This window comes from Dendrobates tinctorius, unplaced genomic scaffold, assembly GCF_039654945.1.
Source record: "Dendrobates tinctorius isolate UK_male_01 unplaced genomic scaffold, ASM3965494v1 ptg000240l, whole genome shotgun sequence".
In the NCBI taxonomy this organism is placed as follows: Eukaryota; Metazoa; Chordata; class Amphibia; order Anura; family Dendrobatidae; genus Dendrobates; species Dendrobates tinctorius.
This window is the reverse complement of record NW_027361907.1, coordinates 8,290,765-8,362,853: the sequence shown is the minus strand read 5'-3', so window position 1 is coordinate 8,362,853 and position 72,089 is coordinate 8,290,765. Positions and strand designations below refer to the sequence as shown.

Here is a 72,089-nt window from a genome sequence, read left to right as displayed (position 1 = left end):
CTGGGTCTCCTACCATACAGTCCCTTTTCATTCAGATGCCGACGGATAGTACGGGTTGACACCGTTGTACCCTCGGACTGCAGGGCAGCTTGACCTTGTTTGGATGTTAGTGGAGGTTCTTTATCCAACATCTGCACAATCTTGCGTTGAAATCTCTTGTCAATTTTTCTTTTCCGGCCACATCTAGGGAGGTTAGCCACAGTGCCATGGGCTTTAAACTTCTTGATGACACTGCGCACGGTAGACACAGGAACATTCAGGTCTTTGGAGATGGACTTGTAGCCTTGAGATTACTCATGCTTCCTCACAATTTGGTTTCTCAAGTCCTCAGACAGTTCTTTGGTCTTCTTTCTTTTCTCCATGCTCAATGTGGTACACACAAGGACACAGGACAGAGGTTGAGTCAACTTTAATCCATGTCAAATGGCTACAAGTGTGATTTAGTTATTGCCAACACCTGTTAGGTGCCACAGGTAAGTTACAGGTGCTGTTAATTACACAAATTAGAGAAGCATCACATGATTTTTCGCACAGTGCCAATACTTTTGTCCACCCTCTTTTTTATGTTTGGTGTGGAATTATATCCAATTTGGCTTTAGGACAATTCTTTTTGTGTTTTTTTCATTTAAGACAAATTAAATGAAGATAATAATACCAAAGAATTTGTGTTTGCAATCATTTTCAGGAAGAAACTGAGTATTATCTGACAGAATTGCAGGGGTGTCAATACTTTTGGCCATGACTGTACATACACACTTTGAGCTTTATATATTAGATGTAAATAAGTCAATGATCAGTTCACAGTTCTTCCTGCTGTTACGTGTTTCAACCAGTTCTTCGCAGGTGTACATGTTGTGTAATATTGCTAAAAGATTAAAATTGTGTGAAAGCTTTAGCAGTCCAACACTTCATTGCATTTTTATGTTTTTACTATACACTTAAATGGTCCAGATCTGTTGGTTAAGGTGTTTAGAGCAATTCTCAATAGTAGAATTTACTGGGGTTATCGGTTTCCTGTCAAAATTAGGCCCAATCCAACATCACTGCTACTAATCACACCAAAATTTGAACTTGGCAGTTACCTCAATTTTGGCCAGTAGATTCAAATGTATTACACCATGTTCCAAATTATTATGTAAATTATATTTTTCTCTGATTTTCCTAAATGGTCGGTGCAAATGACAGTCAGTCTAATAAGTCATCACCCGTTAAAGTATACATCGAGTTTTATTGAAGAAACCTCCCAATGATAACAGTATAATCTCCAAAATGAATAAAAACTCAAAATGCACTAATAGGAAGCCCAAGAAGCAGGTGGATTAGGGTCGAGCATGCGGCAGTAGTGAAGGCAGCCATGTTGGTGAGAGACTGAGCTCTGCATAGAGCAGAAGATCCAGTCAGAGGAGCTCCAGTAAAGTGGACAATTCTTCAGCGTCCCGAAAGTCTTTTGGTTGAAATCTGGTACCATTTGATTGCCTCAGTGGTAAGTGATCTTTGTGAAAGTTTGCTTGGTAATTGGGCTTTTTTCTTTTTTTACATTTATTGGCAGTGTGTGGCAAAGTCTAAGTACAAGAAGTGTGCGCTTTTTGTAGAATATTATTGCCTGATTCCTACCAAAAAGTATTCTACCAATCATGTATAGAACAGATGGTAGCGGAATAGACCCCTAACTTTGCCACTGATTTTAGGTCCATCGTCACGGCAGAGGTTATAGAATCCCTAAAAACCCTCTCAAAACTTTCTTCTCTGCCTGTGAAAGAATATTGGGTAGCAGCTGGATTCTTAGCCTAATAAATTCTGGGTTAAAACTAGAGTTCCAGTAAATCCCACAATAGAGGTTTGTTGTGACTCTCCCTCGGTCTTCGTCAAGAGAGCAATGGGCTCTAGAGGCGAAAATCTAAGATCTGCTTCAGAAAGCTGTCCTCCTAGAAGTTCCCATGTCAGAAAGGGAAGAGGGGTTTTGCTCCTCTCTCGAATTAAAAAAAAGATTCTTTTAGGACTATAATGAATTTTAAAAGCCTAAATAAATTCCTGAAAATTCAACCATTCAAAATAGAATCTGTAAGGTTAACAGTAAAGACGATCTTCCCAGATTGTTTCATGGCAGTCTTAGATGCTTACTATCATGTGCCCATACACCTAGAACCCCAGAAATACCTCAGGGTAGCAATAGCCATTGGGGGGGTAGTCAAGCACATTCAGTTCAGGGCCCTTCCATTTGGCCTGGCGATATCTCGTGTCTTCACCAAGGTGATTGCAGAGGTGATGGCCCATCTCCAGAAGGACGTATTAGGATAGTTTCACATTTGTGGACGGAGGGCTGTGCACTTCTGTGATGCCCCACCCCCGCCACGCCTCCTCTGGTTAGTTCCGCCTATTGCTTCATGCGGCCTGTGTACCCTATCTTTAACATTGGGTGCGCAGGCCACGCCGCAGTATGCGGATGCCGCCTCATGCGTTGTTTTGATGGTGCAGCAACCCGCGTAGAACGCATCATGTTGGAATATTATGCGGGTGCCACACCGTCAAAACGACTTGCGGCGGCATCTGCATACTGCGGCACGGCCTGTGTACCCAATGTTAGAGAGGGTACGCAGGCCGCATGCAGAAATAGACGGAGCTAACCAAAGGAGGCGTGGTGGGGGCGGGGCTTCACGTAGGAAGTCCGCAGCCCTCCGTCTGCAAATGTGAAACTAGCCTTAATTGTCCTATATCTGGATGATTTTCTGGTGGTGGTTAATTTGGCTCATCATTGTGCAAGTCAGCTAGAGGAAGCGATGTATACCCTTAACGAACTGTAGAATCTAAAAAAAAAGAAAAAAAGATTAGAGCCTTGAAAAATACAAGAATTTCTGAACTTGGAGGTGCAGGTGTGTTATCTCCCAGGCGACAAAATTGAAAAAATTCTGAGAAGCGTCAAAAGCCCTGGCTATCCCCACCATATCCCTTGAGAGCACAATGTCACTCCTAGGTTCTTTGACCGCTTGCATGCCGGCAGTACTGTGGGCCCAGTTCATTCCAGGATCTTGCAATGGGAGGTGTTAAAGAACGAGATCTCCCATAAAGGGCACTTTGAAGGGAGGATGACATCACTGAGGACAATGAAGTCCCCCCATTGGCGGCTGAATGTATCCAACTTGTACAAGGGGGTTCCCTGGGTAAATAGGTACGCAGGTTGTCACCACGGATGCAAGTCCCAAAGGGTGGGGAGCTCAGCTACAGGATATAATGGTCCAGGGGGTCTAAACGGGATATGAGGTAGCACTTTCATAAAACACAAGCGTTATTTGCAGTAGAGCTGTCAGTAAGGAGACTCTTGGTATCCCTACAGGGTCATCATGTCCCAATCTGCTCTGACAATCAGGTGTCAATGGCATTCATAACCCACTAGGGGGAGCCCGATCCAGACCATTGATGGAGGTGACCGATTGCTAATTCCAACTAGCAGAGTGGTCTCCTTTCTTTGATGGTAAAACAAAAAAAAACACCAGGGCGGACTTCGTGAGCTGCAATCGACTAACGTAAGGGGAGTGGGAGCTACATCAGTCCATCTTCAACCAAATAGCACTGATGTGGGGCCGTCCGGACATAGACTTACTCGCACCAAACTAAGCAGAAAAGTTAAGATTCTGTTCCCTGAATCCCAGAGAAGGTCTCCAATTTTTTTTTCCAGATTATTGATTTGCTTTTGTTGCGTATTTTCCCCCACTCTTTAGTACGGGTGAAATACGCTGCAAGAACTGACATGCAGATTTTAATCTGCTGCAAAACTGCATGGGAAAAAATAAGCAACATGTGCATGAGCCTTCAGGGATCTCATTCACTTTGCTTGTACTGTAAAACTTTGCATATTTTCTGTTAGCACAGAACCTTACAGTGAAATGGGGAGAGTGACACGCTGAATAATTTATATTTTATTCGGACTCCCATGACCGCACCACGAGAGAGGGGATCCGCCCTTCAGGAACAGGAAACCTACAGATACAAAAGGGCGGCACCTCTCCCATGCATCAGTTGGTTTCCTGTTCCTGAGGGGACGGGATCCTACAGACGAAATGCTGGATCCCAGGCTGGCCGGCCAGTGCAGGTAGCTGGGGTCTCCTACCTTGGCCAGGTGTGGAGCTCCTGGAAGATGCCACGGTGGTCCTGGATGGGCGCACGATGGTGGCGTGTACAGCAGAGAGCGGCGTCCGGAGGATGTCCGTCTCCATGGAAAAGACCAGCTGCTGCCGGTGAGTATGCCCCCCTGGGTCTCCCGGCGGCGCGGTTGCGTGGTCGGTGGTGGCGTAGCTGCGTGGTGCCGGGGATCGCAGTGTAAGGGAACACCCGGGCGTCCCACATAACTTCCGGTCACGCACGGGGTCGCGGTGACGTCGGGGCGGAGCCTGGCCCCTTCGATGATCCGACGGTGAACACTTGGGACAGATGAGCTGCTTGAGAAAGCCGGGGACAATAAGAAAAAGCTCCCGAATTTGTGGTCCACATCCTACCGACGTCCATTCAATAGAAGGAGATTCGGTCAGGGGAGAAGGCACAATCCTTCACCTAATAGAGACCGTCCCAGATGGGAGGATAGAAGGAGAAGAGGTACAGGCTTCATGTTCAGGCGTTCCTCAAGAGAGCGAAAGATACCGAGCCAAAGACTAGCAATTCCCGTGGGGGGTAGACTGTCAGCCTTCCTCCCAGCATGGTTGCAGATCACCAATAGTGACTGGGTGCGGAATGTAATATCCACCGGACTCAGGTTGGAGTTATGTTCCACGGGATACCTTTAAACTAACTCCCTTAAGATCTTCGCCCCTTGAACAGGCTGCTTTAGAGGCAGAAGTAAAAAGCCTGTGCCTGAATAATGTCCTGGTGGAGGTTCCGGAATCAGAGAGAGGTAGAGGCTTCTACTCTCCCTTATTCCTGATCCAAAAACCGGATAAGACATTTAGAACCATCATTAATTTATGTTCCCTCAATGAATTTTTGGTTAATCACACCTTTAAGATGGAATCCATCAATTCAACAATAAAGATGTTGTTTGAAGGGTGTTTTATGGCAGTCGTGGATTTGAAAGATGCGTACTATCATGTGCCTATCCACGCAGACTTCCAGCAGTTCTTGAGAGTAGCGGTTTCAATAGACTGTCTGATCCGTCATTTTCAGTATAGAGCTCTTCCTTTTGGTCTCTCAGCGGCGCCTCGGGTATTTACGAAAATAGTGGCCGAGGTCATGGCTCATTTGCGGGAGGCTGATATCTTGATTGTCCCGTACTTAGACGATTTTTTGATTTGTGGGGAATTTGGTGGACCATTGTCTAGCCCAGATAGAGAAGGCTAAATCCAGACTAGAGAGCATCGGATGGATAATAAATTACGAGAAATCCCGATTTCAGCCCCTAAAGGGCATGTCACACTAGGAGATATCGCTAGCAATATCGCTATAACTAGTGACGTTATAGCGATATTGCTAGCGATATCTCTGTGTCTGATACTTACCTACGACCGGCTCCCCCGCTGGTTATCGCTGATCGCGCGAGAACGTTCAGGACTGTTTCTCGTCGTCAGCTTCCTGTGGCGCTTCCTGCTGTGAGGACGAGCGACGCGTGGAGCCGGGCGGGAGGACGCAGGATCGCCTAGTGTGACAGGTAAGTAACGACCCCTGTCCCCAGCGATGTCGCTTGTGAGATCTGCCTGTGTGGCAGCTCACTAGCGACCACTTAGCGATGTACCAGCGATCCTGACCGCGTCATATCGCTGGTCGGGATCGCTGGTACATCGCTAAGTGTGACAGTACCTTTAGAGTCCAAAAGTTTCTAGGCTTACTGTTAAATTCAGAAACTCAGCAGTGTCTTTTGCCATCAGATAAATTAGAACATATACAACAGCAGGTACTTCGGGCAATAAATAGACCCTCAGGCAAGCCATGTCTCTGTTAGGCTCTCTAACCTCATGTATCCCAGCAGTCCGGTGGTCACAATTTCACACTAGATCCCTTCAGAGAGACGTCCTAGTTAATAGCAGGACCTTAGAGGTGTCTCTACAGGGTCAAGTATCGCTAAGCCCTTTTACTCTTACATCTCAAGTGGTGGCTCGATGACAAAAACTTATTCTCAGGGGTGCCCTGGGTGACGCAGATAATCCGCATAATAACCACAGATGCTAGCCCCTTGGGTTGGGGGCCCACATGGGGGACATAGTGGTACAGGGACATTGGGACTCCGATGTGGAGACCTCATCTAACCAGAGGGAGCTGTTGGTGATTGAGTTAGCAGTTAAAAAACTCGTTATGTACCTACAGGGTCATCATGTGAGGATCCTCTTGGGCAACCAGGTAGCAGTAGCCTATGTCAACCACCAAGGTGGAACACGCTCCGAGGCCCTGATGCAGATAACGGAACGTCTCCTTCAGATAGCCGAGGAAAATTTTCAATCTTTAACTGCGCTCCACATCAGGGGGAAAAGACAACATGAAGGCAGACTTTCTTAGCCGCAGGGCCCTAAGGCAAGGAGAATGGGCTTTAAACTTGGGCATTTACAACCTGAGTGTCCGCAAATGGGGTCAGCCGGAGGTAGACCTCTTTGCCACCAAAGAAAACAGAAAGGAAAAAACATTCTGCTCTCTGAATCCCAGGGAAAATCCACTGGCAGTGGACGCCCTCGTGATAAAATGGGACTTCTCTCTGGCATATGCCTTTCCACCATTAAACCTCTTACCTCTTTTAGTAAGAAAGATCAGGGAAGATCGAGCAAGGGTCATATTGCCCCCTTCTGGCCCAGAAGGACCTGGTTCGCATGGTTGAGGACCATGTCTGTATGCGATCCCTGGGTACTGCCGAACCTTCCGGATCTCCTCTACCAGGGGCCAGTCAGCCACCCACAGGTAGCGGGACTTCATTTGACGGCGTGGTGTTTGAGAGGACACTATTGAAGGATAGAGGTTTCTCCAAAAATTTAATTGATACCCTCCTGAAAAGCAGAAAACAAACTACCACAAATATCTATGCTAGAACCTGGAGGCGATTCCTGTTCACCTTTGAGTTTAACCCATTTCTGCCATGTGACGTACTATCCCGTTCATGTGTCCTGGGACTTAATTCCCAGGGACGGGATGGTACATCACAGTGATCAGCGGCGCCCACATGGTGAGCGCCGCTGATCGCGGCCGGGTGTCAGCTGACTATCACAGCTGACAACCGGCACAATGTGTCAGGGGCGGTCACGGACCGCCCCGACACGTTAACCCCATGCGCACCGCAATCAAACACGATCGCGGTGTACCGGGGGTTAAAGGGAAGCATCGGCAGGGAGGGGGCTCCCTCCGTGCTTCCCTTAGCCCCCACAGCAGCGCAATGTGCAGCGCTGCTGCAGGGGGCTCCTTCCCTGCAGGTCCCCGGATCCAAGATGGCGACGGGGACCTTCGGGGGCCTGCAGGGAGCTGGCTTCCTCAGTGCCTGCAAAGCGCAGGCAAGAGGAAGTCTGCTTCAATGCCTGTGAAGTGACAGATCAGCGATCTGTCAAAGGACAGTGATGTCCCCCCTGGGACAGCCTAATAAAGTTAAAAGAAAAAAAGTGTAAAAATAATTTTAAAAAAATCGCTAAATAAAAAAAAAAAAAATTCCCTAATTCATTTTTTGGAAATAATAAAAAAAGCAAAAGTACACATATTTGGTATCGCCACGTCCGTAACGACCTGCCCTATAAAACTGTCCCATTAGTTAACCCCTTTAGCGAACCCCTTAAAAAATAAAAATAAAAAACGAAGCAAAAAATATTTTATCATACCGCCGAACAAAAAGTGCAATAACGTGCGATCAAAAAGACGCATATAAATATCCATGGTACCGCTGAAAATGTCATCTTGTCCTGCAAAAAACGAGCCGCCACACAGCATCATCAGAGAAAAAATAAGTTATAGCTCGCAGAATAAAGCGATGCAAAAATAAATATTTTTTTATATAAAATTGTTTTTATTGCATAAAAGCGCCAAAACATAAAAAAATGACATAAATGAGGTATCGCTGTAACCGTACTGACCCGAAGAATAAAATCGCTTTATCAATTTTATCGCACGCGGAACGGTGTAAACGCACCACCCAAAAGAAATTCTTGAAACGCTGGTTTTTGCTCATTCTGCATCCCACAAATCGGAATAAAATGTGATCAAAAAATGTCACGTGCCCGAACATGATACCAATAAAAGCGTCAACTCGTCCTGCAGAAAATAAGACCTCACATGACTCAGTGGGTCAAAATATGGAAAAATTATAGCGCTCAAAAAGCTATTTTTACAATAAAAAGCGTCTTTTAGCGTGTGACAGCTGCCAAATATAAAAACCACCATAAATAGTAAATCAAACCCCCCGTTATCACCCCCTTAGTTAGGGAAAAATAATAAAATTAAAAAATGTATTTATTTTCATTTTTCTGTTAGTGTTAGGGCTAGGGTTAGGGCTGACATTAGGGTTAGGGGTGTGTTGGGGTTAGGGTTGAAGTTATAATTGGGGGGTTTCCACTGTTTGGACACATCAGGTGCTCTCCAAACGCAACATGGCGTCTGATCTCAATTCCAGCCAATTCTGCGTTGAAAAAGTCAAATGGTGCTCCTTCCCTTCCAAGCTCTGACATGCCCCCAAACAGTGTTTTACCTCCACATATGGGGGTATCAGCCTACTCAGGACAAATTGCAAAACAACTTTTTTGGTCCTATTTCTCCTGTTGCCCTTAGGAAAATAAAATTTGGGGGCAAAAATATCATTTTTGTGGGAAAAAAATGATTTTTTTATTTTCACGCCCAGACGTTATAAACTTCTGTGAATCCCTTGGGGGTTCAAAGTGCTCACCACACATCTAGATAAGTTCATTAGGGGGTCTATTTTCCAAAATGGTGTCATTTGTAGGGGTTTCCACTGTTTAGGTACATCAGAGGCTCTCCAAAGGCAACATGACACCCACAGACCATTCCATCAAAGTCTGCATTCCAAAACGTCACTACTTAATTTTCACGCCCGGGCGTAATAAACTTCTGTGAAGCACTGGGGGGTTCAAAGTGCTCACCACACATCTAGATAAGTTCCTTAGGGTGTCTAGTTTCCAAAATGGGGTCACTTGTGGGGGGATTCCACTGTTTAGGTATATCAGGGGCTTTCCAAACGCGACATGGTGTCCGATCTCAATTCCAGCCAAAAACGTCAAATGGCGCTGCTTCCCTTCCGAGCTCTGCCATGCGCCCAAATAGTCGTTTACACCCACATATGGGGTATCAGCATACTCGGGACAAATTGCACAATAACTTTTAGGGTCCTGTTACCCTTGGAAAATTAAGAATCGAGGGTGAAAAGATCATTTTTATAGAAAAAATGATTTTTTAATTGTACGGCTGTACGTTATAAACTTCTGTGAAGCCCTTGGGGGTTCAAAGTTCTCACCACACAGATAAGTTCCTTGAGGGGTCTAGTTTCCAAAATGGGGTCACTTGTGGGGGGTTTCCACTGTTTAGGTACATCAGGGGCTCTCCAAAAGTGACATGGCATCCGATCTGAATTCCAGCCAATGTTGCATTGAAAAAGTCAAACGGCGCTCATTCCTTTCTGAGCTCTGTCATGTGCAGAAACAGTGGTTCCCCCCCCACATATCAGGTATCAGCGTACTCAGGATAAATTGCACAATAACTTTTCCAGTCCAATTTCTCCTTTTACCATTGGTAAAATAAAAAAAAAAATTGAACCTGAAGTATTTTTTTTGTGGAAAAAAGTTAAATGTTCATTTTTTTTTTTTTAAATATTCAAAAAATTCCTGTGAAGCACCTGAAGGGTTAATAAACTTATTGAATGTGGTTTTGAGCACCATAAGGGGTGCAGTTTTTAGAATGGTGTCACTTTTGGGTATTTTCTATCATATAGACCCCTCAAAGTGACTTCAAATGTGATGTGGTCTGTAAAAATAAAATGGTGTTGCAAAAATGAGAAATCGCTGGTCAACTTTTAACCCTTATAACTTCCTAACAAAAAAAAAAATTTGGTTCCAAAATTGTGCTGATGTAAAGTAAACATGTGGGAAATGTTACTTATCAAGTTTTTGGTGTGCCGTATTTCTGTGATTTAAGGGCATAAAAATTCAAAGTTGGAAAATTGCAAAATTTTCACCAAATTTCCGTTTTTTTCCACAAACAAACGCAAGTTATATGAATGAAATTTTACCACTATCATGAAGTACAATATGTCACGAGAAAACAATGTCAGAATCACCGGGATCCATGTAAGCGTTTCAGAGTTATTACCTCATAAAGAGACAGTGGTCAGAATTGTAAAAATTGGCCCGGTCATGAACGTGCAAACCACCCTTGGGGGTTAAGGGGTTAATGTCAGGGATGGAATACCCACAAAACAGATTCTGGAATTCCTCCAGAAGGGTCTCAAATTGGGTCTCTCCACAAGTACATTAAAAGTACAGGTGTCAGCCTTGGGGGCCCTATTTGCATGTGATATTGCCAGCAACTATTGGGTGGTGAGATTCATCAAAGCGGCTGCTAGATCGAGACCCATACACAAGGACAAATGTATACCATGGGACTTAAATTTAGTCCTTACAGCCATGACAGAAAATCCATTCGAACCTCTAGATTCTGCTTCACTAAAGGTAATATCACTCAAGACAGCTTTTCTGGTAGCGATAACATCCGCACGTAGAATAAGCGATATACAGGCACTTTCCAGATTGCCCCCTTATACAGAATTCTTACAGGATAGTGTAGTCCTAAGGCCGGACCTGGCATACCTTCCCAAAGTAGCATCACACTTTCACAGGACACAAGAGATAGTTCTGCCTTCCTTCCTCCCTAATCCGACCAATCCTAAGGAACAAAAACGTCAGGCGTTAGATGTTAAAAGATGCCTACTTAAATATTTATTAGCCACAGATCCTTGGAGGAAGGAGAACGCATTATTTCTATCCTTCCAAGGTTCAGGAAAGGGTGTAGAGCATCAAAATGCACGTTAGCAAGGTGGATTAGGGAGGCTCTCTCTCTTGCCTACACAGCAGGTGGCGGTCCGGCTCCACAGAATTTGAGGGCACATTCCACTCGTGCCATGGCGTCATCTTGGGCAGAGAGATCGGGAGTGTCAATTGACCAGATATGCAAGGCGGCCACCTGGTCATCTCCTTCCACCTTTTTTTTTTAACCACTATCGGTTAGACATGGGTGCCTCCTCAGATCTCACCTTTGGGCTAAGTGTGCTGCAGGCGGTAGGCCCTCCCTAAGTTAGTTTACATCTCTGTAATTCTCTCGTGGTGCTGTTAGCGGGAGTCCGAATAAAGTATTAAGTTACGTACCGGTAACGGTATTTTTCGGAAGCCCATGACAGCACCCTTAGTTCCCTCCCTTGTTCACGTATAGGGATGCACTCCTTTAGAAGATTGTTTCACGGATTTACCTTATATGGGAGATGGTATACAAATTGTAAATAGATATAGATATAGATTGTATATATTGTACAGTGGGGCAAAAAAGTATTTAGTCAGTCAGCAATAGTGCAAGTTCCACCACTTAAAAAGATGAGAGGCGTCTGTAATTTACATCATAGGTAGACCTCAACTATGGGAGACAAACTGAGAAAAAAAAATCCAGAAAATCACATTGTCTGTTTTTTTTTCATTTTATTTGCATATTATGGTGGAAAATAAGTATTTGGTCAGAAACAAGCAATCAAGATTTCTGGCTCTCACAGACCTGTAACTTCTTCTTTAAGAGTCTCCTCTTTCCTCCACTCATTACCTGTAGTAATGGCACCTGTTTAAACTTGTTATCAGTATAAAAAGACACCTGTGCACACCCTCAAACAGTCTGACTCCAAACTCCACTATGGTGAAGACCAAAGAGCTGTCAAAGGACACCAGAAACAAAATTGTAGCCCTGCACCAGGCTGGGAAGACTGAATCTGCAATAGCCAACCAGCTTGGAGTGAAGAAATCAACTGTGGGAGCAATAATTAGAAAATGGAAGACATACAAGACCACTGATAATCTCCCTCGATCTGGTGCTCCACGCAAAATCCCACCCCGTGGGGTCAGAATGATCACAAGAACGGTGAGCAAAAATCCCAGAACCACGCGGGGGGACCTAGTGAATGAACTGCAGAGAGCTGGGACCAATGTAACAAGGCCTACCATAAGTAACACACTACGCCACCATGGACTCAGATCCTGCAGTGCCAGATGTGTCCCACTGCTTAAGCCTGTACATGTCCGGGCCCGTCTGAAGTTTGCTAGAGAGCATTTGGATGATCCAGAGGAGTTTTGGGAGAATGTCCTATGGTCTGATGAAATCAAACTGGAACTGTTTGGTAGAAACACAACTTGTCGTGTTTGGAGGAAAAAGAATACTGAGTTGCATCCATCAAACACCATACCTACTGTAAAGCATGGTGGTGGAAACATCATGCTTTGGGGCTGTTTCTCTGCAAAGGGGCCAGGACGACTGATCCAGGTACATGAAAGAATGAATGGGGCCATGTATCGTGAGATTTTGAGTGCAAACCTCCTTCCATCAGCAAGGGCATTGAAGATGAAACGTGGCTGGGTCTTTCAACATGACAATGATCCAAAGCACACTGCCAGGGCAATGAAGGAGTGGCTTCGTAAGAAGCATTTCAAGGTCCTGGAGTGGCCTAGCCAGTCTCCAGATCTCAACCCTATAGAAAACCTTTGGAGGGAGTTGAAAGTCCGTGTTGCCAAGCGAAAAGCCAAAAACATCACTGCTCTAGAGGAGATCTGCATGGAGGAATGGGCCAACATACCAACAACAGTGTGTGGCAACCTTGTGAAGACTTACAGAAAACGTTTGACCTCTGTCATTGCCAACAAAGGATATATCACAAAGTATTGAGATGAAATTTTGTTTCTGACCAAATACTTATTTTCCACCATAATATGCAAATAAAATGAAAAAAAAAACAGACAATGTGATTTTCTGGATTTTTTTTTTTCTCAGTTTGTCTCCCATAGTTGAGGTCTACCTATGATGTAAATTACAGACGCCTCTCATCTTTTTAAGTGGTGGAACTTGCACTATTGCTGACTGACTAAATACTTTTTTGCCCCACTGTATATATGCTGTGCCATTAACCATGGTAGCCTCTCAAGCTCTGTAATCCAACTGATGCGTGGGAGAGGTGCCGCCCTTTTGTATCTGTAGGTTTCCTGTTCCTGAAGGGCGGATCCCCTCTCTCGTGGTGCTGTCATGGACTTCCGAAAAATACCGTTACCGGTACGTAACTTAATACTATGGGTGGCAGAGATTACAGGTAATCGGGGGGCACAGTGCTGCTTATCACTTTATATTTTGATTGGTGCGTGGATAATAGTATATTAACCCCTTAACGTCCAACGGAGAGAGGATTATATTCCTATCCTTTTTTGGTAAAAAAAAAAATCGATTGGCTCCTACAGAGTAGCAATAAATCTGAAAAGTTTGAACAAATTATTCAATTTGAAGAAAATTCACGATGGACATTATAACATCAACCATAGAGTGCCTATGTCTCATTGTACTAAATTTATAAGACTATTAGTAAGACTATAGATTGTGATCCATCAGAAATATCTGAGGGAGGCCCTTTGTAAAATAATCAGCTTGCCCATTTCCAGTCATTACATTTTGGAATTGCTGTAGCCCATCCCAGCTTTACCAAAATTATCTCCGAAATGGCAGCTCATCTAAGGCTAGTTTCACACTAGCGTTTGGAGGTGCAGCGCACGCTCGTCGTGATGCTCCGCCCCCTGCCACGCCTCCTCCGGTCAGCTCCGCCTATGGGCGCATGATGCTGCATGTGACCTGAGTACCCTTTCTTTAGCATTGGGTACTCAGGCCGTGCGCAGGTATGCTTTTGCCAGCACATGCGTCCTTTTGACGCTGCGCCGACCAGCGCCAGCTGCACCGTGTTGAGTTTTGTGCGCCTGGCGCAGCCTCAAAAGGACTCATGCGCCGGCAAAGCATACCTGCGCATGGCCTGCGTACCCAATGCTTAAAATAGGGTACGCAGGTCGCATGCAGCGTCATGCGCCCATAGGCAGAGGAGGCGCCGCAGGGGGCGGAGCATCACGCTGAGCGTGCGCTGCGCCTCCAAATGCTAGTGTGAAACTAGCCTAAGAGACGACAACATTCATTTTGTACTATACCTGGAAGACTTTGTTGTAATGGCTTCCTCACGAGAAAAATGTTTCCTGGTCAACAAACGAGTAATGGATATTCTTTATTCCTTAATGTGGTAGATGAACCTAGAAAAGTAAAAAAACAAAACTGCCAACAATTCCAACAGCATTTGGACTCTCAATCTCAGAAATACTTCCTCAGGAAAAAAATGCAAAAATATTAAATGTATCTTCTCTAATAGCATCCCCATGCATTTCATTAAGAAAAGTGATGGCGGCAGTGCTAGGTTTTCTGTCTTCCCATAATTATGTGGCCCAAGGACACTTTCCTCAACTCCAAATAGATATCTTGTACAAATTGAATAGGGATGATGGTCATCTAAACCACTCAATCATTCAAAAGACATGCCTATACCTATCATTACCACAGATGCTAGTCAAAAGGGATGGAATGCTCACATGGAGTATGCAGTAACTCGCTATGATCTCTCTCAACCATTTCTTCAAGTTTAAAGAAGCTAACAGCGGTTCTGAAAGTCCTTGAAACATTTCTTTCAGTTGTGAAGAAACCACATCAAGATTCTGTTAGGCAATATGACCATTGTAGCCTATTTGAATCACCATGGAGGAGCTCATTCTACCTGGCTGATAGAAGTGACATTTCAAATTTACATTTCAAATTTTCAATTTAATAGAGGCCGACGCACTCTCTTTCTGCATTTCACCTGAAGGGGCAGGAAAATTTAATGGCGACTTTTTTTTCTAGCAGCCAGGAGTAAAAATGGTGAGAATAGACTTTAACCCCTTTAAGCCCCAAGGGTGGTTTGCACGTTCATGACCGGGCCAATTTTTACAATTCTGACCACTGTCCCTTTATGAGGATATAACTCTGAAACGTTTCCATGGATCCCGGTGATTCTGACATTGTTTTCTCGTGACATATTGTACTTCATGTTAGTGGTAAAATTTCATTCATATAACTTGCGTTTATTTGTGGAAAAAAAACGAAATTTGGCGAAAATTTTGAAAATTTCGCAATTTTCCAAATTTGAATTTTTTATGCCCTTAAATCAGAGATACGGCACACAAAAAACTTAAGTAACATTTCCCACATGTTTACTTTACATCAGCACAATTTTGGAACCAAAATTTTTTTTGTTAGGAAGTTATAAGGGTTAAAAATTGACCAGCGATTTCTCATTTTTGCAACACCATTTTATTTTTACGGACCACATCACATTTGAAGCCACTTTGAGGGGTCTATATGATAAAAAATACCCAAAAGTGACACCATTCTAAAAACTGCACCCCTTAAGGTGCTCAAAACCACCTTCAAGAAGTTTATTAACCCTTTAGGTGCGTCACAGGAATTTTTTGAATATTTAAAAAAAATGAACATTTAACTTTTTTTCACAAAAAAAATACTTCAGGTTCAATTTTTTTTATTTTACCAAGGGTAACAGTAGAAATTGAACCTCAAAAGTTATTGTGCAATTTGTCCTGAGTATGCTGATACTTGATATGTGGGGGGGAACCACTGTTTCGGCGCATGGCAGACCTCAGAAGGGAAGGAGCGCCGTTTAACTCTTTCAATGCAAAATAGGCTGGAATTCAGATCGGACGCCATGTCACGTTTGGAGAGCCCCTGATGTACTTAAACAGTGGAAACCCCCCACAAATGACCCCATTTTGGAAACTAGACCCCCCAAGGAACTTATCTAGATATGTGGTGAGAACTTTGAACCCACAAGGGCTTCACAGAAGTTTATAACGTACAGCGGTACAATTAAAAAATCATATTTTTTCCACAAAAATGATCTTTTCACCCCCAATTTTTATTTTTCCAAGGGTAACAGGACCCTAAAACTTATTGTGCAATTTGTCCTGAGTATGCTGATACCTCATATGTGGGTGTAAATGACTATTTGGGTGCATGGCAGAGCTCGGAAGGGAAGCAGCGCCATTTGACGTTTTTGGCTGGAATTGAGATCGGACACCATGTCGCGATTGGAAAACCCCTGATGTACCAAAACAGTGGAAACCCCCCACAAATGACACCATTTTGGAAACTAGACCCCCCAAGGAACTTATCTAGATGTGTGGTGAGAACTTTGAACCCTCAAGGGCTTCACAGAAGTTTATAACATACAGCCGTACAATTAAAAAATCATATTTTTTCCACAAAAATGATCTTTTCACTCTCAATTCTTATTTTTCCAAGGGTAACAGGACCCTAAAAGTTATTGTGCAATTTGTCCTGAGTGTGCTGATACCCCACATGTGGGGGTAAACCACTATTTGGGCGCATGGCAGAGCTCGGAAGGGAAGCAGCGCCATTTGACGTTTTTGGCTGGAATTGAGATCGGACACCATGTCGCGTTTGGAAAGCCCCTGATGTACCAAAACAGTAGAAACCGCCCACAAATGACACCATTTTGGAAACTAGACCCCCCAAGGAACTTCTCTAGGTGTGTGGTGAGCACTTTGAACCCCCCAGTGCTTCACAGAAGTTTATAACGACCGGGCATGAAAATAAAAAAATCGTATTTTTTTCCACAAACATGATCTTTTAGTCATCAATTTTTTTATTTTCCCAAGGGTACAAGGAGAAATTGGACCGCAAAAGTTGTCCAATTTGTCCTGAGTACGCGGATACCCCATATGTGGAAGAAAACTACTGTATGGGCACACGCCGGGGCGCGGAAGGGAAATAGTGACGTTTTGGAATGTAGACTTTGATGGAATGGTCTGCAGGTGTCATGTTGCTTTTGGAGAGCCCCTGATGTACCTAAACAGTGGAAACCCCCACAAGTGACCCCATTTTGGAAATTAGACCCCCCAAGGAACTTCTCTAGATGTGTGGTGAGCACTTTGAACCCCCCAGTGCTTCACAGAAGTTTATAACGACCGGGCGTGAAAATAAAAATATCGTATTTTTTCAACAAACATGATCAATTAGTCTCCAATTTTTTTATTTTCCCAAGGGTAACAGGAGAAATTGGAACGCAAAAGTTGTTGTCCAGTTTGTCCTGAGTACGCTGATACCTCATATGTGGGAGAAAACTACTGTATGGGCACACGTCGGGGCTCGGAAGGGAAGTAGTGACGTTTTGGAATGCAGACTTTGATGGATTGGTCTGCGGGTGTCATGTGCGTTTGGAGAGCCCCTGATGTACCTAAACTATTGAAACTCCCCACAAGTGACCCCATTTTGTAAACTAGACCCCCCCAAGGAACTTATCTAGATGTGTGGTGAGCACTTTGAACCCCCAAGTGCTTCACAGAAGTTTATAACTCCTGGGCGTGAAAATAAAAAAATCATTTTTTTCCACAAAAATGATATTTTTGCCCCCAATTTTTTATTTTCCTAAGGGTAACCAGAGAAATTGGACCCCAAAAGTTGTTTTGCAATTTGTCCTGAGTATGCTGATACCCCATATGTGGGGGTAAAACACTGTTTGGGCGCATGGCAGAGCTTGGAAGGGAAGGAGCACCATTTGACTTTTTCAACGCAGAATTGGCTGGAATTGAGATCAGACGCCATGTTGCATTTGGAGAGCACCTGATGTGTCCAAACAGTGGAAACCCCCCAATTATAACTCCAGCCCTAACCCTAGCCCTAATGGGAAAATGGAAATAAATACATTTTCTTTTAATTTTATTATTTTTCCCTTACTAAGGGGGTGATAACGGGGGGGGTTTGATTTACTATTTGTGGCGGTTTTTATGTTTGGCACCTGTCGCACACTAAAAGGCGCTTTTTATTGTAAAAATAGTTTTTGCATCACCATATATTGAGAGCTATAATTCTTCCGTATTTTGACCCACCGAGTCATGTGAGGCCTTATTTTTTGCGGGACGAGTTGACATTTTTATTGGTACCATTTTCGGGCACGTGACATTTTTTGATCGCTTTTTATTCCGATTTTTGGGACGCAGAATGACCTAAAACCAGCGTTTCATGAATTTCTATTGGGGGGGTGCGTTTACACCGTTTCGCGTGCGGTAAAATTGATAAAGCGCTTTTATTCTTCGGGTCAGTAACTAATGGGACAGTTTTATAGGGCGGGTCGTTACGGACGTGGCGATACCAAATATGTGTACTTTTACTGTTTTAAAAAAAAAAAAAATTATTGGGGAATATTTTTTTTTTTACTAATTTATTTAGCGATTTTTTTTTTTTTTTTTTTTTTTTTTTTTTCATTATTTTGACACTTTTTTTTTACTTTATTACATTGTCCCAGGTGGGACATCACTGTCCTGTGACAGATCGCTGATCTGTCACATCACAGATCACTGTGACAGATCAGCAATCTGTCACAGGCACTGCTGCAGACTTCCTCATGCCTGCGCTTTGCAGGCAGTGAGGAAGCCAGCTCCCTACAGGACCCCGAAGGTCCCCGTCGCCATCTTGGATCCGGGGGCCTGTAGGGAAGGAGCCCCCGCAGCAGCGCTGCATATTGCGCTGCGGTGGGGGGCTCATGGAAGCACGGAGGGAGCCCCCTCCCTGCCGAAATGTCCCTTTAACCCCCGGTACACCGCGATCGTGTTTGATTGCGGTGTACAAGGGGTTAATGTGTCGGGGGGCGGTCCATGACCGCCCCTGACACATTGTGCCAGGTGTCAGCTGTGATAATCAGCTGACACCCGGCCGCGATCAGTGGTGCTCACCACGTGGGCGCCGCTGATCCTTATGACGTACTATCCCGTCCCTGGGAATTAAGTCCCAGGGCACATGGACGGGATAGTAGTCTGATGGCAGTAAGGGGTTAAACAAAAATTTTTTTCTAAAGATAGTCTCTCTTTCAGGGGTCAACTAGTTATAGATCGGTTTGCAACCAGGAAGAACAAGAAGGTAAAAAAAATTTTGGTTCGGAAAGATCGACCTTCAACACTCGACCCTCTACTCTGGTTATGTAGGGCCTTCTATATGCATTTTCTCCTCAATGTCTTTTTCCCAATGTAATTCAGAAGATAAGAGACGATGTGGCAAGAGTCCTACTTACAGCTACATTTTGGTCAAAAAGAGCCTGGTTTACCTGGCTCATGATCTTGCAAGATCCTCAGATCCATTGTTCCTCCAAGAGATGGACAATCTCATGTCACTGCTTCCTGTGTTGCATTCCACAGCAAAAAAAAATCTACACTTATAGCCTGGATCATGCACAATGCACATGCATAATTTTTAAGCAGAGTGCTTGAAGGCCATGTCATAGGTGCATTGCTAAGGAGAAGGAAGCTTATCATTTCTAATATTTATGCCAGAACACAGCAAGCCTTTCTGTCTATATAAGGCATCAACCCTATTTTCTCCTCTCTGATTCCCATTAAAGATAGCTCGTGATCAGTTTTACCATGTTAAAGAGGATACTTCAAGGAGTAGTGGCTTAAAAACATATGTACAAGTGTGAACAAGTCGGTAAGACATCGTTCACACCACCCACTGAGACACAGCAAGAAAACAGATTTGCAAAAATACTCTGCAGTAAAATATATGACAAGTAATCAGCAAGTGCTGGATAATAAATACAGGGTATTTAGTCGATCCGTTTTTTCCTTGCCTATCATGGTTTGAGAGACCCCACCCCTCTCTTGTGTGGCATGCACAAAAGAGCTGTCTTGCACTAATAAGCGCCTGTCCGAATCCTGTTCATTTTAGACACTGTTCAGATGTTCAGGTTTTAAATACATTAGATAGGGACTGCTTCAATACGGGTTACCTTGACGCGGTGAAGCAGCTTGGTATACTTTTTTTGCAAAAAAACGCATCGACTAAATACCCTGTATTTATTATCCAGCACTTGCTGATTACTGTCATATATTTTACTGCAGAGTATTTTTGCAAATCTGTTTTCTTGTTGTGTCTCAAGGAGTAGTGGCTGCAGAGCTGAATAACACATACATTTTAATTTTTTAATTTCTCATCTGCATTGTAGAGTTTTTAGCTCGAAAAGTTTATATTCAAATTTAGGCTAGGACCAAGGGAGCAGTACCAGAGAATTGGGGCTTGTACTTTTTCCTCTGCATGATGTTGGCCAATCATAAGCAGGTGATGTTATGGCGGGGAAAAAAAAGAATGCTTTCTCTGTGCGAGACATGTAAAGACACAAAGCCCTGCTTCTTTCCTGTTAATTCTGTACCACTTGTGTGAAGTACATCAGAATTGGGTGTCAGAGGTATCTTTAGTAGCTTTCATCTCACAGCAGTCAGAGTGCAGGGAAAGGGAGTACTGCAGACTGTATGTATAATTCCAAATATTTCTTGCAGCACTCATTTCATGGCATTCAGAGTGGGCGATAGATAATAGAGAAGAGATAAGTGTTATTGCACATGATGTGACCATGTTTACTAAAACTGCTAAAACTGATGAAAGGTCTTATTTCATGAAATTCTGGGGTGAATGGAGTGCTTAGTGATAATACCATTAAAAATGAGGTTTCAGCACTTGGCACTCTTTTTGATGTCCCTGGGTTGTTAGATTTTTTTAAGTCCGTTTCTTGTGTTCTTTTGGCTTTTCCTCCAGAAGTCCTCCCTGAGATTTAAACCTAGTTTTTGTGTTGATGTTATCTAGGATATTTGAGCCACTTGATCAGGGATCTTTATACATCTTGATTTAAAAAAAAATGTTTTTCTGACGTACCTAACCTCCTGGAGTGGAGGTTAAGGAGCTCCAACCGTTGTCAGTAAATTCTACATAGCTTAGGTTTCTGGATAATAGGATTATTCTTGAACCTTACCCACTGTTTTTCGTAAGGTTGTTTCTAATTTCTAAATTCTATGATAAAAAAGTAAATAAAAAACACAGTTTGTGTAATGGGGCCAAGAGCATACTTCCATCAAGCTCACCTAAAATGTAATCCAAATACAAATATAGTGGAGTACTCCAAATACAATATTAAAGACTTGTGAAAAGACAGAGTAGCAACAAGCCACAGGTTAATAGAATAGTAAGTAATCTTTATTGCCAAAATCACAATAAAAGCAGGCAAATACATTTGAGACCGTGAAGAAGGCAGCAGTCTTTTTCCGCCGAAATGCGTAGTCTGTTTAGCATTATGTCTGCATCTTGTTACTGAACTCTGGATACATTTTAATTCAATCAACAAAAAAGAAAGGTCCTCCAATGACGTAAAAAGGTATAGAAATCCCAAACATTTTGGGAATGTTTAGTTTGCAAAAGAGAAGACTGAGAGGAGACTTAATAGCTGTCTACAAATATCTAAAGGGCTGTCACACTGTAGAAGGATCAACTTTATTCTCATTTGCACAAGGAAAGACTAGAAGCAATGGGATGAAACTGAATGGGAGGAGACACAGATTAGATATTAGAAAAAACTTTTTGACAGTTAGAGTGATCAATGAGTGGAACAGGCTGCCACGAGAAGTGGTGAGTTCTCCTTCAATGGAAGTCTTCAAACAGAGGCTGGACAGACATCTGACTGGGATGATTTAGCGAATCCTGCTTTGAGCAGGGGGTTGGACCAGATGGCCCAGGAGGTCCCTTCCAACTCTACGATTCTATGATTTCTATGAAAAAGGTATATTTTTATTCAACACATTAAATGATAAAAATTTGACACAGCAACCATATAGAAATAGGATAGCAAAAAAACACATACACAATGGGTGACACAATACAAAGAAAAATATCAGTTATGGCACATGAAGTAATATATGACAAAAAATTAAGACTGTGCATAAAGTGCCTGGTATCATGAGAATTTATCATATAGTATATCTCATATATCCAAAGGTGTAATGTAATCACAAAAATGCGTCACAAAATATGTGCAAAAATGCATAAAGTGCTTAGTGCAAAAATATATATCTCGTATTGCAACAGACACTGTACTGAAACACAGTAGTACATAACAATTTTTATAAATAAAAATATATTACAGCAATTACTCCATCAAAAAAGGGGTGCTCCTTCTGAGGAAGATATATATCGAAACGCGCATCAGGGGGACCGTGGGTGACACCCTATTTTGGTAAATATAATCTCTTGAATAGTTTCTGTGTTCTTTAGCCATGGAGAAAAAATTTTTTTCCATATCTGGTCTCCTTTTTAATTTATTTACATCTTTGCACTTTATTAAAAGGTTTTTTCCTTTCTAAGGAGATCAGTTATAGGAAAACCAGCAATGCCAGTATGTTATGTATCACTATGTGCAAGAACTTTTTTGATGGAGTAATTGCTGTAATAATATATTTTTATTTATAAAAATTGTTATGTACTACTGTGTTTCAGTACAGTGTCTGTTGCAATACGAGATATATATTTTTGCACTAAGCACTTTATGCATTTTTGCACATATCTTGTTACGCATTTTTGTGACTACATTACTCCTTTGGATATATGAGATATACTATATGATAAATTCTCATGATACCAGGCACTTTATGCACAGTCTTAATTAATTTTTGTCATATATTACTTCATGTGCCATAACTAGAGTTGAGCGATACCGTCCGATACTTCAAAGTATCGGATCGGAATGGATCGGCCGATCTTAAAAAAAAATAGTATCGGTATCGCCGATTCCGATACCGGAAGTCCCATTCAAGTCTATGGGACTTCCGGTATCGGAATAAGAAAAATCCTGTTTTTCCCTTGTACAGCCTCTCTGGGGTCTGTACGGGCCTTTCGGGGGGCTGTGCCGGCCTGCCAGGGGGTCTGTGCAGGCTCCGGTGGTCTGTGCCGGCCTGCCGGGGGGCTGTGCCGGCCTGCCAGGGGGGCTGTGCAGGCTCCGGTGGGCTGTGCCGGCCTGCCGGGGGGCTGTGCCGGCCTGCCGGGGGGCTGTGCAGGCTCCGGGGGGCTGTGCAGGCATCGTCCGATGGGACTACAAGTCCCATCGGGCGATGCCTTCTACCATGACAGTGATTGACACATTAGCCAATGATGGGACAGTAGTAGTCCCATCATCCGGCTAATGTGTTGAATGTAAAAAAAAAATAAAAAAAAATTACATGCTACATACATACAACATGCATACTACATACATGCTACATTCATACTACATATATACTACATGCAACATACATACTACATATATACTACATGCAACATACATACTACATATATACTACATGCATGCAACATGCATACTACATATATACTACATGCTACATACATACTACATATATGCTACATACTACATACATACTACATGCATGCTACATACATACTACATATATGCTACATACATACTACATATATACTACATGCATGCTACATACATACTGCATGCTACATACATACTACATGCTACATACATACTACATATATGCTACATACATACTACATATATACTACATGCATGCTACATGCTACATACCACATATATACTACATACATACTACATGCATGCTACATGCTACATACATACCACATACATACTACATACATACTACATGCTACATACATACTACATATATGCTACATACATACTACATATATGCTACATGCATGCTACATACATACTACATGCTACATACATACTACATATATGCTACATACATACTACATATATACTACATGCATGCTACATACATACTGCATGCTACATACATACTACATGCTACATACATACCACATATATACTACATACATACTACATGCATGCTACATACATACCACATACATACCACATACATACTACATACATACTACATACATACTACATGCTACATACTACATATATACTACATGCATGCTACATACATACTACATGCTACATACATACTACATATATACTACATGCATGCTACATACATACTGCATGCTACATGCATGCTACATACATACTACATACATACTACATGCTACATACATACCACATATATACTACATACATACTACATACAATACATTCATACAATACATACATAGACATACAGTACATATAACATAGAGTAACATACTTACCAATACTTGTCACATTGTTCCCCGAAGCCATTGTCTTTTACGGAATAAATATTAACATAACACACCACAAAAATACCCACGATCCGAAGCAGTCCACGAGTGTGTCCCACGACGATCTTGGGTAGAGAACTGCAGCATCAGCTGTTGCTGCCGTTCTCTACGGGCTGCAGGAATCCAATGACGGAAGGTAGGTATCCTTCCGCACTGTATTCCTCCGCCACTTAAAAAAAAAAAAAAGTCCCTAGTCTCACTTTATGCCATTGCTGTGTGGGAAATTCCCACGCAGCAATGGCATAAAGTGAGACTAGGGACTTTTTTTTTTTTTAAGTGGCGGAGGAATACAGTGCGGAAGGATACCTACCTTCCGTCATTGGATTCCTGCAGCCCGTAGAGAACGGCAGCAACAGCTGATGCTGCAGTTCTCTACCCAAGATCGTCGTGGGACACACTCGTGGACTGCTTCGGATCGTGGGTGAGTATTTTTGTGGTTTGTTATGTTAATATTTATTCCGTAAAAGACAATGGCTTCGGGGAACAATGTGACAAGTATTGGTAAGTATGTTACTCTGTTATATGTACTGTATGTCTATGTATGTATTGTATGAATGTATTGTATGTAGTATGTATGTAGTATATATGTGGTATGTATGTAGCATGTAGTATGTATGTAGTATGTATGTAGCATGCATGTAGCATGCAGTATGTATGTAGCATGCATGTAGTATATATGTAGTATGTATGTAGCATGTAGTATGTATGTAGCATGCATGTAGTATATATGTAGTATGTATGTAGCATGTATGTATGTAGTATGTATGTAGTATGTATGTGGTATGTATGTAGCATGTAGCATGCATGTAGTATGTATGTAGTATATATGTGGTATGTATGTAGCATGTAGTATGTATGTAGCATGCAGTATGTATGTAGCATGCAGTATGTATGTAGCATGCATGTAGTATATATGTAGTATGTATGTAGCATATATGTAGTATGTATGTAGCATGTAGTATGTATGTAGCATGCAGTATGTATGTAGCATGCAGTATGTATGTAGCATATATGTAGTATGTATGTAGCATATATGTAGTATGTATGTAGCATATATGTAGTATGTATGTAGCATATATGTAGTATGTATGTAGCATATATGTAGTATGTATGTAGCATGTATGTAGTATGTATGTAGCATGTAGTATGTATGTAGCATGTAGTATGTATGTAGCATGCATGTAGTATGTATGTAGTTTGCATGTAGTATGTATGTAGTTTGCATGTAGTATATATGTAGTATGTATGTAGCATGTAGTATGTATGTAGCATGTAGTATGCATGTAGTATGTATGTAGTATATATGTATTATGTATGTAGCATGTAGTATGTATGTAGCATGCATGTAGTATATATGTAGTATGTATGTAGTATGTATGTATGTAGTATGTATGTAGTATATATGTGTTATGTATGTAGTATGTATGTGGTATGTATGTAGTATGTATGTAGTATGTATGTATGTAGTATGTATGTAGCATGCATGTAGTATGTATGTAGTTTTTTTTTTTTTTTTAACATTTAACACATTAGCCGGATGATGGGACTACTACTGTCCCATCATTGGCTAATGTGTCAATCACTGTCATGGTAGCAGGCATCGCCAGATGGGGACTTGTAGTCCCATCGGACGATGCTTGCACAGACCCCCGGACATCAGCACAGCCCCCCGGCAGGCCGGCACAGACCCCCACAGGGTGCACAGACCACCGGCAGGCCGGCACAGCCCCCCGGCAGGCCGGTACAGACCCCGGGCAGTCCACACAGCCCCCCGGCAGGCCGGCACAGCCCCCCGGCAGGCCGGCAGAGACCCCCGGAAGACCCGAAATGACGGCGCATCATGATGCGCACACACCGCGCATCATGATGACGTCAGGCTGTCAATCAACTTTGAACTTCCGATTCCGATGCCGACTTCCGATATTGAAAAAATATCGGAAGTCGGTATCGGAATTCCGATACAGCAAGTATCGGCCGATACCCGATACTTGCGGTATCGGAATGCTCAACACTAGCCATAACTGATTTTTTTCTTTGTATTGGGTCACCCATTGTGTATGTGTTTTTTTGCTATCCTATTTCTATATGGTTGCTGTGTCAAATTTTTATCATTTATTGTGTTGAATAAAAATATATCTTTTTACCTCATTAGAGGACCTTTCTTTTTTGTTGATTGTATTTGGTTTCACGGTCCTCCGTGTTATAACCTTTATCCTTCCTCTTTTGGACAACTACATTTTAATTCATCTACAATAAATTTTTGGAATTCTTAAATTACCTGAAGTTTCCACTTGCTGGGCGTTTCTGCCTTGAGATATATATATATATATATATATATATATATATATATATATATATATATATACATACACACACACGATGTCACCGTCGCCAATATACACAAGTGTCAATCAACAATAGGGTGCACTGCAAGAGAAAAGTGGAAACCACTTATTTATGGAACAAATTATCCCACTACATGGACTAAAGAAATATATAACGGACCATAAAATATTCAAATAAAATAGCCTTTATTGATAAAGTTGGCAAATAGTAGTAAAAAAATATATATATATTAAAAACAAGTGCCTGTGCTGGAATAAAACAATAATAATGGAAAGAGTTAAAAAAAGAATATATAGTTAATTATGTAAAATCAGACAGACCAGGTAATAAATCAAATGTCATATACTGGAGTCCAAATATAAGGTCCCCAAAAAAATATTTGTGAAGATGGAGAAAAAAATAATCAAGAATTGAACACACAGTGAAATTATTAATATAGTGATGATAATTGTGCAAAAAAAAAAAATCCAGATGTGAAAAAATATAATAAATGCACGAAGGATAAAATTCCAAACCGCACTTCGGGGAGTGTGCTGTGCTGTGCTGGATATCAGATGGGCTACAGGTACAGAGTTCAGTAATTTGGTTTTTCCTTCCATTATTGTTTTATTCCAGCACAGGCACTTATTCCAGTACAGACACAGAGTGCTATTAAATGCATAAAGCATGTGAGAACATGATGCGAGGAACCTGGTTATGGTAAAAAATTTTGAATGAGCCACACAGGGATATTTAGGTTAATGCGTTGATGCGATAGGCCAGTCTGAACAAATGCATTTTTAGGGCACGCTTAAAACTGTGATGATTACTTGTATTAACCTGGGTAGTGCATTCCAAAGAATTGGTGCAGCACATGAAAAGTCTTGGAGACAAGAGTGGGAGTTTCTGATTATTGAGGATGTTAAGCTAAGGTCGTTAGCAGAATGGAGGGCATGAGTAGGTTGGTAGGCTGAGACGAGGGAGGAGATGTAGGGTGGTGCTCAGCCACGGAGTGCTTTGTGGTTGAGGGTAATAAGTTTATACTGAATTCTGGAGTGGATGGGTAACGAGTGTAAGGACTGGTACAAGGTAGAGGCATCGGTATAATGATTGGTGAGTATGATTCAGCAATTCAGGACAGATTGGAGAGGGGAGAGTATGGTAAAAGGGAGACCGATTAGTAGAGAGTTACAATAGTCCAGACGAGAGAGAATTAGAGAAACAGAGTTTTTGCTGAGTCGAAAGTAAGAAAGGGTCGAATTCTAGAAATGTTTTTGAGGTGCAGATATCAAAAGCGAGCCAGTGATCGGATGTGGGGGGTGAATGAAAGCTCAGAATCAAATATGACCCCAAGACAGCGGGTATGTTGCTTGGGAGTAATGGTGGAACCACACACGTAAATGGCAATGTCGGGCATAGGTAGGTTAGTAGAGGGAGAAAACATGAGGAGTTCAGTTTTTGATAGGTTCAGTTTCAGATAGAGGGAGGACATGATGTTAGAGACAGCGGTAAGACAATCACTGGTGTTTTCCTAAAGGGCAGGCGTGATAACAGGAGAAGAACTGTATAATTGGGTGTCATCAGCATAGAGATGGTACTGGAACCCAAATCTACTGATTGACCAATATGGGCTGTATACAAAGAGAAGAGGAGGATGCCTAGAAATTATCCTTGAAGAACCCCAACAGTAAGGGGAAGATGAGGAGGAAGAGACATCAAAAGATACAGTAAAGGAGCGGTCAGAGATAGGAGGAGAACCAGGAGAGAATGGGGTCCTAGAGGCCGATGGAGCAGAGCATAGTGAGGAGGAGCTGATGATCCACAGTGTCAAATGCAGAGAGATCCAAGAGAATTAGTATGGAGTAGTGACCATTAGATTTAGCTGTTAGAAGATCATTAGAGACTTTAGTGAGAGCAGATTCAGTAGACTATAGAGAGCGAAAACCGGATTGTAGAGGGTCTAGAAGAGAGTTATCTGAGAGATGGCGGGTAAGTCGGGCGTGAACCAGGCATTCCAGGAGTTTAAAGATGAAGGGAAGATTAGAGACAGGTCTATAGTTAGCGACACAGTTTTGGTCGAGGGATGGTTTTTTAAGTAATGGCTGTTTGATGGCATGCTTAAGGAAGGAAGGACGAATATGCAAATAAAGTCCATGGAGCCTCATTTAAGAGTCTCAAACACGGGACTAGCCAGATCTTCCACCTATGATTTCACTGATTGAGCGCCTTTGCCGGCTGCCGCAGTGTTTTCTTCGACTGGTCTCCCTGAGGTCAGTGATTGTTTCGTAAAGGAGGAAAGAAAGATACCGGAAGAGGTTGAATATTTTTGTTAGGTGAGTGGTGACAGCAGGGGAAAGGTACTGGAGGAGATGTGATGGAATTTGGTCATTGGTGTAAGTAGTAGGGCGAGAAGATGCAAGGAGCCTGATTACTTCTGTTACTGGTTCAAAATCAGAGAGTGAGCTAGATGCAGTGGGGGAGAGAGGACAGTGCATGGTATGAGGTGATTGGGAGATAATTTCCTGTCGAATATGGTCAACTTTTTCTTTGAAATAATTGGCCAGATCGTCAGCGTGGAGATCCATGGTTGGGTCCTGCACTCATGAGTAGAGTTGAGCGACTTTGGTCGGATCGGGTTTCGTGAAACCCGAATGAAACAAAATAAGTTTCAGATGAAACTCGTCCGACTAGAGCAAAACAAAGTCGGAGTTTCGTCCGAAACCCGACCCCAATGCAAGTCAATGGGAAATAAAAGTCGGACGAAACTCCAACTTTTTTTTTGCTCTAGTCGGACGAGTTTCATCTGAAACTTATTTTGTTTCATTCGGGTTTCACGAAACCCGATCCGACCAAAGTCGCTCAACTCTACTCATGAGTTGAGTAGGGATTGAAAAGTGTCAAAGACTTTTCGGGTTATTGGATAGTGAGGTGATGAGGGTGTTGAAATAGGTTTGTTTTTGACAGGTGAGGTGCAGTGTTGTATGTTTTAAGCATAAACTTATAATGGATGAAATCTTTGGGTAGATTGGATTTTCTCCACAGATGTTCAGCGCACCTGGAGCACTGCTGTAGGAAGCGTGTTTGTAACGCGTGCCAGGGTTGTCGCCGTCTGTGCCTAGTTCTATGTATAGGAGGTGCAGTTTCATCCAGGGCACTTTGAAGTGTTTCATTGTAATGCTTCAATGCAGAATCAGGTCATGAGAGGGATGAGATAGGGGCCAATGATGACTGCAAATTCTTCATAAGTTTCTGGGTGTTAATGGCCTGTATGTTTCTAAAAGTGTGAAAAGTGGGAGTGCCTTGATGGGATGGCAGTTCTTGATAGACAATGATAGAACGTTGTGGTCAGAAAGCGGGAGAGGGGAGTTTGAAATCATCCACTTAACAAAGGCGGGAGAAGACCAAGTCGAGGGGGTTTCCGTCTTCATCTGTGGGGGTGTTAGTATTCTGCGAGAGGCTGAAAGAGGAGGTTAGAGATAAAAGGTGAGAAGCAGATGGTGAGAGAGGAAGAGCAATGGGCTTGTTGAAGTCTCCCATGATGAGGGTGGGGATGTCACAGGAAAGATAATATGGAAGCCAGGTGGCAAACTGATCAAGAAACTGATGAGAGGGGCCCGGAGGACAATACACCACCGCCACTCTCATGGAGAAGGTGATGTAGAGTCTGACACCATGGACCTCGAAAGAAGGGAAGACAAGTGAGGGTACTTGAGGGATAACCTGAAAGGTGCATTTGGGTTATAGGAGCAGACCAACGCCTCCACCTGCTCTGTTGACCGATCTTGGGGTATGAGAGAAGTGTAGTCCACAATATGAAAGAGCAGCAGCAGTGGTGTCTGACTGCTGGATCCAGGTTTCAGTAAGAGCCAGAAGGTTAAGAGAATCAGAAAGGAAGGAGTCATGGATGAAGGAGAGTTTATTACACACTGAGCGAGAATTCCAAAGAGCACAATTAAAAAGAGATAGAAGGCATGCAGGAAATATTAATAAGATTAGAGGAGTTTCCGAGTGTAGCAGTTGAGGGGTTCGACTTACTATGACATGGGGGGCCGGGGTTGAGAGATGTCTCCAGCGACTAGGAGAAGGATAGAAAGTGAGCAGATGGTTAAGTGATTTGTGAGAGCGTCTCGTGTGATGGATGGTGCGAATGAATGGATCTGTGCTGTTTATCAATGTGAAAAGAGCGTGAGTGCTAATACATAGGAGAGAAAAGGACAGAGGGGTCGATATGGATTCAGTGCAGTAGCTTGAAATAGTTAAATACCATTATATATGCTGCTAAGATGAATAACATAGGACACATGCAGGATTTAGTGCAGTAGCAGCTTGAAATAGTTAAATATCTATATGAAGAGAATAGAGATGCATGTTAGATTCAGCCATGTTATAACTGCCACTACTTTTATAAATGTACTTCGATTAAATGTACATAAATGCCCCCCTGCACTATTTGCAAACTGTATCAATAAAGGCTATTTTATTTGAATATTTTATGGTCCGTTATATATTTTTTTTAGTCCATGTGGCGGGATAATTTGTTCCATCATGGGATCTGGGAAAGCTGAGTGAATATTTACCAGGGAGGCGCATGGTAAATACCAGTGCAAGGTATCCATGTATAAATATCACAGCAGCCCTTAACACCCAAACAATAGCTTACCTATAATGGGTTCAGACCGCTGCAGCCCCCCTGACAGCCCCTGATGCGTGTTTCGCTTTTCTTGCATTCTCAAAAGGGAGTAGATGACATGTCCTGTCTTAAGGCTGACTATTTATACACAAAATGACAAAGCATCGGTGATTGCGGTGCATGCGCCCGGGACCGTCAGCCATGTGAATCGTCATTTTGTCCGCCGCCATCTTAGTGTGGCGTGCATGTGGGCGGAAATCGCGCGGTGGCGTCAGCGGACATGCACACCACACTGGTTAGATGGCCACCGAGAAAGCCAAGTGCCTAGAAAAGCCACGGTGCACATGTTCACCATTGGTGACCATTTTCTAAAAGGCCACTGGACGCCACCATTTTGCTGTATGTCACAGGAAGTCAATCCTTAATAGAATATCAGTTAACCCTCACGCTGCGATTGTAAAGATGGCGGTGTAGAGAAAAAAGTGAGAGGTAAGGAAATTATCAGTGGGATAAAAAGAATAAGAAGAGCACAGAGAAGGTAAAGAAAAAAGATAAGTACAAAAAACAATATGAAAATAGATAATTACGGGTCAACCAAAAAAAGGGACAGAATGAGTAATAAAAGAGGAGACATGAAAAATAAACAAAATACCCATGAAAAATCAATAGGAGCAAAAATGCTAAAAAAAATTCATGCGGCATAGAAAAGCCAATACGGTGGTTAATTTAAAAAATGGCAACAAGCAAATATATAAGACATGTGAAAAATGAAGACATTGCCAACAGTGCCCAAGCAAAAAAAAAATATTTCCCCTCTCAATCTCATAAACATTACAGTGTGTATCCAAAAGAGTTGCAGCGTAAAGTGTCACCAGTTCTTATTTCCATGATTTTCCCATGGCTGATGGTACAGTATCAGATCGATGTCGATTGACAGATATTTTGAATTTCTTCTATTTTCTTACTATTGCACCAATAGTTGTCTCCTTCTCACCTAGTGTCTTACTTATGGTTTTGTAGTCCTTTCCAGCTTTTTGCAGGTGTATGATCTTGTCCCTGACATCCTTATAAAGCTCCTTGGTCTTACCCATGTTGTAAAAGTTATTCTGACAGATTAATTGAATCTGTAGACAGGAGTCTTTAATAAAGGTGACTATGTAAGACAGCTGTCTTTAATGGAGGCAACGAGTTTATTAGGAGCATCTAACTGGTCTGTAGGAGCCAGAACTCTTAATAGTTTGATCAAATACTTATTTCTCACTGCAAAATGCAAATACATTTACATAATTTATATTATGTGATTTTCTGGATTTTATTTTTGATATTCTGTCACTCAATGTTAAAATTAACCTACCCTTAAAATTATAGACTGTTCATGTCTTTGTCAGTGGACAATCTTACCAAAACAACAAGGGATCAAATACTTATTTCCCCCACTGTACTGTGCAGAGAGCAGATGCTTGATGATATATATTGTACTGTGCAAAAGTTTTAGGTTGGTGTGGAAAAATGTTGCAAAGTAAGAATGCTTAAAAAAAAAAAAAATAGAAGTGTTAAGTTTTTTATCAATATGCAAAGTCAATGAGCAAAAGAGACATCTAAATCATGCCAATATTTAGCGTGACCACGCTTTGCCTTCAAAACAGCATCCAAATATTTCTTCTAGGTATAATTGTGCACAGGTTTTGAATGAAGTATACTGGGAGTTCACATCTAGAAGAGGTAACCATCAATCTTCTGTGGATGTAGTATTTAGAAAATCCTTCCGACTCTGCCCAATGCTGAAGGAGTCTGCCACCCCGAAACCTACTATAGCTTTTCGAAGGAGAAAGACAATCAAAAACCATATAGCACTTAGGCTAGTTTCACACTAGCGCTTTTGAGCGCAGCAACGGCCTGCGCACGGCCGCCGCTAAGCTGCATGCGCCCTGCGTCCCCTATCTTTATCACTGGGGGCGCAGGCCGTGCGCAGTATGCGTTTGGCGGTGCATGCATCCTTTTGACGGTGCGCCGACCTGCGCCAAACGCAACCTGCTGCAGTTAGGTTGCGCCGGCGCACCGTCAAAAAGGCGCATGCGCCGCCAAACGCATACTGCGCATGGCCTGCCCCCCCAGTGATAAAGATAGGGGGCGCATGCAACGTCATGCGCCGGTAGGCGGAGCTACCGGCGGAGGCGCGACAGGGGGCGGGGCTTAGCGGCGGCCGTGCGCAGGCCGTCGCTGCGCTCAAAAGCGCTAGTGTGAAACTAGCCTTAGTTTTATACAGACCAAAGGACAAATGATCACAAAGATAATATAGGAGTTTTCATACGTGAAAACAAGCAGTGTTTTTTTCTGCAAAATTATCGATTTCGGGTCCAAGCAGTTAAATATAAAATATTCCAAGACCGTGTTCACACACACCTAGGAACTGTAGTTCTGAATATGTTGTCTGAGGTCTCTTGCATTTGTGAGCTCCAATATGTCGGTTGGAGCTGCATGAATAGCCACAAACATATTGTTAAAAAAACGCTTCCTACAACAAAGCAAAAAAATCTCCAATGCTGCATTATACAGGTTAACACGGTACAAAGATATACATCTTTCCTGTAATAAAGCTCATACACCAGTGTGCAGAATATCCCCATATATGTGTAGTACGGACTTTATTGCAATATAGACAAGAAAGGAGGAACACAAGTAGACTACAAAATAGTACAAATTTTTATTTAGATAATACAAAAAGACATACGAGAGCAAAAAGCCATAAAACCATCAAATACATAGTGTAAAGTGATGAGGACAATCAGAAATCACTACCCAGAAGTGATATAGACCAGATGTTAACCCAAAAGTAAAAAGCCATTAGAGCAAAGGTCATGAAAGAGTTAAACAGCAACTGCTGTCCCTTACAGCCTGAATTCACTATCGCAGGCGTCTGGCAATCTGTTTTACTGTTCTGTCTTCAGGCACGCTGACACGTTGTGCACTCCAGCATACACCACAGCTCTGTCTCCCAAAATAAGCAGACTGTTCTCTGTAGTCTAACTTGTTTATTGGTGAAGAGTATAGAACATGCGGTAAAACTGTAAGAATGCAAATTACATGCATAAGTATTGGACAGATGATCAGAGCTAACACAAATACAGAAGCATTCAGTGTTATGCAACCTACATAGAAAACACAGGTGTCTAATTACATCTCTGAGAAACTCTCTGCACACACTGCATTGTAAGAAAGATCAAGCTTACCAGATATGCTTTACCCAGATAATGAACTCAAGTTGGAGAGTTAAGATGGAGGACAGGTAAACACATGCATCTTATGATATACACAGAAGCAAAATGGCCCTTCTTTGTCCCAGAATACATTACTTTCTTCCCACAAAGCATTGCTTCAGTCCCATGTGCATTGCTTCTGTTAAAATCACAGACTGTAAATTCTATCAAAGACACTGCTATAAATTCAGCCACCACTAGATGGTGCTATAACTAACCCAGCATATAATACAAACATTGTTTGCCCTATTCAGAGGGCAGAACACTCCCCACTTGGAATTAACTAATGCCACTTCATTTTCCTGGTTTGGAGAGGCAAAGGCGTGCTTGCAGTGGTGCCAACCTTTTCAAGACTTCTGACTGGTGGGTGATGATGACTTGTAAGACTGAGCCACATGAATTAAACAAGCAATGGCACGAAAAAGCAAGGCTCAGGTTGAAAACCTGCTGAAATGGTGAGATTTGAGGTGATTGTCTGAAGTCACCGTACTTAGAGCAGATACCTGAGGGCAGATTTCTTCATCTGCATCTGGATCTACCAGTTCAAAGGTGTCTGATTCGTCACTGTAACAGCATAAGAATGCAGAGCCCGTAAACCAGGTTGTGTCCTTAAGGTGTCCAGATTCAACTGATCTAGTTGCGTGGTCCGCACGATTGTGGAATGTGGACACATAGTGTCACTGTTTAGGGCAAATGGATCTCCTGATCCTTAGCACCCGATTGCTGACGTAAACATAAAAGCGTCAAATTTTGTTGCAAATGTACCCAAGCACTACCTTGCTGTCTGAGTAGAACTCAACGTCCTTGATTTCCAGGTCAATTTTTGTCGAGATAAGTTCAGCTAACTCTACTGCTAGCACAGCCGCACAGAGTTCCGGTCTGGGTATTGTGTGCTCCTGGACTGGAGCTAGTTTTGTCCGGCTCGCAATAAGCCTTACATGGCATTTATTCCTGATGTCAGTAGTTTTCAGATATGCCACTGCTGCAATCATTTTGGTTGAGGCATCGCAGAAGGTACAGAGCTTTTGAGTCTTGACTTCTGTTGATGGCACTGAAGCGTATGGTCGTGCCACATAAAGACCCCACAAGGCTTTTAAAGATTTCTTCCATCTTACCCACAGATCTCTCTTCTCCATGGGAAGCGGATCATCCCATTCAGACAACTCTTGGGTGAAGTCTCGCAACATCATTTTACCTTGGATAGTTACAGGGGTTACAAATCCTAGAGGATCGTACAGGCTGTTTGTCACGGATAGGATGCCTCTACGTGTGAAAGGTTTTCCTTCTTCGTTGATCCGAAAGGTAAATGCATATCTCTCCAAATCCCAGAGCAAACCAAGGCTCCGTTGCATGGGAAGGGAGTCCGTGTCCAAATCCAAGTCGTTTAGATCAGTTGAGTAATCTTGAGAGGGAAAAGCTGCCATCATTCATTCGCTGTTGGAAGCAATTTTGTGCAGCCTCAAGTTGGACAAAGCAAGCATTTCCTGTGTCCTCTTTAGGAGACTGACCGCCGATTCATCTATGGGTGTGGATTTCAAGCAGTCATCCACGCAGAAATCCTCCGCAAGCGATCAAACATCCGACCCATAATTTGCCTCGCCCTCTCTTGCTGAATGTCTAAGACCATAGATGGTGACAGCAGGGGAAGGGCCATTCCCGAAGATGTGTACTTTCATCCGATATTCCATGATGTCCTTGTAGAGGTCATTATCGCGGTACCAGAAAAACCTCAAATAGTTTCAATGTTCTTTTTTGACAAGGAAGCAATGAAACATCTGTTGCATGTCAGCCATGAATGCCACTGCATCTTTGCGGAAGCGAAGAAGTACTCCTAGAAGTCTGTTGTTGAGGTCTGGGCAAGACAAAAAGACATCGTTTAGCGAGACACCTTCATATCTGGCGCTTGAGTCAAATACTACTCTTATCTGACCAGGTTTCTTAGGATGATACACGCCAAAAATGGGTAGATACCAACATTCCTCGGAATCTTGAAGTACAGGTGCAATTTCTGCATGGCTATTCTGAAGTATTTTCTCCATGAAGGCAAAGAAATGCTCTCTCATTTCAGGTTCCTTCTGACATTTGCGTTTGAGGGAAACAAATCGACCGTAGACAGGTTATCTGTTGTTGGGTAAGCGTTGCCTCTGGGGTTTAAATGGTAGAGGGGCCATCCAGCTCTTTGACTCATTTCTTACCATCTCTCAATCCATGATGTCCAAAAACAGTCTGTCTTCTATGGACATTGCTACCTTGTTGTCCTCTCTTGTTCTGTGGAAAACTGTGCACCCTATGTGATCTTGGTCGCCATCACATGTGTGGCCTTCACAGGAAGGATCAGCTAATGGACAAGGTAGAGGAGCATTGTGTGGCAACTCTTCTTTACCAGGAAGCTACTCTTACATGGCTAGAAGAGAGACGGACATCCATTTTCAAGAGTATTGGTAAGCATGCTGTCGACTAAGGCCGGCTTGTGTGCTCCTTCTAGGTAGACGTCTCCTATAAGACCCATCCAGGGTCGTGCCTCTGTGCGTACGGAGCATTCCTGGAGCCGTTTATACATTGTCTAGCCTTGTGGATTTGTAGTATATTTCTTCCCAGAAGTAGAGCTATTGGGGTTCCTGGATCCATCTCACGTATCAGGTGGGCTATACACTTTAGATGGGGGTAATGTCTCGCCACTTCCTGTGAAGGTATTTCTGCCCTGTTGTCAGGAATCTGGTTGCACTCCAGGATGGTCGGTAATGATAGGCAGGTCTGTCATGAACTCATTTTCTGCTCCACCAGTTGAGTTCCCCTTCCGTTCTCCCTCTGGTGGTGACAGGAGGTAGTGCAGTTGGTTTAAGTGGTAGTGATCTGCCACCTGATGAGCAAGATAACGATTGGATCTCTGGAGTATCAGACTGGATATAAGACAGCCGACGCCCTATCCGGGTGCTGGTGATTCAGTCTGCTTCTGAGGTCCTGGACTTCAGCTCTCTTCCAGTCTTCTCAAGTTAAGTTTGTTTTTTTGCTAATGTTCACACTTGCGCTTGTTGGTCAGTTCAGTTTTTTGTGTAATCAACCTGCCCTTGCTGGGGCTATGCTGAAATTCCACTCCTATTAATCAGTATTTGCCAATCTGCTTTTTGTCCCTTATTAGATTGGCCTCTTTTTTGCTCTGTCTCAGAATATTTCAGAGTGCTGATATAGGTTTAGAAGTCTAGTGACTTCAGGGTTAATTTTGCTATCAGAAGTGTTGGACAATATTTTTCTAGGTTTTTTTTTGGCAGATTGCAGACAGTGTCTTTCCTTTTCTGTCCTTTTTAGTTAGCCGGGCCCCATCATTTGCTCAGCCTATTTTCCTGCCTTTGTTTGTACTTTCATCTTTTTTCACTGTCAATACATGTGGGGGGCTGTCTTTCCTTTGGGGTCTGCTCTGGGGCAGTTAGTTTTCCTCGTTTCCTGCTTTAGGCTTATGTAGATCTCCGAATGTGACGAGGCGTCTAGGACCAATGTAGGAACGCTCCACGACTGCTGCTAGCTGTGCGGTTAAGATCAGGGATCTGCAATCTGCATAGTTACCAACTTCTCTGGTTTTCTGAGACTTAGCTTGTTGTCTTTTTTTTCCTCCTCGGTTACCCATTCATAACACAGGTCTAGCCATCTATGGACTCCACTTTGTATCCGGTTGCTTTTCTCCCCGCCGTCTCAATGGTACCTGAACACGTCCTCAGGGTGTAGGGAGAACCAGGGCCTACGATGCTGAAGTTGTCAAAGAAGATGGACCTTGTTAGAGACCTGTTACTTTGGTCATCCAGGATTGTATAAATCTTGAAAGCTTTGTCCTTGCGACCTGCAGGATAGACTCGGACAAGGCAGATTTTTGAACAGGACCTTCCTCCTGTGAGTCCTCTACAGATCTCAGTACATTTAGAGCTGACCTCAGGTGTCTTCGTCAGTGTCCTTCTGCTTCCCATCGTGCTCCACTGCTTGCGACAACACTCGTGGAGGTGATCCAGGGTGCAAGGCTGTATTGTGATCCGTGCTGCTGCATTCTGCACATTTCACGCTAGCTTCACAGTTCCTGGCGAAGTGAGAGGCTGCGGCACAACATTTGAAGCAGATGTTCTCCTTGAGGAAACCTTTGCGATCCTCTAAAGACTTCTCCCTGTAGGCTCTGCATTTTAGTAGAGCACTGTCAACCTGAGGTTTGCTCTCGTCTGGAGGGGGTTTATTCACCTTGTGAGGAGGGCCTGTGTAATCAATATTAGTTTTGTGTACTGTCACGGGAGTCTTACCAGATTTGACACCAGTGGCAATGGAACACAACCGAGTAAAATCAAAACTAGGGTCATTTCTAATCCTAGATTGTTTGGTGACAAAATCAACAAATACAGTGAAAAGAGGAAATGATACATTATGATTGTGTTTATACTCTGAACCACATGTAATCCACTTTTCTTGTAGGTTATAAGGAAGTTTCTGTACTATCAGATTGACACCCCTAGCGGTGTCTAAGAATGCCAATCCGGGCAAGTCTCCTTCCTGCTGAGCAACCTGCAACTCATTCAATAAATCTCTCAGTTCTCTAAGCTTTAGATAACCTTTAGGTCCTATCTTCATATGTATGATGGGTATATGGGCACTCGACTATGGGATGGAGGATATGTATGATGGGTATATGGGCATGGGACTATGAGATGAAGGATGTGTGATGGGTATATGGGCACTCGACTATGGGATGGCGAATATGTATGATGGGTATATGGGCATGGGACTATGGGATGGAGGATATGTATGAAGGGTATATGGGCATGGGACTATGGGATGGATGATGTGTGATGGGTATATGGGCACTTGACTATGGGATGGAGGATATGTATGATGGGTATATGGGCACGGGACTATGGGATGGAGGATAATTATAATTTGCTATAACTAACCACAGTTAGTTACTATGCCCGGGCAGCGCCGTGCTCTTCAGCTAGTTCTTTTATATAAAGCATTCTCTATGACTTCTACTGACCCATAGCATTCATCGAGTCTTTCCCACACTTTATGTAGGGCTGTGTGAGGATGCTTTACATTAATGTCTCTCGGTCTTTTGGCATGCTCGACTGACTCACTTCCGAGCCACTTTTCCAGGAGATCTAACTCCTCACTACAAGAAAGGTCCAGACCATGAATGGCGTTCTGGAACGAGGCTCGCCATGACCGATAGTTCTCGGGTTTGTCAGTGAACTTTACAAGTCCCTTTGTAACCAGTTATTGGAGGGAAAGGAACTTTGCAAGGTCCCTGATGGCTCCATCAGTGCTGGCATGAGCCGGTGTGTAATAGTCATGTCTAGTGTGTGGTGCATCATCATACCTGTAAGACGCTTGTGACTCCGGATAAGTTTAATATAGAGTCACTGCACACGTGAATTTTTGTTCAAGTGAATTATTTTTATTTTTATTTGACGGTGAAGAAGCGACAGCTTTTGACGTTTCGGCCTCACAACGGCCTTTATCATATAGTCGCTGAAAAAATAAAATATACATAATAAAAATCAGAGAGAAATATATACATAATAAAAGCAGCATACAAAATAGCATACAAAATATAGAATAGGTATCTCACAGAGGTGCGTATCTGTTAAGTCACATGCCATATGATCATCGGAGAACATAGAGATACTTAAAGACAAGGGAAGAGGGGAAAGAAGGCATGGCGGTAGATAGAACATAATTATATAGAGAAAATATTGAAGTCGTACCCCTTTGGAGAAGAGAGGTTGTAGTCACCGGGTAAATGGTTTCACTGTTTAGGCAATGTTTCTAAATTCAGTGGCTTATCCTGTAGGTTGGAGTTGAATGGAAGTGTAATTAGAAGGGCACAAAAATGATAAGATATGGTATACTAGTTACAATGTCAAGAGACATATAGTGTCTCAATATCAAGGAAAAAAAGGGGAATTATGAAAGCCAGATCCTATCTAAACCATATAGTATAGACAGTACATTGCAATTCCTGAGACTGATATGTTTGACTTTATAGTTATGAACATAAGAGATGCGATCAGTGGGAATGGTTAAATTATTCCAAGGTCAGTGATATTAATTCTTAAGACGACAAGAGTTTGTTTGCGGAATGAAAAAAATGCATTGAAATGAAATATATGACCCCATAGAGACAAATGGGGAGCTGTATTGATTGTATAGTAATCATTCCTATGAGACATATATAGTGTATAAAATGCAGTGCAATATCACAAATTGGTATAGTAATACGTATGGCTTAATGTATGCAAAAAACACATGGGATCGGTGGAGAGGCTAGGTACCTTTATGGCGAGTGATCCTGATTCCTGAGGATACACTATTATGAAAATGTGCCCAAAGAAAATTGCCTTAGAAGAAAAAAAGATTCCTTTATAAGTATGAAAAAAGAAGCAACATTGGTGGTGCAGCGATAGTTAATTTAAGGCATGTTACTTACTGTCATTGGTGGCAGTGGGAGATGCAGGCACCGCCATGCCTGTGCAGTGAATGAGCGCTGTGTCTGGATCAGCATCCCTATCAATGCCTGGGCCAGTCATCTGACCGGAAGTGACGTCAGACGCCGGCGCATGTGCTGTGTGATACATATGAGGCGACAAGGCTGTAAGAAACTCATTGATGGTTACCGGAAGCGGTTGGTCGCAGTTATTTTGGCTAAAGGTTGTGCAACCAAGTATTAGGCTGAGGGTGCCAATACTTTTGTCTGGCCCATTTTTGGAGTTTTGTGTGAACTGATCAATGTTTTGCTTTTTGCTTCATTCTCTTTTGTGTTTTTTCATTTAAGACAAATTAAATGAAGATAATAATACCAAAGGATTTGTGTTTGCAATCATTTTCAGGAAGAAACTGAGTATTATCTGACAGGATTGCAGGGGTGTCAATACTTTTGGCCACAACTGTAATTGCGTTCTATCTACCGCCATGCCATCTTTCCCCTCTTCCCTTGTCTTTAAGTATCTCTATGTTCTCCGATGATCATATGGCATGTGACTTAACAGATACGCACCTCTGTGAGATACCTATTCTATATTTTGTATGCTGCTTTTATTATGTATATTTTTCTCTGATTTTTATTATGTATATTTTATTTTTTCAGCGACTATATGATAAAGGCCTTTGTGAGGCAGAAACGTCAAAAGCTGTCGCTTCTTCACCGTCAAATAAAAATAATTCCCTTGAACAAAAATTCACGTGTGCAGTGACTCTATATTAAACTTATGCTAACGTGACTACCAGTTCCCTTTTCACTAGCACCATATATCCACACCATCTAGTCGAGTGCTAACCATCTCTACTATCTGTGACTCCGGATAGTCTGTGCGGTACCTTGTTGGTGAAGGTGTCTCTTTAAGGCGGGATGGGAGCTGTACCTTCTTTTCAGTGGATCGGTAGCTGTAGTCGACATCTCTGTGCTGGATGTCTCCTCGCCTATGGTAGTGAAGCTCGGGGTTGGATTGCTGGTAATCGGCATGGGCTGATCGATATGATGCGCCAAGGCTGTCATCTACTCTGGAATGTTGACGGATGTACGCTGAGGCGCTGGATCTTGCTGCTCTAGATCTGGTCCGAGAATGTTGCTGTGTCTTTCGTACAGCATAAACTACAGCTCTGTCTCCCAAAATAAGCAGACTGTTCTCTGTAGTCTAACTTGTTTATTGGTGAAGAGTATAAAACATGTGGTAAAACTGTAAGAATACAAATGACATGCATAAGTATTGGGCAGATGATCACAGCTAACACAAATACAGAAGCATTCAGTGTGATGCAACCTACATAGAAAACACAGGTGTCTAATTACATCTCTGAGAAACTCTCTGCATACACTGCATTGTAAGAAAGATTAAGCTTACTAGATATGCTTTACCCGGATAATGACCTTAAGTTGGAGAGTTAAGATGGAGGACAGGTAAACACATGCATCCTATGATATACACAGAAGCAAGCAAAATGGCCCTTCTTTGTCCCAGAATACATTGCTTTCTTCCCACAAAGCATTGCTTCAATCCCATGTGCATAGCTTGTCAAAACATCTCACCCTTTCTCATAATTCATCACAGTGACTCCCCTAGAACAAGTACCTGTTTCCACCAGAAGTAGAAAATCTGTTCTCAATGCCTAGGAGTCCTACTGAATATATAGACTTGGGTCTCTATATACAGATGTACTCAAAGAAACCCTGGAATCTGTCTAATCTCCGAATTTCCAGTACCTGTTCACTCTTGAGAACGCTCAGCTATGATCTGAGGGACAATGGAGATAACCTCTTTAAGTGGGCAATACTCACCCATTGTCAGGGGTTAAAAGACAAGCGCCTTTTGCAATTTGAACCATTGTTCTCTGAACTCCATGTAACTATGGACACGACACACATCCCAAGCAGTTTTTTACAACCCAAATATTGTAGTGCAATGTGTCCCATAAGAAGATACAATAATGTGCAGCCAGACCTCATTCCAATTTAGAATCGGACATGAATATTCATGGACACTTTATTTTGTAATGTAGGACACAATACCTACCACTTGCCACTTATCTATAATTCACCAGCCAATTCCAAAAGTGTGGGCAAGTGATGGGTAACTGAAATAAAATATATTATGGTTATAGACTTTATCAAACCAACGTGATAAAACAAAAGATAAAAATAATCAGTCTATTCAAAATCCATATTAGGATTGGCACCCCAATTTTAGTTCGATACTTTCACCAACAACTCATTCAATTACGTGTCTATACTTTTATACAGTTGTGCTCAAAAGTTTACATACGCCGGCAGAATTTTTGTTTTCTTGACCTTTTTTCAGAGAATATGAATAACACCAAAACTTTTTCTCCATGGTTAGTGGTTGGGTGAAGCCCTTTACTGTCAAACTACTGTGTTTTCTCTTTTTAAATCATAATGACGACCTATAATATCTAAATGACCCTGGTCAAAAGTTTACATACCCTGGTGATTTTGGCCTGATAACATGCATAGAAGTTGACACAAATGGGTTTGAATGGCTACTAAAGGTAACATCCTCACCTGTGACCTGTTTGCTTGTAATCAGTGTGTGCATAAAAGCTGAGTGAGTTTCTGGGATTCAGACAGATTCTTGCATCCTTCATCCAGCCACTGACGTTTCTAGGTTGTGAGTCATGGGGAAACAAAAGAATTGTCAATGGATCTATGGAAAAAGGTGATTGAACTGTATAAAACAGGAAAGGGATACAAAAAGATATCCAAGGAATTGATAATGCCACTCAGCAGCGTTCAAATTGTGATTAACGAATGGAAAATCAGGGGCTCTGTAAAAACAACCACGGTCAGGTAGACCAACAAAATTTCCTCCACAACTGCCACAGAAATTGTTCGGGATGCAAAAAAAACCCCCTACGAATAACATCAGCTGAAATACTGGACTCTCTGAAAACTAGCGGTGTGATTGTTTCAGGATACACAATAAGGAGGCACTTGAAGAGAAATGGGCTGTATGGTTGAGTCACCAGAAGAAGGCTATTACTCTGCACAAATGCCACAAAGTATCTTGCCTACAATAGGCAAAACAGCACAGAGACGAGCCTCAAAACTTCAAGGTAATTTGCAGTGATGAGACCAAATTGAACTTTTTGGCCACAACCATAAACATTTACATTTGGAGAGAGGTCAACAAGGCCTATGATGAAAGGAATACCATTCCTACTGTAAAGAACGGAGGTGGATCTCTGATGTTTTGGGGGTGTGTGAGCTATAAAGGCACAGGAAACTTGGTCAATGTTGAGGGAAAGATGAATGAAGCACGTTTTCAGCAAAAACTGGAGGCAAATTTGCAATCATTTGCAATCAGCCCTGAAGCTGCGCATGGGACGTACTTGGACATTTCAACATGACAACGTTCCAAAACACAAGGCCAAGTTGAACTGTCATTGGATACAGCAGAACAAAGTGAAGGTTCTGGAGTGGCTATTACAGTCTTCTGACCTCAATGTCATTGAGCCACTCTGGGGAGATCTCAAGCCCACAGTTCATGCTAGATTGCCCAGGAATTTACAGGAAGTGGAGGCTTTTGCCAAGAAGAGTGGACAGCTTTACCATCTGAGAAAATAAAGAACCTCATCCACAACCACCACAAAAGACTTCAAGCCGTCATTGATGTTGGGGGGTATTAAGAAACAGGGTATGTAAACTTTTGATCAGGGGCCTTTGGATGTTTTAGGTTGTCATTGTGATTTAAAGAGAACACCGTAGTTTGACAATAAATGGCTTCACACAATCACTAACCATGAGTGGAGAAAACGTTTTGGTGTTATTATTCATATGCTCTGGAAAAAAACGCCAAGAAAGTGAAAATTCTGCCAGGGTATGTAAACTTTTGAGCACAACTCTATATATATATTTTTTCTCTTCCATTTTATCTAGATTATAGAGAACTAATGAGTAACAAAAAATAGAGCTCAACCGATTAAGAAATAAACATCAATAAAATTAAAATCACCATAAAAATAAAAATTAAGGAAAAATTTATATGAAAAACTTTTAATTTTTTAATGAAAGAACCAGCCAATAACGATGAAATAGGATTTCTTATAAATTTCACTTCTGATTGATTCTATAACACATGCTAATAGCATTTCTTTATTTGGACTGGGGTTCATTGGTCTATTTAAACATATGGGTTTCCCCCAAGGGAAACAACATTAATTGGATTTTTCAAATGAGGGACCGCACCCACAATTGATGGGGATATCTATAAAATACCTCACAAGTCATGTATCTTTATACAAATGATGAAGGCTCTTTTGAGCAGAAATGCATTGTGCACTATTTTTTATGCTTTTATTGTTATACTAGCTGAAGAGCCCGGCGCTGCCTGGGCATAGTAACTAACTGTGGTTAGTTATAAAAAATTATAATTATCCTCCATCCCATAGTCCCGTGCCCATATACCCATCATACTTATTCACCATCCCATAGGCCCATGCCCATATACCCATCATACATATCCTCTATCCCATAGTCGAGTGCCCATATACCCATCACACATCCTCCATCCCATAGTCCCATGCCCATATACCCATCATACATATTCTCCATCCCATAGTCCCATGCCCATATACCCATCATACATATTTGCCATCCCAAAGTCGAGTGCCCATATACCCATCACACATCCTTCATCTCATAGTCCCATGCCCATATACCCATCACACATCCTCCATCCCATAGTCCCATGCCCATATACCCATCATACATATCCTCCATCCCATAGTCCATTGCCCATATACCCATCACACATCCTCCATCCCATAGTCCCGTGCCCATATACACATCCGCCATCCCATAGTTCCGTGCCCATATACCCATCACAAATCCTCCATCCCATAGGCCCGTGCCCATATACCCATCAAACATCCTCCATCCCATAGTCCCGTGCCCATATACCCATCATACATATCCTCCATCCCATAGTCCAGTGCCCATATACCCATCATACATATCCGCCATCCCATAGTCCCGTGCCCATATACCCATCATACATATCCTCCATCCCATAGTCCAGTGCCCATATACCCATCACACATCCTCCATCCCATAGTCCCATGCCCATATACCCGTCATACATATCCTCCATCCCATAGTCCAGTGCCCATATACCCATCACACATCCTCCATCCCATAGTCCCATGCCCATATACCGGTCATACATATTCTCCATCCCATAGTCCAGTGCCCATATACCCATCACACATCCTCCATCCCATAGGCCCGTGCCCATATACCCATCACACATCCTCCATCCCATAGTACCGTGCCCATATACCCATCATACATATTCTCCATCCCATAGTCCCATGCCCATATACCCATCATACATATCCTCCATCCCATAGTCCCGTGCCCATGTACCCATCACACATCCTCCATCCCATAGTCCCATGCCCATATACCTGTCATACATATCCTCCATCCCATAGTCCAGTGCCCATATACCCATCACACATCCTCCATCCCATAGTCCCGTGCCCATATACCGGTCATACATATTCTCCATCCCATAGTCCAGTGCCCATATACCCATCACACATCCTCCATCCCATAGTCAACCATTTTGACATCATAATGAGCGGCAGGGCTTGCAACCAATGAGGACATCAGCGTTGCCATGGCAACCATTGTGACATAATGAGGGGCGGGGCTTGATACACATACACTTCTTCCCCATTATGTAGATAGGGGCAAAATTGTTTGGTGAATTGGAACGCGCGGGGTTAAAATTTCGCCTCACAACATAGCTTAGGACACTCTCAGAGTCCAGACATGTGACTGTGCCAAATTTTGTGGCTGTAGCTGCGACGGTGCGGATGCCTATCCCGGACATACACATATACACACACACATACATACACACACTTGAGCTTTATATATTAGATTTTTTGGCATTTTATTCATGTACTCGACTCCTTGGTATGCAGCATATCTCTAGTGTCTGCAACCTTTTGGAAAAAACAGTCAGAATTTTTTTTGATCCCCAGCGGTCTCACCCAGCTTACGGAATGTGGTTTTTACAGTCTCTGTTAACAACTGGAGGCACATTCTAAATATGATGACCCATTGGGATCTTGTTTGCTAGACGCAAGCACCTCTGGATTCTTCCTTCTTTTTGTAAAAACTTGGATTTGTGGTTATGCCAAGATAAGCACATCCCCACGCATCTTGGCTGAGCTGCATTTCCGCTTCCGGAATCTTCCTTCTTTTTATAATAAAATGTACACATGAGCATGTTTTCTCTTTAGAAAATATACTCGTTCTTACAAATATATATACTGGAACATAGAAAAAAATGTTCCAATATAGTAGTGTCAGTTAAGGCGCCATCGAGCCATTGCAAATAACCTTTTTAGATATTTTGAAATATCTCAAATCCTTGTTTATTTCTCCATTGTTATTATATTTTCTGCAGTAGATTGAATTAGCAAGACATCGAAAATTGTTATTTTCCAATTTTATGTAAACATTAATTTAACTTTATTCTTTTTTATAATTGATTTTATTTTTTCCTTTTTTTTTAAACATTGCTTTTATTTTATTCTTTCCTTTTCTTTCCAATATTTTTTCATTGATTCTTTTCATTTTATTGCTCCAAGTTATATGAGCCTACTAATAAACGATCGTTACATTATAGTGGGCACCCGTTATGCTATTTAACCAGGCTAATTTGTTTTACTTCTGCTACATTTATTAAAGGGGCGGTGGTGCAGAATAAGTTCTGCATGGATGACGATGCAGACAGGATGATAATTGGGATGCAACTAATTCCACCAGAGAAACATATTTATTTCATGTGTCAAGATCTTTTCCAGGATAGTGAGTAAGAAAGGATAATTAACTCTAAATAGCATGTCATATGTACTAGTCAAATTTCCCGAGGCACTTTAAGTGAATGTCATTCCAATTGAATGGATCATTGATTGCTAGATGCTAAATAACATGTCACTGAGTTAATACTGGGGACTTCTCACTTATAACTATTGATTTATAAATTTGATGGAGATTCAAACAGGTTATGTTCATACATTAGATTAGACTCTATAGAAAGTTCTTTATATATCTAATCTAAATCTAAAGCTTGTTATCACCTGACATAAGTTATTAGCTATGGTTATAAGCCTTTTAATTGCACATTTATTTGACGATTATACACAATTATCAGATGAGTCACATGTTTTTCCCATCAGGTCATTGAATTTTAGAAGCCCCGGTTTATGCTTTTTTTTCTTGTCAGTTTTGGATTCAATAAAAAATAATGAGTGTTATACATTTTGAACCACTAGATTGGAAGATATGAACTTCTCTAATTTTGGTGTGTCTACTTTTCTTATGCTGAAGTTTACTAGTATTTTTCACCATATAGAGACCCCTTCGCAAGACAATGTAGTTTAAAGACTATGCCTCGATTCTTTCACAAATTTTTTCGAAAAGTTGTGACATTTTTGTGCAACATGAATTTACGACTTTTGGTGGTTTGACAGCAGTTATGACCAGCTCTGCAAAAATGGGCAGAGCTGGGGTGGGACGATTGTGTAGCAAGGGCATTCCTTACTTTAGAACTCATACTACAGTCTCTGGAGGCCACTCATCCGGTTCTCCTAATTCTTGAAGAACCATGCACTTCTTAATGAATCAGAAGAATCTGACTCCAACATGCCCCCTCATCAAAACCAGAGTGAAAACTGCCAGTCTTGATGAATCGAGGTCTATCACCTTTGCCGCAAATTGTTTAATTCAAATACAGTACATAAAAAAATAAAAATGAAAACAATACGTCAAACGGCTTTGATTAGAAATCTGCTTTTTTTTTTTGTCTACAGGACTTATGCAAACCTGCCTCCATGTCAGAATTCTACAAACAAATCCTGTGTAGTCTGATCCTAAAGTCATTCCTACTTTAATCTGTTTCCTGCTTACTCACTTAATGAAGGGTAGAAATAGGAGATATGGTAGCTTTGAGCATAAAATAGTAACATTTTGAAATAGACCATTAGAACAATTAGACTGTTTTATTACCAATTTTTAATGGCCTAGGACAGTAAAAATGGTTAAAATGTAAGTATAGCCTTTTAGCTAGGGTCCCACATTTTTAAAAGTAACAAAACTCCATCCAGAAAAGTATGTTTTTCTTCCTCACTTTGATACTCAATATGTCCATGAATAATAGTGATCAACAACCAGGCCTGGACAGCTAATCTGCCCTTTCGGGCATTTGCTCGGCGGGTCGCGGTGCAGCACCTCTTGGGGGGCGCCAGCCCATTTGCCAGCTTTTAGCTCCTTAAATTTTTCAGGCACCTGGTGGTGCAGCATCAAAGGGGGAGGGGCACGCAGCGTGCACATGTGGCTGGAGCCATGGCCAGCTTTAGTAAAGTGCATGCAGTTGTGAGAAGGGGCAACTGCTACCTGGTACACGACTAAAAAAAAGTAGAGGACATAACATCTTCCTCTTTTTTGTGTGCAGATCTGCCTCTGACGTTCGATTAGCCAGAAGGGGAGGGGCATGAGCATGCAGAGCAGCAGCGCAGGTACTGCAGGACAAGATGAGGTAACAGTCCTAGATGCGCCCACTGCCCCACACACTCCAGGTAACCTCTCCAACTAGTTATCAGCTGCACTCCCCATCTCAGCTGTTGCTGTGCTGATCTAAGTAGCAAGGGGAGGGGCATTTGACAAATAAGTTAAACATGGCAGGCTAGAGCATGTGTGTTTTCCTATGTGTGTGAAAACATGCAAAATACAAGCCGCGGAGACACCATCACATGTTTCTCAATGCAAACAATGACTAGCCAGGTCTTTCCCTGGGAAGGAACAACCACGGGAAGGGCAGTCTCCAATGAAGGAAACCACCTATGCCAAAACATGGTATCCACCCACAGACAGCTGTTTTGGGGTATTGCCCCTCATCAGTGTGGAGTAGGAAACTGGCCAGTAGGAGCAATGCCTAGTAGAAGACTGTGAAAAATGAGGATGAATGAACACACGGAGATCAACATCCAACACTGCGGAGACACCATCACGTTTCTCAACGCAGTGATTCTAGAGCAATGCCCCAATCCCTTATTGGGAATATATAAAAACATGCAAAATACAAGCCGCGGTGACACCATCACATGTTTCTCAACGCAAGCAATGACTAGCCAGGTCTTTCCTCATGAAGGAACAACCACAGGAAGGGTAGTCTCCAATGCAGGAAACCACCTATGCTCTAGAATCACTGCGTTGAGAGACATGTGATGGTGTCTCCGCAGTGTTGGATGTTGATCTCCATGAGTTCATTCATCCTCATTTTTCACAGTCTTCTACTAGGCATTGCTCCTACTGGCCAGTTTCCTACTCCACACTGATGAGGGGCAATACCCCGAAACAGCTGTCTGTGGATGGATACCATGTTTTGGCATAGGTGGTTTCCATCATTGGAGACTGCCCTTCCCGTGGTTGTTCCTTCCCAGGGAAAGACCTGGCTAGTCATTGCTTGCGTTGAGAAACATGTGATGGTGTCTCCGCGGCTTGTATTTTGCATGTTTTTACATATTTCCCATAAGGGATGGGGGCATTGCTCTAGAATCACTGTGTTGAGAAACATGTGATGGTGTCTCCGCAGTGTTGGATGTTGATCTCCATGAGTTCATTCATCCTCATTTTTCCTATGTGTGTGAGCATGCATGTGCTTTTTCCTGTGTGTGCATGTGTGTATATTGCAATGTGTGTGAATGTACATGTGCATGTTTGTGTCTTATCCAATGTGTGTGAGTGTGTGTGTATGTCGTTTGCAATGTGGGTGTGTGATATTGCATATATTTGTGTGTCTTATCCAATGTGCGTGCATGTATGTGTGAGCATGTGTGTGTGTGTGTTTTGCACTGTGTGTGAGCATGCATGTGTGTGTCTTTTGCAATGTATGTGTGTGCGTGTGTCTTTTGCGATGTGTGTGAGCGCGCACGTGTGTCATTTGCATTGTGCATACCTTGTTATGTATTTTACTGCATGTATTTTCCTTTGTGAGTGTTCTTATATTTGTAAAAGTGCATTTGTTATGAATGAGTCACCGAAGGAGGAAAAACAACAAAAATACAAACTAAGTCCAGAAAACCAGAGAGGTTGGTAGCTATCGGATTGCAGACCCCTGATCCTATCCACAACAACTAACAGTAGCCGTGGGGGGTTCCTACGATGCCCTAGACCCCTCGATCACAGCCAGAGAACTAAATAGGCCTAAAGAAAGAAAGGGGAAATCTAAACTGCCCCAGAGCAGACCCCAAAGCAATAGGCAGCCCCCAACATATAATGACGGTGAAGCAAGATGAAAACACTAACACAGATAGAAAGATAGGTTGAGCAAACGATGGGGCCCAAGCTAACTAAAAAGGACAGGATAGAAAAGCTGCTGTCTGCAATCCGTAAAAAACCCTACCAAAAAATGTCCCAACCATCTGATAGGAAAAACAGGCCCTGAAGTCGCTAGGACTTCAAAAAGACTATATCAGCACTCAGGTAAATTCTGAAGACAGAGCAAAGAGACAAACTGATCAGAGACAAAAATGGAACTCAGCACACCCCCGACCGGGGATGGCTGAACTCCAAAAAACAAGGAAAACAAAACTAATAAGTTCAATAGCAGAGCAAAAACTTATCTTTGGGAAGCAGGAGTCAGACTGGTCTCCAAGAATCCAGCAGAGAAATCACCAGCGACTCAGAAGGGTGTCGGCTGCCTTATATCCAGTCAGAAATTCCTGTTACCCAGTCATCATCTACCAGATCAGATGTTTGGTAATCAGCCTCACTACCTTCCTTCACCAGAAGAGGGAGTTCATCAGACATCGACGGTGAAGGGGAAAATGAACTCACAACATGCATTGTAGTGTGGCGGTGTTCACACCTGTGGCCATGGGCCACTTGTATGACCCAGCTGGAGAGAGTGAACCACCCCATTACCATCCTGTAGTTCACTTCAAAAATAAATGCCCATTCCAGGATTTAAATCTGCCTTGGGCAAATAGCTTGTCTAAGACCAAACTTACTTTTATTCTGCACTGCAACCACAGCTATGTCTTTGACTGCAATGCACTCCAGTGGTCTAAATGCACTTGTATGCGTATTCTGGGAGATATGTGGCGCCCCTGAGAGTTCAGTCGCCACAGAGGTACTGCACCTCCTCCTGAGGTATGGTGCCTCACTACCCAGGTAAGATGACCAGACTCCAGCACCTGCACCCAGCACAGACACCTTAGAACAGCAGGGCACCCTCTATGATCCCTGCTTGGTTCATGAAGGGTGCTGGGAGGTGGGCGGGGCTTAGGTTGCGCTAGAGAGGGGGGAAAAACTGATAGGAAGTCAGGATCAGTTCCCTAGAGGGGGAAGCAGAGAGAGGACGTTTATGCAGCAGCCTCCTGTGAGCTGGAGCTGCTGGGAAGGAAAGGAACAGAAGGATCAGTTCTTCGGAAGGATAGAAAGGAAAGGACGGAATGTGTGGAGGAAGAGCTGGGGACTGGGGCTAGAGCAGAGCCCTTTTCCCTAAGTTTAAAAGCCAAGGGCCTGGCGCTGGTATCCGAGGCTAATGCTAATGGTTCTACAGCAGAAACCGGAGGAATAGAAATTGTGACCACTTTATTCCCACCTAAGACTCGACGACACAGTAGCAATGTGTGTGAGCCAGGACATGATTGTAAGGAGTCCCCGAAGTAGGCTACAGCTACCTGTCATGCGAGTGGAGTTCTAAATAACAGCAAGAAAGAGGAACTTGAGTGTAATTCATAACTGCAAGTACTTCAGATTAGCGCTAGTAAGGAGACGTTCAGTAAAGGCACATACGGAAAGGGTCTACTCCATCTGCCTGGGAGTTGGCTAAGCCCCTCACAAATATCCTGAACTAAAAAGTAAAAAATAAACTGCAAATAATGCATAAAGGTAATAATAATAATGGTATTTAGTAAACATAATTTTGATCAAAATAATATACAAGCCATCCCGCCACATCACGGCAACCCTTGTGGGACAGTTCCTACTCTAGTATTTAAAACCTTTTCACTTGCCAAGAGACATGAATGTGAACAAGGATCGAGCGGCTGAACCACTAGTAAAAGCTTAGGCCAGACAGGATGGTTTTCCCAGCTCAGAAAGAGGGCGGTCACACCCATATATGCACTGAATGCACAATGAAATGAATAAAAAACGAATCTGAACTGAGAAAGTAAGTTAATGTGTATGCACAATGTAAGTGCATATTAACACATGACCATTAACCAGAGAAAACAAAAAGCAAAAAACACAAATATCCTGAACTAAAAAGTAAAAAAAAAACTGCAAATAATGCATAAAGGTAATAATAATAATAATAAGGGTATTTAGTAAACATAATTTTGATCAAAATAATGTACAAGCCATCCCGCCACGTCACGGCAACCCTTGTGGGACAGTCCCTACTCTAGTATTTAAAACCTTTTCACTTGCCAAGTGACGTGAATGTGAACAAGTATCGAGCGGCATTTGCTTTCTGTTTTCTCTGGCGTCCGTGCCGCCCCTGGCAATTAACCCCTTAATTTCTGCGTTCGCAGCATTCAGGGAGGTGTCAGAGGGACAGGAGCTCTTTCTGCCTTCTGATCGGTGTCCCCGAGACGTCATCGGGGGCCCGATCTTGGCTATGATAACCCCCGGGTCATCCAGCTACGGAAAGCCTCTGAGACCATGCTCACAGCATGGTCTCAGAAGCTTTCAACATAGGTATAATACATTGCAATGCAAGTGCATTGCAATGTATTATACCTGCAACAAAAGTGAAAGTCCCATAAAGGGACAAGGTAAAAAAGGAAAAAATGTTTTTAAAAAACATGTAAAAAAAAATAGTAATAAAAAACCCACTAATAAATGCACATTTTTATGTAAAAAAAAAACAAAAAAGTGCACATGCTTGGTATCACTGTGTCCATAAAAATCTCATCTATAAAAGTGTCACACTAGTTAATCCCTTCAGTGAACACACCATAAAAAAACACAAAAAAATAGCAAATTATACTTTTTCCAAGTGGTATCATCATACCGCTTTGAAAAAGTGGAATAAAATGCGATTAAAAAAATGGTAATAAAAATAGTATCACTGAAAGTGCCATCTTGTCTCACAAAAAACAAGCCCTCACATGACTGTTTTCCAAAATATGGAAAAAAAAACAAGCCCTCACATGACTCTGTTGGCCAAAATCTGGAAAAATTATAGCTCTCAAAATACGGTGATGCAAAAACTTAGTACAAAAAAGTGTCTTTTAGTGTGTGACAGCTGCTAAACATAAATAAATAGTAAATCAAACCCCCTTTATCATCCCCTTAGTTGGGGAAAAATAGTAACATGAAAAATTGTATTTATTTCCATTTTTTGGTTAGGGTTGGAATTAGGGTTAGGGTTGGGATTAAGGTTAGGGGTGTGCTAGGGTTAGGTTTGTGGTTAGGGTTATGGTTAGGGTTGGGGGTGTGCTTGGGTTAGGCTTGGAGTTAGAATTGGAGGGTTTTCACTGTTTAGGCACATCATGGACTCTCCAAATGCGACATGGCATCTGATCTCAATTCCAGCCAATTTTGCATTGAAAAAGTCAAACGGCGCTCTTTCCCTTACAAGCTCTGCCATGTACCCAAACAGTGGTTACCCCCACATGTGGGGTATCAGCATACTCAGGACAAATTGCAAAACAACTTTTGGGGTCCAATTTTTCCTGCTAACTTTGGGAAAATAAAAAGTTGGGGGCAAAAAAAATCATTTTTTTAAAAAAATGATTTTTTATTTTCTTTGCTCTACGTTAATAACTTCTGTGAAGCACTTGGGGGTTCAAAGTGCTCACCACACATCTAGATAAGTTCCTCGGGGGGTTTAGTTTCCAGAATAGTGTCACTTATGGGGGTTTCCACTGTTTAGGCACATCAGGGGCTCTCCAAACGCGACAAGGCATCCGTTCTTAATTCTAGCCAATTTTGCGTTGAAAAAGTTAAACAGGCGCTCCTTCCCTTCCAAGCTCTGCCTTGCACCCAAACAGTGGCTCCCCCCACATATGGGGTATCAGCATACTCAGGACAAATTGAACAACTTTTGGGGTCCAATTTTTTCCTGTTACCTTGGGAAAATAAAAAATTGGGGGCAAAAATATCATTTTTGTGGAGAAAATTATTTTTTATTTTCACGGTTCTACGTTATTAACTTCTGTGAAGCACTTGGGGGTTCAAAGTGCTCATCACACAGCCAGATAAGTTCCTAGGGGAGTCTTATGGGGGGTTTCCACTGTTTAGGTACATCAGGGGCTCTCCAAATGTGACATGGCGTCCGCTCTCGATTCCATCCAATTTTACGTTCAAAACCTCAAACGGCGCTCCTTTTCTTCCGAGCATGCAGGGTCTTCCTTCACACATGGGGTATCGATGTATTCGGGAGAAATTTGCTGAACAAATATCATGTTTCATTTTCTTCTGATACTCTTGACAAAACAGAAAAAAATTGTGTCCAAAGTAAAATTTTTGTGAGAAAAAGTTAAATGTTCATTTTTTCCTTCCCCATTGCTTCAATTCTTGTGAAGTACCTGAAGAGTTAATAAACTTTTTGAATGTGGTTTTGAGCACCTTGAGGGTACTTTTGGGTATTTTTTTGTCATATGTATGCCTCAAAGTGACTTCAAATGTTCGGTGGTCCCTAAAAAAAAATGGTTTTGTAAATTTTGTTGAAAAAATGAGAAATCGCTGGTCAAATTTTAACCCTTATAACTTCCTAAGAAAGAAAAATTTTGTTTCCAAAATTGTGCTGATGTAAAGTAGACATATGGGAAATGTTATTTATTAAGTATTTTGTGTGACATATTTCTCTGATTTAATGGCATAAAAATTAAGTTTGAAAATTTCAAAATAATAGAAATTTTCACCATATTTCCATTTTTTTCATAAATAATTGCAAGTTATATCGAAGAAATTTTACCACTAACATGAAGTATAATATGTCATGAAAAAAACAATCTCAGAATCAGTGGGATCCGTTGAAGTGTTCCAGAGTTATAACAACATAAAAGTGACAGTGGTCAGATTTCAAAATTAAGGCCTGGTCATTAACCTACAAAGTGGCTTGGTCCTTAAGGGGTTAAGGGGAAACATGTAAATGTTTTAGAGTGGCCTAGTCATAACTCAGACCTTTATCCAATTGAGAATCTGTGGGCAGATTTGAAGATTGCTGTTCACCATAGGAAACCATCTAACCTGAAGGAACTGGAGCAATTTTACCACAAAAGGAGGCTTTATAAAGTATTGACTTTAGGGGGGGTGAATAGTTATGCACACTGAAGTTGTCAGTTACCGTAAATACTAGAGTATATGCCGACCCAAGTATAAGCCAACAACCCTAATTTTGCCACAAAAACTGGGAAAACTTATTGACTCGAGTATAAGCTTAGGGTGGAAAATGCAGCAGCTACTGGTAAATTTCAAAAATAAAAATAGATACCTATAAAAGTAAAATTAATTGAGACATCAGTAGGTTAAATGTTTTTGAATATCCATATTTAATCAGGAGCCCCATATAATGCTCCATACAGTTCATGATGGCCCAATAAGATGCTCCATACAAAATACACCCCATATATAATGCTGCACAAAGGTTAATAATGGTCCCATAAGATGCTCCATAGAATATTTCCCGTATGCTTCTCCATAAAGGTTATGGCCCCAAAAGATACCCCATATGCTGCCCCATAAAATGCTCCATAGATTATGCCCCATATGCTGCCCCATATGCTGCTCCATAGATTATGCCCCATATGCTGCCCCATAAGATGCTCCATAGATTCTGCCCCATATGCTGCTCCATAAAGGTTATGGCCCCATATGCTGCTGCGAATAAAAAAAATGATATACTCGCCTCTCATCACTTGGGGCCAGGTGCCAGTGTCGCCACTGGCTCAGGCCCCAGCACCTGAGATGTTCACCTGTCCCCGCTCTGTCTTCCGAGTCCTCTGTCAGTGACTGTTCAGGCAGAGAGCGTGCACTAACCAAGTTATCGCACCCTCTGACCTGAACATCACAGCCAGAGGACACGGAGGACAGAACTGCCTGAAAGTGCCCTACTTGTAGCTGAGCAAGAAACGCAGGTAAGTCAATTCAAAGACTAAAATCTGGGTTAGGCTGGGTTCACAAGAGCATATTTCACAGTTTGTATACTGGCCACAATACCTGGATTTATCATTGGTCTCCCAACCTGAACATTACAGCCTTATAGATACACATGAAACTATTAGTTTAAATGTGGAGACTAGCTACCAGACTTGACATTGTGGTCCGTTTATAGACTATGAAATATGCTCATGAAAATCTGGCCTTTCTCAAAATAGTCATTGGGTGAGAGGGATATATAAAGATAAAAACTAATGGGTAGCAATATCTAACTACTTGAAGTGTTGGATAGTAGTAAATGAATGGACTCAATACCTTCAAGAAGAACCTGAAGACTCACCTGTTCCGACAAGCCTACAGCCTGCAATGATCCTCGGTCTACTGAACCACAGCACGACCTGCTCTACCCTCTCCTACTGTATCCTCACCCATCCCTGTAGGACTGTGAGCCCTCACGGGCAGGGTCCCCTCTCCTTATGTACTTGTGTGTCCCTTGTCTTACACATGTTTACTATACTTGTCTATATTTCCTCTTTTCACATGTAAAGCGCCATGGAATAAATGGTGCTATATAAATGCATAATAATAAGGATGGCAAGTGAATGGACTATAGAAGAACTGGGGTTCCAATGCTATCTAAACTTTGCATTGTGTGCCAACACCAATCAACTGCACTAATAAGATGGGTAGCGTTATCCCACCACATCTCTGCAAGCCTGTCTTCTATTCTAGTTTTGTTAGTCCACAAAAAGGCAGCAAGTACGGTAGTTTATTTACTGTTTAAAAAAAAAGGATTACTATTGGAATTGGTTTGTATAAGGTACAATATATGTAAATAAATCTTCATTTTTGGAATTTTTGTGAAATGGAATCAAAAGAATGTGCTAAGTCTCTATAAATCAGCTTGGAAAACCTTTCGCAGTGAAGGAAAGTTATATATACTGTTAGGTCCATATATATTTGGACAGAGACAACATTTTTCTAATTTTGGTTCTAGACATTACCACAATGAATTTTAAACAAAACAATTCAGATGCAGTTGAAGTTCAGACTTTCAGCTTTCATTTGAGGGTATCCACATTAAAATTGGATGAAGGGTTTAGAAGTTTCAGCTCCTTAACATGTGCCACCCTGTTTTTAAAGGGGCCAAAAGTAATTGGACAATTGACTCCAAGGTTATTTCATGGACAGGTTTGGCAATCCCTTCGTTATGCCATTCTCAATTAAGCAGATAAAAGGCCTGGGATTGATTTGAGGTGTGGTGCTTGCATTTGGAAAGTTTTGCTGTGAAGGAAACAGCGGTCAAAGGAGCTCTCCATTCAGGTGAAACAAGCCATCCTTAAGCTGCAAAAACAGAAAAAACCCATCCGAACTTCAACTGCATCTGAATTGTTTTGTTTAAAATTCACTGTGGTAATGTCTAGAACCAAAATTAGAAAAATGTTGTCTCTGTCCATATATATATATATATATATATATATATATATATATATATATGGACCTAAGTGTAAATGTAGTTTATTTTGATCCTGCACAGTGGTGCTTGAAAGTTTGTGAACCCTTCAGAACTTTTCGTATTTCTGCATAAATTTAACCTAAAACTGCATCGGATTTCCACATGAATCCTACAAGTGGAAATCGAAAACCACATCAAAGACATAGGTCAAAATTTATTTTTTTAATCCATTTATCACGTTTGTGAGAGGCATAAATGTGTAAACTTTTGCTTTCAGTATTTGGTATGTCCCCCTTTTGTGGCATTAAATGCATTTCAACAGTTTTGGTAATTGTCCTGCACATTAGCTTGGAAGAATTCTTACCCATTTCTCCTGACAAAGCTGCTTCAAATCTCTTGGGGGTTTTCTCCCATGAACTCTCTTCTTCCGAGATCCTCAGAACTCTCTTTTGTTCATACTATGATACGCGTTCACAATCGTGATGTAAAATTGAGATTTTTAGAGATTCCTACTTTTTAAATAAAACATGTCACCCACTCACATCGTATTGCCATCCAATTGATTGAAAACACCACACTCTAATTTTAGCTGAAAATTACCTGCTTATCTTAGAATTTCACATAATTTTGCCACTCATTGATATGTAATATTGGATCATTTTCTGCGATTAAAAAATATCTTTGGGATGAGAGAAAGCCAAAGTACCCGGAGGAAACCCTCTTAAACATGGGGAGAACGTACAAATTTCCTCCAGATGTTGTCCTTGGTGGGATTTGAATCCAGGAAGGACCCTGATGCTGCAAGGCTACCATGCTGCCCATATTACGCGGGTATCTTGGAAAATTATTGGGATACAGAAATTGAGCATGAAAAACTACCGTATATACTCGAATATAAGCCGAGATTTTCAGCCCGTTTTTTTGGGCTGAAAGTCCCCCTCTTGGCTTATATTCGAGTCATATACATCGGGGGGTCGGAGGGGGAGAGGGGGTGGGGGTGCAGGTCATACTTACCCGTCCTGACGCTGTCTCTTGAGCTCCCAGCTTCTCCGTGCTTTCTCTTCCTGCCTTCAGCGGTCACGTGGTACCGCTCATTAAAACTCATGAATATGCGCATATTCATGAGTTTTCTTGAGCGGTACCACAGAAGGCAGGAAGAGAGAGCGCAGAGAAGTTGGGGGCTCAAGAGACAGCGTCAGGGCGGGTAAGTATAGCGATACTCACCTGTCCTGCGTCCATGGCTGCTTGCTGCTGTCTGTCATCGGTCAGTGACTTGAGACAGCAGAGGGTGCGGTGATGTGATTAGTGCACGCCGCGCCCCCTGCAGTCTGAACGTCACTGACTGATGACGTTGCAGATAGCGGTGAGCAGCCATGGACGCAGGACAGGTGAGTATCTGACACCCAGAGACGGAGAGGTGAGTATGTCATTTTTTTTATTTTTACATGCTGCAGTAGCGGCAGCACATGGGGGAATAATCTTAAGGAGCTTCTAATGGGGGCAGCATATGGGGGAATAATCTATGGAGCTTCTAATGGGGGCAGTATATGGGGAAATAATATATGGAGCTTCTTATGGGGGCAGTATATGGGGAACAATATGGAGCTTCTAATGGGGTGTCACGGGGGCTTAGTTCAACTAAGGCTGAAATACCCGGGGCCCCTGTGGTGTCCCTTTACTAGGGGAAACCCTGTCTGACCCTCAACCCAGGGTTTTTGCTGAAGGTGCAAATGCCTGAGCCTCCGACCTTTCCTTATCTCCTGCTCAGCCCTGCACTTAACCCTCCACCCTCCACCCAGTGAGAAGTCACCACCAAAGCTCCCACACAAATAATGACAGACAGGGAGAACTTAAACTGCACTGCGCCGCACACACACAGGAATAAACAGTAATGTGAACAGGGCACAACTAAACACAAATATGGGAAGGAGAAAGGATAACGACGGATCATACGACACCAGATATGAATCTCTCTCTCTTGAACACCTCCACTCCAGACCGGAACCACTTGGTATGAAACACAAGCTATAATCGGCGACGCCCATAGGCCAGCATGACTATTTAAAGACCGTGGGCGTGACTAACCATCCAACCTGGTCTCCAGCAGGATTAACCCCCGAGAGCCTGAAGATCAGGCCGGCGCCACTGAGGCTATAGTGGCTGGAGGTGGAACTACCTCTGCCTGCCGGATGCTGTGGTGTGAACAGCGTCCGACATGACAGTACCCCGTCTTCTACGAGGGACCCCAGGGCCCTCAAGACTCATAGGACCCGGCTTGTCCGGATGACGACGGTGAAAAGAACTGACCAGCCGATCCGCATGTATGTCTGAGGCTGGAACCCAAGACCTCTCCTCTGGACCATACCCCCGCCAGTGCACCAAATACTGAAGAGTACGGCGTACTACTCGAGAGTCCACTACCTTGGCGACCTCGAACTCTAACTCGCCATCCACCATGACTGGAGGTGGCATCGGCGTTGTGTCCACAGAGCCTACCACCTTTTTCAATAAAGCCCTGTGAAACACGTTGTGTATCTTGTACACTGCGGGAAGTTCCAACCGATAAGCCACTGGGTTAATGATGGCAGAAATCCTAAAAGGCCCAATAAACCTTGGACCCAGTTTTAAAGAAGGGATTTTGAGTTTTATGTTCTTCGTAGCTAACCACACCCATTCACCCACACACAGGTCCGGACCTGGCACGCGTCTACTGTCAGCCACCCGTTTGTACCTGGCACTCATGCTCAACAAACGCTGTTTCACCCGCCTCCAGACTGATGACAATTGGGCTCCTAGCTGATCCTCCTCCGGGACACCCCCGGAGTCACCCTGACGTAAGGTACAAAACTGAGGATGTTGACCGTACACACAAAAGAATGGAGACTCTCCTGATGACTCTTGGCGGTGATTATTTAATGCGAATTCGGCCAGAGGAAGGAAAGTAGACCACTCCTCCTGGTTGTCGGACACAAAGCATCGTAAATACTGTTCAAGATTTTGGTTCATGCGCTCAGTTTGTCCATTAGACTGTGGATGAAACGCCGATGAATGTGACAACTTGATCCCCAACCTTGAGCAAAAAGCTTTCCAAAACCTCGCCACAAATTGCGTACCCCTATCAGATACTATGTCAGACGGTACTCCGTGGAGTCTGACCACCTCCTTCACAAATACCTGAGCCAACGTCTTAGCATTGGGCAAAGAAGACAATGCCACAAAATGCGCCATCTTTGAAAAACGGTCAACCACCACCAGGATGACCGTGTTCCCTGCCGAGGCTGGCAAGTCAGTGATAAAATCCATGGAGATTTCTGTCCATGGCCTATTGGGTACCCCCAGAGGCTGTAGCGTGCCAGCAGGACGGGTTCGGGGTGACTTAGCCCTAGCGCACGTGATGCAAGCTGCCACGTACGAGACCACGTCCTGCCGGATTTTGGGCCACCAGAAACGACGCGATACCAGCTCTAAGGTGCCCTTCACCCCTGGGTGACCAGCCAGTACCGAATCGTGGTGTTCCTTCAACACCTTAGGCCGAAGATGCAGGGGTACAAATGATTTGTTGGCGGGAAGTCCTGGTGGTACCTCCTCTTGGGCCTCGGCAATCTCCGCCTCTACCTCAGTCGTGAGAGCCGAGACCACTACCCCTTTCTGGAGGATGGGTACCGGCTCTTCCCGAGGTTCTCCCCCCGGAAAACACCTAGACAAAGCATCCGCCTTGGTGTTTTTAGCCCCGGGACGGTACGTCACAAGAAAATTGAAACGAGTAAAAAACAATGCCCAGCGAGCCTGCCTAGGAGACAGACGCTTGGCCGACTCCAGGTAGAGCAGATTCTTATGGTCGGTGATAACTGTGACCTGGTGAGCCGCCCCCTCCAAGAAGTGTCGCCATTCCTCAAAAGCCAGCTTGATGGCCAACAACTCCCTGTTGCCGATATCATAATTCCGTTCGGCCGGCGACAACTTCTTGGAGAAGTAGGCGCATGGATGCATCTCGCTCAAGGACGAGCCTTGAGACAGTACTGCCCCCACTCCCACCTCCGACGCATCAACCTCTACCACAAAAGGTTTAGACACGTCTGGTTGCACCAGAATGGGGGCTGAAGCAAAACTATTCTTCAGACGCTCAAATGCACGTATAGCCACCTCAGGCCAGTTCGCCAGATCGGCACCCTTTTTTGTCATGTCCGTGAGCGGTTTGGCGACAGTCGAAAAGTGTTTTATAAATTTCCTATAATAATTCGCAAACCCCAGGAACCGCTGGAGTGCTTTCAGACTCTCCGGCCTCTCCCATTGCAACACCGCTTGCACCTTAGCGGTGTCCATTTTAAAACCAGCTGCGGACACAATATATCCCAAAAAGGGCAACTCCTGGACAAAAAATAAACATTTTTCCAGCTTAGCATAGAGCTGGTTCTCCCGGAGCAACTGTAACACCTGCCTAACATGCTGCAAATGAGTGTCCCAATCGCTAGAATAAATGAGGATATCATCCAGGTATACAATCACAAATCTCCCCAGGACATGAGCAAAGACATCATTAATAAAATGTTGGAAAACGGCAGGCGCGGTGGTCAACCCAAACGGCATAACCAGACTCTCAAAATGACCCTCAGGAGTGTTAAACGCCATCTTCCACTCATCCCCCTGACGGACCCTTATGAGGTTATACGCCCCCCTGAGGTCCAGCTTGGAAAACCATTTTGCCCCCGCTACCTGGTTGAACAAATCCGGGATCAACGGCATTGGGTAGGGATCACGGATAGTAATCTGGTTTAACTCTCGGAAATCCAGACACGGGCGTAACCCCCCATCTTTCTTCTTAATGAAGAAAAACCCCGCGGCTACAGGCGAGGACGAAGGCCGGATGTGACCTTTGCTCAGACTCTCCGCGATGTAGTCTTTCAGAGCTTGTCTCTCAGGGCCAGAAATATTAAACATCCTGGCCTTAGGTAATTTGGCCCCGGGTTTTAGCCTAATAGCACAGTCATAGGCTCTATGTGGAGGCAGTTCTGAGCAACCCTTCTCAGAGAAAACATCCGCGAAATCCTGCAAAGCCTCCGGCAGGCTGGGCGTCACGGCGGACACACATGTGGCCAAGCAATTGTCTTGGCAGAAACCACTCCATTGTACTATGTCCTGAGTTTTCCAATCAATTACCGGGTTGTGCCTGGACAGCCATGGAAAACCCAGGACCATTTGAGCTGGGAGATTACGGAGGACCCTACATGTAACCGACTCAGAATGTAGGACCCCAATGTGGAGTTTCACCTCTGCCACAAACTCAGTAATCTCCCCTTGAGGGAGGGGAACAGCATTAATGGTCACCACCTGTATGGGGTGAGGAAGTTTTTCAATCTTAAACCCGGCGGTGTGTGCAAACTCCTCATCTATGAGATTGGTGGCGGAACCGCTATCCACAAACACTGATATAGGTAGCTCTCTGCCGGCGACAATAACCTTGGCAGGGAGCATACATTGAGATACCATCATGGAGGATATGCATACGCTCAGTTGGGTCTCCTCCATACCCTCTGAGCTTAACAGTTTTCCGCCGGTGTGACCCTCTTAGGTAGTACCGGGCAAACGTTAACATAATGACCACCTTTACCACAGTAGAAACATGCTCCGGACTTCCGGACTCCCGGAGCGCGAGGCTGAACCTGTGCCACGCCAGCAATCTGCATAGGTTCAGGGGACTCATCTACTTCAACCACACCTGCACCTCTGTTTTCCCCCAGAGGTAGCGTCTCCTGTGCCCCCTGACGAAAACGGCGATCAATACGTATCACCAAACTCATGGCAGACTCCAATGATGCCGGAGTCTCATACATCAGGAGGGCTTGTTTCACCCTCCCTGATACCCCATGAATAAACTGGCTCCGCAGTGCTGGGTCATTCCACTGTGTGTCTACAGCCCAGCGGCGAAATTCCGAACAATAGTCTTCTGCCAAGCGCTCCCCCTGGCGGAGGGCGCGGATTTTAGATTCCGCTAGAGCCAGTCGGTCAGGGTCATCGTAAATGAGCCCGAGGGCAGAAAAAACATTATCGACCGAATGAAATGTAGCAGAGTCAGGTGGTAAGGAAAATGCCCATGCTTGGGGGTCACCACTCAGTAATGACAACACCAGCCCTACTCGCTGGGCCTCATTACCTGAGGATATTGGCCGCATGCGGAAGTATAATTTGCAGGCCTCCCGAAATACGACAAATTTGCTGCGATCGCCTGAAAATCGTTCTGGCAGCGGAAACTTCGGCTCTGCACCGATACCTGCAGATGCCGTTTGCACCTTTGCTACTACCAGGCCCTGCTGCTGAACTGCCCCATTCAACGCGGAGACCTGTATGGACAGCGCCGCCAACTGGCGGGTTATGGAATCCATGGGATCCATGGACTCCTGAAAAAATGTGGGCCGATTATAATGTCACGGGGGCTTAGTTCAACTAAGGCTGAAATACCCGGGGCCCCTGTGGTGTCCCTTTACTAGGGGAAACCCTGTCTGACCCTCAACCCAGGGTTTTTGCTGAAGGTGCAAATGCCTGAGCCTCCGACCTTTCCTTATCTCCTGCTCAGCCCTGCACTTAACCCTCCACCCTCCACCCAGTGAGAAGTCACCACCAAAGCTCCCACACAAATAATGACAGACAGGGAGAACTTAAACTGCACTGCGCCGCACACACACAGGAATAAACAGTAATGTGAACAGGGCACAACTAAACACAAATATGGGAAGGAGAAAGGATAACGACGGATCATACGACACCAGATATGAATCTCTCTCTCTTGAACACCTCCACTCCAGACCGGAACCACTTGGTATGAAACACAAGCTATAATCGGCGACGCCCATAGGCCAGCATGACTATTTAAAGACCGTGGGCGTGACTAACCATCCAACCTGGTCTCCAGCAGGATTAACCCCCGAGAGCCTGAAGATCAGGCCGGCGCCACTGAGGCTATAGTGGCTGGAGGTGGAACTACCTCTGCCTGCCGGATGCTGTGGTGTGAACAGCGTCCGACATGACATGGGGGCAGCATATGGGGGAATAATCTATGGAGCTTCTAATGGGGGCAGTATATGGGGGAACAATCGATGAAGCTTCTTATTGGGGCAGTATATAGGGGAATAATCTATGGAGCTGCTTATGGGGGCAGTATATGGGGGAACAATATGGAGCTTCTAATGGGGGCAGCATATGGGGGAATAATCTATGGAGCTTCTAATGGGGCAGTATATGGGGGAACAATCTATGGAGCTTCTTCTGGGGACACCATATGGGGGAATAATCTATGGAGCATTTCCCACCCTAGGCTTATACTCGAGTCAATAAGTTTTCCCAGTTTTTTGTGGCAAAATTAGGGGGGTCGGCTTATACTCGGGTCGGCTTATACTCGAGTATATACGGTAATTTAAAAAATTGATCCAAAATCGCAGCAGATACCAGTAAAATATTTTTGCTCTGCCATTTTAACTTTGGGTTCACAAATTACACAACAGAATAGCGATGCTAAAGTTGAATGCAGCAGTTTCAAAAATATATCTCTTGCTACAATAATGTGATTAACTGGAGCATTTGCACAAAGTTCCAAGGAGGCGTCTGTCAAAATATCTTACAGCGAGTTCTTCATGATAATCAGTTTGGAGGCTTTCCAAGTAGCTGAATCAGAGTGACAATAATCTCATAAAAACATAAAAGTAGTCAATTAAAAAAACTTTTTGTGTAATCTTTTCGCCATTCAAAAAATATGAGAAAATGTGAGGTTTTAATCAAAGTCACACTATGGATCCGGTCGCCAGAATATTCATACATTTCTTTGTTTGCAGGTCATTTGATGCTTTGTATAGAAAACAAAGCTCATGGGGTCACCTATGAAGCTATATTTTAAAATTGATCAGCCCAGGATATTATATAAACATTAATTTTAACCCCTTTCCGACATTGGGCGTAATAGTACGCCCACATCAGAATCCCTCCCTTTGATGTGGGCTCCGGTGCTGAACAGCTGACATGTGCTTCTAACAACCGTGGGTGGAATCGCAATCCATCCGCAGCTGATAACCTGTCAAATGCCGCTGTCAATCTCTGAAAGCGGCATTTAACTCATGCTTACCAGAAGCAGCGGTCTCCAGCAGATGTCCATGGTTGCCATAGCAGGATTGCTATGAGCGCCGCCCGGTTGTTGGTGCTCATAGCAAGTGAGACTATTGAAGCATGCAAAAAGTAAAAAAATGTGAAACAAAGAGTGAAAAATTTAAAGGGGTCTGAATACTTTGTGTACATACTGTATACAGTGTGAGCCCCACATAGTCTCCATATATAGTGAGCCCCACACAGTCTCCATTTATACAGCTTAAGCCCCACATAGCCTCCATATATACAGCGGAGTTCTACACAGTCTTCATACATACAGCTTGAGATGCACAGTCTCAATATACAGTATAAGCACCTACATAGACTCCTATATACAGTAATAGCCCCACATAAAGCCTCCTATATACAGTGGGAGCCCCTCCCACATAGCCTCCATATTTACAGTGTGAGCCCCACATAGCCTCCTATATACAGTGCCTTGCGAAAGTATTCAGCCCCCTGGAACTTTTCAACCTTTTCCCACATATCATGCTTCATACATAAAGATACCAAATGTAAATTTTTGGTGAAGAATCAACAAGTGGGACACAATTGTGAAGTTGAACGAAATTTATTGGTTATTTTAAATTTTTGTGGAAATTAAAAAACTGAAAAGTGGGGTGTGCAATATTATTTGGCTCCTTTACTTTGTGTAGCAAACTCAATCCAGAAGTTCATTGTGGATCTCTGAATGATCCAATGTTGTCCAAAATGACTTGTGTAATCAAGTCTCCGTATAAATGCACCTGCTCTGTGATAGTCTCAGGGTTCTGTTTGATGCACAGAGAGCATCATGAAGACCAAGGAACACAACAGGCAGGTCTGTGATACTGTTGTGGAGAAATTTAAAGCCGGATTTGGATACAAAATGATTGTTCCTGTTTGTTCCTGAATAAAGAAGCTCTGTTGTCACACACTTGAAGAGTATCCTGAATAGTTCGCTGCCAACAAAGAGTCACAGTCTTTGGACATTATTTGGCCATGCACAGCATGAACCATTGATACTATATGATCTGAACTCGTAGTTTACTACTGACTATCTAAAGAGGATACTAATAAGAAAAGGTCTGTTCAAATAGCTTTACCATTCACCCTAGAGAATGAGCACATTACATGATCATGGCTCTACATCAATATTGTATGTATCTCTAGATTAACTTACAGAACGATGCAGTGAGTACCGTATAGGCCATTGTGTAGGCTGCAGTAACTGAGCTATAATTCAGTTACCGTAGAGGTGTAACATTTACATCAGTGCTAACAGCTTCCTATGTGTGTCTATTCAATATAGTTTCCATCTATAAATGAGGCTTTCATCTGGCCTGCCTGCTGTTTCTTATTGCCATTACAGTCTAGAAAATGTAGGTTCTTTCATCTTGAATGAATGGCTTTCGGTGAAAAACAGACCGTATTTTATATTAGAGGGCCACTTGATAGCATGGGCAGAACAGATCACAAAGAACAGATGTATAATATGTTGTGATTCCTAAAACCAACAGTAGAAAGTATTTGGGTACAAGGTAGTAGAGATGCCGAACCTCTCATTTGTGCTAGGCCTCCGTTATCCTTTATAATTTGATTAATAAAGTAATAAATAAGTAAATCTTTGTATTTTATCACCAAGATGTTCTTTAGAAAAGAAAAAAATGACATAGTGCACTTAAGTTAGGCCACTGACCAAATCTGGCAAGTATATTGAGTCTACTGCACCTCAAGTACAAAGACTCAGCAACTTTACTCCTCTCCAGTCAGCATGACATGAGACTGATACTTCCCCTTGAAGACACTTCTTTTTTCACACTATATAAAAGGCAATATGATGTTGTATACATTACTCCATTGGAATGTGGCAGAACTCTGAGGTTATACCTCCAACAAGATTTATCTTTTAGGTTCAGTTTGGAAGCCAGGTACTGTAAAGATGTATCAAACTTACAGCAGTATTGCAATGTTAGCAGGTCAATAAAAAGATTTGGATGATACCTACCAGAGTAAAAACATTATTGACCCATCCAACTAAAGCTTCATTATAGGCTATACTCTTTTGGCTTTAATGCAGCGCTCTTTTGGTTTTCTTCCTACTTCTCTGACCATCTGCTCACTATATCCCATTTAGTGCCACACCCGCTGATTTTTCCCAAACGCCAATCTTGGTAACATTAACCTTTCTGCTTCCTGAGATCACTAGGGAAGGTTTGATGTGTATGAAATAGGAAAAAATATATTCTCTGTTGTATATACCTGGGTGCATCCTTTAGTCAGATACATCTAAGGCTGCTTTCAGACATCCGAATTTCACAGTCTGTATAAGGAACACAAAGGTCTTAATCACCTTGCATATATCAGTCATGTGACCTCATCCCAGTATCATATCTCCCTTACCAGATTCAGGGGGACTGTCCAGCCACATAATTGCTTTGTCCCAACTTGCACTCACTCTTACCTGAACGCAATGTCTTCATCACAATTATCTTCTTGTGATGCTATCTCCCTGGGAATCAAACCCACAACCTCTATCTTTGCAGACTAAAGGTACAGTCACACTAAGCGATATCGCTAGCCATATCGCTATAACTTGTGATGTTATAGCGATATTGCTAGCGATATCGCTATGTGTGATACTTACCTACGACCGGCTCCCCCGCTGCTTATCGCTGATCACGCGAGAACGTCCAGGACTGTTTCTCGTCGTCCGCTTCCTGCAGCGCTTCCTGTGGAGAGACGAGCGTGGAGCCGGGCGGGAGGACGCAGGACCGCCTAGTCTGACAGGTAAGTAGCGACCCCCGTCCCCAGCGATGTCGCTGGTGAGATCTGCCTGTGTGGCAGCTCACTAGCGACCACTTAGCAATGCACCAGCGATCCTGACCGCGTCATATCGCTGGTCGGGATCGCTGGTACATCGCTAAGTGTGACAGTACCTTAAGCTATGAGCCACAATCTGCATTGATAAAGGTAAGGGTAGTTAGTATACTTGAAGCTGCATTGCAGACTCCGAATCTCTGTGCAGATTGTACTGGTACATAGAGATACATTGTATGTAGATGTGTATTTATATGTCCCTGTAATTTCGAGATGAATAAAATGTCAGATTTTTTTATTACTATAATACTACTAAAAAGTAAGGAAAAATAATTACAAAAATGTCATTTTTCTCTTTTTTATGAGATCTGGTCTAACCCGGTATTTGAACCCCCTCTCTATTATTGAAGACAGCAGCTAAAGCAATGAGCCATAGCTTACATTAAAAAGCATGGGAGGATTGTTATTCTTGAAGATACACTCTGTAGGCTCTGGACCCACAGGCAGATCATACACGAAACATAGCTGTACATCTATATATAGCAGTCTATTTCTATGCCCCTGTATTTTACAGGGAAAATAAAATAAATATTTTTCTCTTCATGTAAAATTATCAAAAAATAATGCTAATTTCTAAATAATAATAAACATGACAAATCAGCAAATAACACATATTTGGCATCCCTATAATTGTAACAACCCTCGCAACACAGCAATAGGATTATTTTCAGTGAATTGTAAATAGCATAACAAATGGTGTGATTGATTTTTTTTCTCTATTAAACCCATAAAAAGTTATAATAAAAGTATAAAGCTGATGCCGTGTTCACATATAGCATAAATGCTGCATTTATTATAGTGCTCTTTTCTGCTCATTTTCTGCAGGTGTCTGCACCCCATGACGCAATAAGAATCTTTTCTGATTATTGCATTTTTCATGTGTTTCTTTTATGTGTTTACCCTTATATTTGATGAGTTTTTGGTGTAGATGTGAAACGGCATTTTTAACACTTTTCTTAATAGTACAGGAAAGCTTTGATTCTGCATTTAAAATGCAACATTTTTTTACATGCATTTTTTTTCAAACTCCACGTTGAAGCTTATAGAGAATAAAAACACCAAAACTGCACAGTACAACATAGACGCACAGAGGGCAGGAGTTTCCATGAAATCACATCCGCTTTTCTTGGACATTTAGGCTGTGTTCACATGTAACATAAATGCTGCATTTTTTCTGCTGCTATTTGTACACAGAAATTCTGCTATATTTAACTGTCCAAGCAAAGTGGATGTAATGTCATGAAAACTGTGCTCACCGTGTATCTAAAGATGCTACTGAACTGTGCGGTTTTGGTGCATTTTTTTCTCCAAAGGCTTCTATTTGGAGCCTAAAAAATGCATGTAAAAACAGCAGTTACTTTTTTAAGTGCAGAATCAAAGCTTTTGTGTATAATAAAAAACATTTAAAAACTACTGCTTCATAACTGCACAAAAAACCCCACAGTTTTGTCGAAAACAAAAGAAAACAGTATTTATGCAACGTGTGAAAATGGCCTTAGAAACACAAAAAAGGCAGATGTAATAGCGAAGCTAAATGAAGATGAGAATGTTTTGGTTGCTACAACTATGAATAAATGAGCAAAAGAATAAATCCATAGGTCCCAATTAGAGATGAACATGACACACAGATGACATAGCCTGAGATGCTGGATAGCAAGAGATTCGCTGGCCTCCCGTCCAGCCGCCGGGTACTATTGACCAAAACACTGATGAGAGTCACGTAAATTGATCCACTGAAATCTAGTCCCAAATGTCCTGGATACAGGAAATAAAAAGCAGGAAGGTGGTGTCATTCAATGCACTGTTGTTGAAAACTCGATGGCAGGATGAACTAAAAGAAATTTTATTGTATATATTTACAGGTCAACGTGTTTCAATGTCCCACATGACCTCTTCATCAGGGCAAAAAACCTAACCCAATATTAGAATACGTGACTATCTTATGTTGCTAATTTGCAACTATACCAGGTGAGTGGTCTCACTTTTTCTACCTTTCCGTTACCATCGGATAAGACCCTATCGTGCTTTTTTGTCTCCTAGTTCTTTCTTCTGGACGCAGCAGGACAGTCCTGGATACAGACACAGCGGACAAGACCGGATATGAGTGTCTGCTGAATGTCCCTCACTTCCATCACCCTCTGACATCTCCTGCTGCCAGGATAGAAAGAAGTGGTAATGTGTTGACACCTATGATGTCACTGGTGCTGCCTAGGGGGTGCTATCAGGGGGCACGTGAAGGAGCGCTGGGAGTGCAGGAACAAGGCATGCAGTGTTCAAGGACCTGAGACTAATGCAGTGAGCACAAGACCTGGCACTAAGCAGTCACGTGACCGGGGGTGGAGTCACCACACGTGAGTACAGGGAAGGAAACTGAGCACACAGAGTGCAAGGCACAGACAGTAAACATGGTCAAGGAGAGCCGAGGGTCAAAAGCCAGACAAGAGCGTAGTACCTAGGGATAAGACAAAGCTTAAACGGAGATAAGCCAAGGGGTCAGATAGCCAGGAGGGATAGGGTAGTACAAAGCAGGATGCAGAGACAAAAGTCAGGGGACAAACCGGGTCATACACAGCAAAGCATATAGGCACACTTACGGACAAGTAACCTGGGTCAGCAACCACAAACCGAGTATAAGGAAGTATCACCGAC

At 42.7% G+C, this 72,089-nt stretch overlaps 1 long non-coding RNA gene across 1 annotated transcript; it reads right to left on the bottom strand.

Annotated features, from left to right (window-relative positions):
- Positions 1 to 33,748: 33,748 nt before the first annotated feature.
- LOC141060529 (uncharacterized) lies at positions 33,749 to 42,010 on the bottom strand. The gene is made up of 2 exons (XR_012222715.1): positions 41,712 to 42,010; positions 33,749 to 34,131 (listed from the first exon to the last, which is right to left on the bottom strand). It is a non-coding gene; the product is annotated as an uncharacterized lncRNA (long non-coding RNA).
- Between the last annotated feature and the right edge of the window lie 30,079 nt (positions 42,011 to 72,089).